This window comes from Mustela erminea, chromosome 2, assembly GCF_009829155.1.
Source record: "Mustela erminea isolate mMusErm1 chromosome 2, mMusErm1.Pri, whole genome shotgun sequence".
In the NCBI taxonomy this organism is placed as follows: Eukaryota; Metazoa; Chordata; class Mammalia; order Carnivora; family Mustelidae; genus Mustela; species Mustela erminea.
This window is the reverse complement of record NC_045615.1, coordinates 111,858,916-111,931,004: the sequence shown is the minus strand read 5'-3', so window position 1 is coordinate 111,931,004 and position 72,089 is coordinate 111,858,916.

Sequence of the window (72,089 nt, the reverse complement as noted above, 5' to 3'; positions counted from 1 at the left end):
TTATTTGACAGAGAAAGACAGAAAGAAAGAGAGAGAGAGAGAGCGCACGCACGCACAAGCCGGAGGAGCAACAGAGGGAGAAGGAGGAGCAGGCTCTCCACTGAGCAGGGATCCCAATGTGGGGCTCAATTCCAGGATCCTGGGGTCATGACCTGAGCCGAAGACAGACACTTAATGAATAAGCCACCTAGTCTCCCCTGGAAATATATTTTGGGGGGGGAATAAAATTTTTAAAAGAAAGTTTCAAATGTAACCACCAGTTTAAAGAGTTATAGTTCTTTTTTTTTTTTTTTAAAGATTATTTATTTATTTATTTGACAGGCAGAGATTACAAGTAGGCAGAGAGGCAGGCAGAGAGAGAGAGGAAGAAGCAGGCTCTCTGCCGAGCAGAGAGCCTGATGCGGGGCTCGATCCCAGGAACCTGGGATCATGACCTGAGCCGAAGGCAGAGGCTTTAACCCACTGAGCCACCCAGGCGCCCCAAGAGTTATAGTTCTTGCAAGATAAAAACAAGTTAAAAAATACTGAAGTCAAGTAAAGAATTTCTGGATCAAGCAATAAATATCTTCCCTCTGAATAAGAGAATGGTATGTTCAAGTAAGTTTATTTAGAATGAATTCTAGTGTTCTTTCCCTTATAAAAGAAAATGATGCAATGATGACAGATCTAAGACTAGGTTTGTGGGTCAGTCCAGGTTCAATCAGAGAAACAGAACCTCTAGGATATATATTTAATGAGAAGATTTTTTTACAGATATTTGACCATACGCAATTGTTGGAGCAGGTAAACAATTTCTATTGGTTATTGAGTTTATTTCTGAGGCTACAGCTTGAAGTCTGTAAGGTATGTCATTGGGAAAGGGAGATATTATAAAGTGGGGGAGAACAAGGATGAGCTGGAAACAGAGCAAGAGTGGGAGCCCAGGAAAGCCAGAAATCTGTGTCAGCTCTTGCTGACTTTGACCCTTAAGACGTGTCTTTCAGGGCCCTTCACCACACAGCTAAACAAATGCATCTGGTCCGGGAGGAAGAACAGATGAAGACGTATCTAAGGGAAGGTAGTTGCAGACTTGAGTACTGTCTTACACCAACAAGGGCAGCAGCAGATAAGACAATATATGTGAGTCACACCAGGGCTTTTATTCCACTTCCACCCTACATATCTCACACTGGAAGTCCCTCTTTGGTTCACTCTGATGGGAAACATGGGAGCAGGAATTCTGGAAAATGAAGCTCAGTTTAGGCAAGTTGACACATTTCCAAAGTGAACATTGTTTAGCATAATGGACTCACAAATCTAGTATGTATTGAGTAAATGAATGGAAATCTGGGGTGGATTGATGGATAGACAGGTGGATGCATGAATAAATGCATAGGTCTCTGCATTTTTCCCAAAGGCTATTTGTCTGCCAATTTTCCTTGTAAAGCCTTATCACCAATTCAAATCATACGTGCTTTATGAAAACAATGCATGATTATTATTAGAATTAACATAAATTAAGATTAAATATTAACAGAAGATTGATTCAAAGTTTGCAATTAAAGGTCTAGCTTTAATATTAATAGCTAACCCTTACCGAGTACTTACTTGATCACATTAATGATATGATTTAATTCTCACAACAACATAAGTTGCCTTATGTCTTATGGCTTTCTTCTAAAAGATACGAATTTAATTTTGCTTTAGGGTTATTAAGATAAAATTTATTTTTTTTCCTAATTTTGATTTTTCTAGACTGACATGCCCAAAATATTGCCCTCTCTTAAGCAATCTTACTAAAAAATATGATAGATTCCCTAAAATTGTGTTATCTTGCACACTAACACCAAAGAAGAGAGTTGGCTATGTTATTCTGAATCCCAACACAAAGAATTTAAGGATAAAACCATCTTGGGTAAACTGTGAGATATCTGATCAATATTAGTAAGGGAGACAAAACCAGTTTATTTCATCTTTAGTTACTTAAGAGTAATGGACAAATAGGCTCCAAAGAACTATTTAATTGTTAACATTTTATTTAGTAAGATTCAAACTGTATTCTTCAAACAGTGAAAACAGAAAATATCCAAATAAGGAATTATTTTCACCTACTTAGACATATTTTGAGTTTATTCTATAATTGTTTTCCCACACTTATTAATTTGTTGGAATAGCTCAAATTGAGAACAAAACATGTGCCCTTTGACTGAAGTCCAGTGGGATATGAGTTGCCTAGGATTCTCTGGAAATATTTTAACTCAAAATTCAAACAATTTTGGAGAACACTGAGATCACCAGAGTAAAACTCACTGCACAAGCTTCTTGTCTAAATATTACTTTAAATGGTCTTACAAACAATTTTTAAACAATTTTTGGACAGTTTTCCCAAAGAAAAAGCACTGCTGTCATCGTTTCAGATTTGAATTCATTTCCTCCTGTGGGTAAAATGACTAAAGTTTGGTAGAACTAAAGTAAGTTCCTTTACTTCCTGGAACCGTGTTGAGTACTTCATGATGATCATCTCATTTAATTAAATAAAAGTTCACTAAGTGTTTTATCTTTCAAGTCTTTACTCAGTGAACTTGAAATACTGCATAAGCAGAGCTCTGTTGTCCCATGCATCCCCCTGTACACATCGTATAGTGGATATTCAGTAATAATTTAAGGATGAATTGATCAATTCAACTCAATCTAACAGTTATTGCCTATCCACTCTGTGCCTGACAACAGGAATACAAATATGAATCAAATGGGATGGTTGCTCCAAGAACCTCAAAGTCTAGTGAAAGAGTCAGGGTTGTGGGCAAGAAAGTGTAAGTAAGTTCAGAAAGTAGTGCAATAGACACAAGAGACAATGTACCTTGGAAACATGGCAAAGCAATAAACTCTTGGTATGCTTCATCTTGCAGGAGTGTAAGGCTTTTACAGCAGGAGGAGAGGGTATTCCAAAAAATGACAGCTGGGTAAAGAAAATACAAACATTTGGTGACGTGGAAGGACAGTATAGGTGGAAAGGGAGGGCTGCCTTTTCCGTGTGGCTGGAATGAAAGTTGGGTAACAAGGGAAAGGGATGAAATAGGAATGGTACAAGGGAAGGAGACTAAAGAATTTTGAGTATTCAGCTAAAAAATTTGGACTTCATAATGGAGGCAAGAGACATGTGAGACCCTGAATTTGGTTAGCTTTGATTTTAAGAAGTTAAGCCTCTGGGACCAAGATTTTACACTGTGCAAAAGGATTTTCACATTTTATTGAATATTTCTAACAAACCATGCTGGAAATACCATAATTACTTTCATTTTTTTTTTTTTAAACATTGAAGAACATAAGCGTTACAGAGGTTCAGTATCTTAGCTCGTGCCAAAGACAAGCTCCAAAGCCAGCTAGGTCTGAAAAATTATTAAACTCTACATTATCAGTCTCTTTCTAAGTTTCTAAGCTAGAGTATATCTCTGAAACAGTAAGAGAGGTTCACATATGCTCTCAGTGCATTTCCTCCCAAGTAGAGTACTGGGTGTAAGAGCTGAACTTAAACAGCTCTAGGTCATGACTAATTAAAGCCATATCCAATAATATAAGTTAGTTTGAAAATGGACAGGAGTTAAGTGACTAGTGATTTTCAAAATATCTGCTTAGTAATTGGAAATAAGAGTTAAATTTTACTTAATCAGAGTTTATGTTTCTATCCTCACAGCCCCAGAAGAAACTCAGCAAAACCTTCTGTAAAAAAAAAAAAAAAAAAAAAAAGTAATATCTTCATGGATGTAGAGATGCAATGTGCAAGAAAGAGCATAGGACAAAAAAGAAGTAAATAGAGACAAAAAATAATGGATTTCAGTCCTCAATAGTGGTTTGTCCTGGGTCAGACATTTACGATTTCTCATTATCCATTTCATCATCAGCAAAAAGGACATAGCATTATTCATCCTGTAAACATCTCACATGCTTAAAGTAAAGAGCTTGTGGAATCACGTATGTGAAATGGCTTTGTAAACTTTTGGGTCCCCTATAAATATTTGCTTTCAACATCATGATAGCCCTTTAATTAAAATCCACTTTTAACCACTGGAAGGGGTATTCTGCACCACTTCAATGTGATGTTGAGATTAAAATACCTTATTTGAAAAAAGATCAGAGATGGTCTTCAAAATGCCTAGGAAGTACCATGAATGTCTCTATATAGTATCACATGTGAAAATTGAGTACTTACTTGAGACTGTGCCAAAACTGTATTAGGCAAAACCATCCTTAGACTTCACAAGGCATCAACACGTCTTGTGAGGGCATATCAAAAGCTTTGTGGTAGCTCAGGAAGGCAAAATTTAAGATGGAAACAGCCAGAGACCTTTCGGCATGTGAAAGAGGGAGAAAAAGTGTCTAGTAGTACAGGAGTGAAGAAAATTCAAGGACAGTGACCATAATCTAATTATGGACTATAATTAGAAATTCAGTACATTAAATAAAAAATTGCACGTTCATTTCAGGAAAAGAAACCTTTTAATGGAGCTGAAAAGTATTGGTGAAAACCACAGTCATTTACTAACTGAGAAAAGCATACAAGAAAATGGAAAATCTTGTAGCATATTCCCTGAAAACCATGCGGTTTATAAGGTAGTAAAAACAGGTAGGGAAAATATATTCTGAAGTAAACACTTAAAAGAACAAACAAAATATTTTTGAAAGGTAAGCACATTGACATTGAAGGCTACAAAACAAAAACAGACAACTGAATCAATGGTAAAAATATAGTAACAAGTTGAAACATTTTATATGACAGCAGGAATAGAAGAACTGGAAATCTAAGTGTTTAAACTCTAGTACAGACCTTGTAACTAACTAATATGGGCCCTTTACCCATGCCTGTTTTCTCCTAAATAAAATTAAAAGATTGGAAGAGACAATATCTAAAGTTGGTATGATTTTATTATTCTAAGAAAAACTGGAATGACATTCTATTTGCCCATCAAAACTTTAAGTGCTGATGTGATAGCAAAGGTACTAAGAAGACTTTTTTTTTTTTAGTCAAAAATTACACCCATTGCTCACCCCAATGTTCCAACTGCCTAAAGGAGTATGTATTAGTTTGCTAGGATTGCTGTACAAAATATCGCAAAATAGGAGTTTAACCAACAGAAATTTATTTTCTCATAGTCCTGGAGGCCAGAAGTCCAAGATCAGGGTGCCAATACACTCAAGTACTGGTAAGCACTCTCTTCCTGCCTTGTATACAAAAGGTTGCAATCACTTCATGTGCTCAGATAGCCTTTCCCAGTGTGTGCAGGGGAGAGAAAGAGGATAAGGGGAGAGGAGGATGAAGGAGGGGGTGGGTAGGGAAATTATCTCCCGCTCTTCTCCCAATGCCCCCAGTGCTGCTGGATTAGGGCCCCAGCCTCAAAACCTCATTTAACCTTTATTACCCCCTAAAAATCCTATCTCCAAAAACGATCACATTGGTGGTTAGACTTCAACAGGAAGGCAGGTCAGGGGGTTGCAAAATTTGTTATTAAGGCTGTAGTGTATAATTCTTCTTATAGGCAGTAATAGCCAGTGAAAGACTTATACATTGGGAGGGACCTAATCAGATTTGTGCTTCAGACAGGTCACTCTGGTGGCAGTAGGTAGAGGATGGATTGGATGGTGAAGACATTAACAAAGAGAAGGAGAATATATCACAGAAGGATACCAGCTAAGTCAAGAGTTTTAGCAAGACATAGCAGGGGGAAACGGCCATGTGAAGTAGGGGATATGGAGAAAGAATATTCCAGGCAGAAGGAACAGCAGTACAAATGCTTTGGGGTGCCATACTGGAAGAATGCTGAAGAATGGACCAATATTTGGTCCATAGCACCAACATCTCTGATTTAAAAGAGGTCTTAAAAAATGACTAAACTTTCCCAGTATGTAAGGTCCTTCCTCATGTCCCAGTTACAGAGACAGATGGGAAAGGTTTTTTTTTTAGGCAGTTCTGAGTAAAGATATGGTGGCGTACAAAGCTGGATCAATAATGCCCTAAAAGTATGAAGAATCACTGGTGAAACTGATCCTTGACAAATGAAAGGAGTTAGAAGTATTCACGCTTTTACTCAAGAATGTGATTAGTTTGAGGAGTTGCTTGTGGTTTCAGCTTTTTAATTTACCAATCTACCTTGGGATGGAAACCAGCTTTAACCCAAAAATCTAAATGAGAACACATTAGATCTTTTCCCAAAGAGTATAAATAAACCCAGGGCAATCTGATTTACTTTGTTTACAAAGGAGACCAAAGAAATAGGTGCTGGAAAGCTTTACATTTTCTCAACTTCTGAAACTGTCTAATGGTAGGAGGCTAGTGATAAGGCAAATAGTTCAGTAGACTCATACTCTATTTCTACTTTATCTACTCCTTAGTTAATCCCTGGTTTTCTAAACCAGACAAATCTTAATATGTGGAATACTCTATAGTTACCAAACAGATTGAAGAAAAAATATACTTTCAATTATTAGAAATGTCTGAGTGTCCAAATTCTGGAAGGTCTGTATTGGTCAAATGACATTAACTATGGAACCAACTTTAAGCAATTTCTGGTTCTGCCACTTCTTTATTATTGACCTCAGCCAAGTAACTTGAGCATTTTTGTTCTGTTTCCTCAGCTGTAAATTGGATATGGTAAAAATACCTAATTCAGAGGGTTGTCGTGAGGATCAAAATGGACAGTAACCTTTGAAAAATGGTATGCAGTTGACACGCATTACTGGCTCTACCACCATTACTACTACTATTGTCATTATTATTTGATATATTAGAGGAAATCTGTCATCATTCAGTCTATTCTGGTGGCCCAGCATAAAACAGTAAGAACTTTTCCAATTCTGCCTTTATATCTCACATGCGAAATAGTAGATATGTAAGCTGTATTACCTATCATTGATGGGCTCAGAATTTAGGTGGTGAAACTACAATGTTTCCAAAAGCCCTTTAGAAAAGGAAATTGAGGCCAAGATAGAACCTAAGCATATCACTCAAGGTCTCAGACCAAAGAACAGCTGAGTTTATACCAGAGTTCAGTCACCTGATTGGAACATCAAGCTCACTCCACCAGGCTCCCTGTCAGTTCTGAGAACCCCATAACTTGATGGAAAGGACATAAATGGGGTGGAGCTATAACAGCCCCAAGAACTAAGCCCGACCAGTGACCTTCTGCCCCATTGTACTGGACTCTCACCAATTTAGCACACAAGAGCTCCACACCTTCAGTGGACAGAAAGTGGAACCATCTAGCAATGGTTAATGTGGATTATGGCCTGGGACCCAACCCAATATTGTTTTTGGTGTCTTTTTTGCAGACAACATCTCTTCCTCATTGTCAAGCAAGAGCAGACCTAAGGAAGATCTTTCTAGGACAGAGAGTTTTAATCTCATCCATAACATGCATGCCCCAAATTTCCAAATTCACTCAAAATATTTGTCTTAATATGCATACAATGCAAACTCTGGGTCAGACCTAATTTGTGAGGTTAAATAAAGGTAAAAGCTTAAGTTTCCATACATACCAGAGATGCCATTGCAGTGTTTCATGACTTTCCGGAAAGTGGACTGGCAAAGGAAGCAATCACTGTACTGTAATTTTTGTGTAATATTTGTGCATTCCACACCCTGACTCCCACCTATAAACACGCAGAGGAAATCATAAGCATGGTTAATGACATATTAGATGTAAGACCTTTGTTTCCTAAGGACATTCTCCAAGGCAGTTGTTCAAAGGGAGCATGGAATTTTCCATCAGAAAATCATTCTCTTTCTTAATAATGATCTCACGTGACATGCTTTCCTTTTTCTTTTCTTTTATCTTTTTTTTTCCTTTTTTTTTTTAACTCTTTTGATAGATCTTACACTGTGCATTCTATGGGAAATATTATTTCTACAGAGTATGAACTTTAGTCTCAGCAATGCAAGGTAATCCTAGGAGGTTAGTAAGAGATCTGATGGAATGTATTTGATCTACAATATAGCCTGGCCCAAAAGAAATCTGTAAGGCAGATTTCAAGAGCAAGGCCAGGGCCTGCTCAGCATCAGAGAGGACCAGAACCCAGAGCACTCTGGCCCCTCCCATTTGCTCCACACAGGATAAATCACATATCCTAACCACAGTTGGGGCCATGGTTTGTCAAATGGATCTTTTTCCTCCTAGGCGAAACTCAGAGTTGAAGGTGATAAAAAACAGCCAATGTGACGTATTTTAAACATCCAGGAGATTCCACAGCTTCTCAAAGGAAGTAGATTTTCAAGTAGATTTCTAATGGTAAACTTTAAGTTGAAATATTACTCTCTGTTCTTTACTCATCCCAGACTAGCTGACAACAAAAACTCTGATATGTGACCAGCCTGGAAGAAGCTTTGGGCAATTAGGTCTTGACTTTAAAGATTTTATTTATTTGTCAGAGAGAGAGAGAGTGAGCACACACTAGCAGGCAGAATCACAGGCAGAGGCAGAGAGAGGACCAAGCCCCCCACTGAGCAGGAGCCCAATGCAGACCTTGATCTCAGGACTCTGGGATCATGACCTGAGCCAAAGGAAGCGGCTTAACCACCTGAGCCACCCAGGCATCCCTAGGTCTTGACTTTAAATAGTACTTTTATTTGTTTCAAAAAGGACTTTCATACTAATGTTCTAACTGTTGAAAAGCCAAAACCTACTCTGTTAAAAAATGTATCCCTTTAGATATATCTCACAGGAAGTATAGAATTCTTTTTTCTCCCTTTCTGAAATAATCCAATTGTAACTGCTGAAAAGGACTTTCTAGAATGAAAAAAGAAGTCTAGCAGTAAAACTATTTTTGTTATTCTAATAACAAAGTAAAATGTATTACATGGTGGAGAGGAGGAAAAATTATTTTCATTCTTAAAATCTTCTGTTAAGTCAACATTACATATAAAATCATCAGCTCATATGTGGAGCTAGATTGCATAGATTCCTGTCTTGGGAGAATTAGTTCTTATATTCTTCAGTTTCTTAGAAAAACAAAACAAAACAAAAACAAGGATAGCAACAGTACCTACTTTATGGGTTTTTATGAGAATTAAATATGTTTTACATACAAAGCACTCAATAAATGTTAGGTATTACTTGTTAGTAAGGATAGCACTATTAGATTATTTCAAAAATCTAAACTTAATACAAGGCATATCTTTCTCCTAAATTTATATTTTTAATATACCTAAATTATATTGTAGTAAACTATACGCATTCCCTTGGAAGTCAGCACACTCCACCAAGGACAGGTCTGGCACTTGGTTTCCAAATAAACTCACCATCTTATTCTATTAAGCATACTATCACGGTAAGTTGTAATTTTCTTTACCTGATAATATCCTTGTTTGTGTGATCTCCTGAAAGGCAACTGTCTCAGTAAATACTGGTTTCCTTTTCTAGGAATGCACCAGGTAAGAAAAACTATGAGCATAATATTTTCTGCTGAAAGTTGACTATTGCATATATTGTTAAGAAAAAAACAAAAAAACAAAACTCTGCTTTAATGAGAACAACATCAAAAACGTTCTTTGAATGTAAGAACAAATCAGCTTGGAATATAGCCAGATTTGGGTCCATATGTTATCCACCTCTGTATCTCCTGCAGTTGAGTCAGAAAGGTGAGTTCAGCTGAGACTCAATCAGGGTCCTGATAGGAAACTGATGTAAACCAAAAGGACAATTAAAGAAACCTTAATGATGGATCTATTTGCAACCTAGAGGCAAGGTTTAGGAAACCAACAAGAGATGACACAGAGCAAGATTGCTCTTACTCTCCGTCTACCTAAACAAGCAAAAGGAGGGACCAGCACCAGGAAGTATGTGAGCGGTGCTGGTAGCAAAGGTCTACAGGACAGAGGTTGTGGCCATTCAGCCACTACCAACTCACCATCTCATCAGGAGGTAGCTGAGGTCATCAACACTCCACACTCTCTTTTCTTCCACTCTCTGTACTTTGATAAGGCTTCTCATTGTCCAAGTGCAAATCACTGACTTGGATGATGCCATCACTGTAGCCAGCTTCCCCAGCGTTCACAATAAGGTGGGAAGGGAGGAAGGTGGATCTGGGGTTGCAAATATCCTGCAGAGTCAAGAAGTGCTCTGAACAATGAATGCATCAATGTGTTTCATTTTTGTAGCCTTTCCCATGCTGTAAAAGAATCCTGAAAGCTGGTGCTAAAAACAGACTTTCAGCTTTCAGAGAACCTCACCAAGTCAGAGTTTCAGAGTGTAAACACATTAAAATGGAAAAATAACAACAGAAACTGGTTCTGTTTCTATATCTGGGGAATTTCCTAGTTTCTTATTAAAAAGATATGGAATTAGACTTATTTTTGTCACTTTATCAACTTTTGACTGAAGAGAAATATATTTCCAATAACTAGTTGTTCTACCTCTAAAACAGGAATTGCCTAACTTTGTTGACCATAAACTCTGTCAATAAGATGAGCACACACTCCGAATATATGTGTCCTTATTAATAAAGCATATATATTGACTATTCTAATATTTTATGTGTATTAAGAAACACATAATTGTGGGAAGTAATGACAGATGAGACAAAACTGACACAGAGTTTAAGATTTTATCCCTTACCCCATGCACATACCAAAGTTACTATGGTTTTGGAGACTCGTTCACTCTGCAGAGTCTCTTAAAAGAAAGTTAGGATTCTGCACTTAACCCAACAGCCATTCTCAGCACAGTATTATTCTATCCCATGAACATTTTAACAGTCAGGCTCTCAAGAGAGAGCATACACACCAAAATTGGGATTTTTTTTCATGATCAGAAGATGCTAAACAAATAACTTGCCTTTCAGAAACATGTTAAGCCATTGCTAAGTGTGGTCAGCACTCTGTTCCAATAAACTCACAGAACAAGTCTCATCTCCATTTTTCAAAATAGGAAACTGAGGCATGGAAATGTTTTAGGAACTGTTTCAAAATAATCTTTCTCTGTCAGAAAACTCAGGTTTGCAGAGCTCTGGTTGAACATTTGTTCTCAAGATATCAGGCTTCCTAACTAGCAGAATTTTAATGGAAGAAATTTATGGAATAAACCAGCACTGCACAGAACAGTCTCTCTGGAAAAGATATGTCATGGTCCCTAAGAGAAATGATTTGCTCAGAGAACTTAAGCTGAATGTCTGATGTATGCCTGGCCTCTTGATTTCTGCTTTTCCCACTGGGGCTGAAAGATTCAAACCCTTTTCACTGGAATGTGAGTCACTCTAGGCCAGGGACTGTGATTATCAGATTATCATCGCACCTGACAGAGTGGCTAGCAATACAGATGCCTAACAAAATGGCTCGACAAACAAGTGTTTATTCTTCAAGGCAACAGGAAATTTGGCAATCAGAATTAGAGAATTATCTCAAAGTTTTTTAAAAAAAATATAAAGTTTTAAAAATGTTCCGTGATCTTTAAAGATTATGAAAACTACCCCAAAATATCCCCTGTAGTTAATTTCAACAAAGGAAAAGAGTTCTTGGCCAGTAAGTCCACCTCGTTCACAGCTTCTACCAGTTAACAAGGTACAGTTCAATTCCATTTTGCCTCCAACTCCGTCTCATTAAGCTTGGCTCAGATTCAAGCCCCCGAACCCCTCCCACTGTCCCTGAATGGTCCCGATGTTTCACTTCACTAAAGAAGAGATTAATTTGTAGAAAGGCTTCAGCACATTCCTGGGTTGCTCAAGTGCACTTCTTTTCATAGAACAGGCTTTTGATTTTGTGCTTTAAATCAAAGGCAGAGAGCAAAAATTCCAAGTATGTATGGGCTTCCAACCTTTAAAAAAACAGGATTGTTCAGATGGAATTTGACACAGAAATGTTCTACTCCACTACTCTAGTTAGTTTGATTCTTCCCCAAGATACCCGCTTTCTTCTTTCTACTAAATATCAGCATTTTAATCAAGCTGGTGTTTGGCAGGGCATTAAAGATAAGTGAAGAGTTCGTTATTAGTAATTTATTCATATTGACATTTTAGTCGTTTTATTTCCTTGGAAAACACAGTGTCTCCAGTTAGGAAACCTGTTTGGTAGGAAATATATTAATACAATATTTTCTGTGTCATGACAGATAATGTGTTTCCTTGGACACTCACTCAGGCATTGTTAAAAAATACTATGGCATACTGGAAAGTGTTTTTGAATATTTGTACGAACTTCTGAGTTACAAATTTTTGAATTCAGTAGAGAAAGCAAGCATGGGAAACATTAAATACTTATCATAGTCCCTTTGAAAGACTGTTTTCAATCATCCTTGAATCTTCTTTATTCCACCATTAGTATTTTTTAAATTAACCAATATACTTTTATTTAAAACCTATGACAAGTAAAACATAGTGCAGTCAGAAGAATGACCTTATCCATGTGGGATGGAGATGTTGCTTTGATTTTGTTCAGGATGTCTGTTAAATAAAACAGCAGGTTACCTTGCTTCTTTGGTCTGATTTCACATACGTACACACACACACACACACACACACACACACACACTTTGATGAACAATTTAAGAAATAAAAACAGTTTCAAAAGGTTGTATACTCAGTGCAATGATTCATCTAGTAAAAACATTATTCTATCTTTCCATATTCAACAGGTGATTTTAAGGGAGAATAAGGATTCCAAAATTGTGCCGGACTTCTGAATGATAAGAATATATCTAAATAATACTACATTTAGTAACAATTTTTACCTTTTTGAAATGCTTTCAACCTTACTTTGCAGATCATTTGACCACATGAAAAGAGGTGCTCTGATTGATTATAAAAGGGGGTGCTTTTCATAGTTGCAATAGAAATTTGATAACTGGAATGGAATCTGGTAAACAATTACAATGAATTGCATTAATATAACAGGTATAGTATGCTCATTTTTTTACAGTAACAAATAATCCACCTGCCACAGGTACTACACCTTTTACCACAGTCCTGAAACCATGGTACCCTGTCCTTAACTTAGTGGTATTTAAGAATTACTCTGGAGGGCCTGTAAACACACCTTACAGATACAGCAGCTGTCAACTGCTTTTCTAACGCCATGTTTCTCTCCACAGTTTCTTCTTGTTATACACATTAGAGAATAGGACAAGCATTTTCTATAACTTCTTCAGTCTCCTAGAGTTCTGATTTAGTTAGGTTTCTCCCAAGATAAAAGAAAAACAGATTCCTGGAACGTAAATGTGGCTGGGAAAGGGTTTTGACCCTGCCTAATTCAATGTAGGGTAGCCAACCAAAAAAAAAAAAGCCTAGGACCAGATGGTTTCAGTGGTGAATTCTGCCAAACAGTTAAAGAAGAATTCACTACAATCTTTCTCCTATTCTTCCAAAAAATAGACGAGGAGGGAAGACTCCCATACTCATTCCATAAGACCAGAATTACCTGGATTCCAAAGCAATCAGAACAATCAGTTAAGGTAAAGAAAGACAAGGCATCCAAATCAGAAAGGAAGAAGTAAAACTGTCTTTGTTTGCAAATGATATGTTATATATAGAAAGTCCTAAAGACCCCACCAAAAAAAAAACAAAAACAAAAACAAAAAAACGTTAGAACAAATCAACAAATTCAATGAAGTTGCTTAGTACAAAATCAGCATACAGATATCAGTCATGTTTCTGTACACTAATAATGAAATATTTGAAAAAGAAATAAAGGTAACGATCTTACTCACAATAACATTAAAAACTAAAACTCTTAAAATGGAATACATTTAATCAAGGAGATAAAAGATCTATACATTGAAAACTATAGGACTTTGATGAAAGAAATTGAAAAAGATATAAATCAAAAATAAACAGAAATATATCTTGTGTTTGTGAATCAAAAGAATTAGTATTGTTAAAATGTTCATACTACCCAAAGCTTTCTATAGATTCAGTGCAATCTCTATCAAAATGCCAATGGCATTTTTCATAGAATTAGAAAAAAATTCCTAAAATTTGTATGGATATACAAGAGACTGAATAGCCAAAGTAATCCTGAGAAAGAAGAAAAAAACAAGCGGCATCACACTTCCTGTTTTCAAACTATACTATAAAGATACAGTAATAAAAACATAAAAATAAACACATATACCAATGAAAGAGCAGCATGAGTTGAGAAATAAATCCTCATTTATATGTTCAACTAATATTTGACAAGGGGGCTAAGAATACTCATATAGGAGCTGGAAAGACTCTTTAATAAATATGTTACTGAAAACTGGATAACCAGATACAAAAGAACAAAATGGGACCCCTACTTATACAACTTACAAATTTAACTTGAAATGGATTAAATACATAAACGTATGAACTAAAACCATAAATCTCCTAGAAAAATAATATAGGGAAAATTTCTTGGCATTGGTCTTGGCAATGATTTTTTTTTCTTTTTTGATTTGACAGCAAAAGTATAAGCAACAAAAGCAAGAATTAATAAACGGACTACAGAAAACTAAGAAGTTTCTGCAGAGAAAGAAAACAATAACAAAATGAAAAGGCAAACTATGAAATGGGCAAAAATGTTTGCAAATCATATATCTGATAAGGAGTTAACATCCAAAATATATGAAGAACTCATGCAACTCAATAGCAATAAAACAAACAATCTGATTTAAAAAATGGACAGAGGGTGCACCTGGGTGGCTCAGTGGGTTAAAGTCTCTGTCTTCAGCTCAGGTCGTGATCTCAGGGTCCTGGGATTGAGCCCCACATCAGGCTCTCTGGCTTTTTACTCCTCTCTCTCTGACTGTCTCTCTGCCTACTTGTGATCTCTGTGTCAAATAAATAAAATCTTGAAAAGAAAATGGTTAGAGGAACTAAATCGATATTTTTCCCAAAGAAGACATATAAATGGCCAACTGTACATGAAGAGGTACTGGACAGCACTAGTCATCAGGGAAATGCAAATCAAAAGTCCAATGAAATGTCACAGGGACTAGTATCAGAAAGACAAAAGATAACAAGTGTCAGTAAAGATGTGAAGAAAAGGGAAGCCTTAACTATTGGTGGGAATGTAAATTGATAGAGCCATTATGGAGAACAGTATGGAGTTCCTCAAATTTATAAAAGAGCAACCATATGGCCCTTCCGGATATATAGCCAAAGGAAATGAAATCAGGATCTCAACAAGATATCTGCACTCTTTCCTTCATTGCAGCATTATTCACAATAGCCAACATATGGAAACCACCTAAGTATCCATCACCAGGTGACTGGATAAAGAAGAAGTGGTATATATACACAATGGAATATTATTCAGCCATGAGAAAGAAGGAGGTTCTGCTGTCTGCAAGAACATAGATGAAACTTTGAGGGCACTGTGCTAAATGAACTAAGTTAGAGAAAGAGAAAAACTGTATAAATCACTTACAGGTGAAATTTAAATTTTAAAAAAGTCAAATTCATAAAACAGAGTAGTAGGTTACTAGGGACTGGAGGATGAGAGAAATGAGGAGATATTGGTCATAGGGTACAAACTTCTAGTTTAAGATAAATAAGTTCAGGGGAACTAATGTACAGCATAGTAATTATAGTTAACAATATTAAATTATACACTTGAAATCTGCTAAGAGAGCAGATCTTAAATGTTCTCATCAAAAAAAGCAAATGGTATTTATGTGACATGATAGAGCTCATGTTATAGTAATGTTATGATAGTAATCCTTTTGCATATGTAAGTGTATCAAACCAACATAGTGTAAACCTTACACTTACACAATGTTATATGTTAATTATATCTCAATAAAGGTGGGGAAAAGGGGAAGGATAACAACAATACGATAACTCTGTGATACCAAGGTTATACCACATGAATTTCTTTTGGACTGACAAAATATAATACAGCAAAGGAAAAAGTTTTTCAGATATATGGTGCAATGGAATTACAAGAATCTGAATTTTTATCATTAAAATGTGGAACATAAGAAATAACATTGAGGACATTAGGAGAAGGAAAGGAAAAGTGAATTCAGGGAAATCGGAGGGGGTGATGAACCATGAGAGACTGTGGACTCTGAGAAACAGAAGATTTTGGAGGGGAAGGGGGTGAGGGTTTGGTAAGCCTAGTGGTAGGTATAAAGGAGGGCACATATTGCATGGAGCACTGGGTGTTGTTCATAAATAATGAATCTTGCATCAAAAACTAATGATGTATTTTATGGTGACTAACATAACACAATTTAATTAATTAATTAGTTTAATAAAATAACAATAACAAACAAAATTCAAATAAGGGTAACCAAGATGGGAAAGTGAAGCCACCATAGCAACACAGCCATTTAGTGCAGTATATACTACGACTTGGCCATACCCTTCAAGGTCTGTAACCTCAAACGGGGCCTCTTCTGAGTCTCCACCACTGTCCAAGAAGAAATGGAGACACGGTATCTATTAGAGATTGTTGCAGCCAGCCAATCCACCAGGGAAACCGTGAGGGCTAAGAGGATGGTGAAAAGAAATTAAGAGACAAAGAGATGGGGACAGGAGGGACACTGAGGGTGATGTCCAACAGTGCAAAGTTTATTCCACATCTTACAAGCATTTATAAGGCAGACCAGAATAGGAGGAGTAATACATCAGTACATAGTCAGATGACCACAAGCTTCTATAACAAGTTTACATTTACTACAAACAAACTTCGTGAAGCCAGGTAGTTTTGGCTAAAGCCATTAGCAAGACAATCAACCAGGGAGTGGGTCATGGGAGGTACAGAACAATACGGACTAACTAAGAACTCAGGACTCTGGCCACATTGTTCCCTACTGCAGGGAGAGTGTGTGGGAAGTCATGTAGGCGAGCGCAGGACACATAGCATAGACCCTTTCCCAGTGCACTCAACTTTCCTGTCCTTAACCTTGTCAAGGTGTCTAGACTTTGAAGGAGACTCAAGCCTGGGCCTGGTTTGGTCCTCAACTCCAACCGTGCCATGGCCTCCAACAAGAGATAAACTTAGTCCCAGAAGAAATAGTGGGCCAAGAGGCTAGGGACCAAACTCTTGAGAAAGAAGACTATAAAATTTTTAAAACCCCTTTTCCACTGAATAAATGCTTTCCTCTTTGCACTGTTTCTTTTTTACAGTAGCTGCAGTGAGACGGGCCTGGAACAAATTTTCCTTCAGGTGAACCCCTTTCTTTCTTTCTTTCTTTCTTTTTTTTTTTTTTTTTAAGATTTTTCATTTATTTATTTGGCAGAGATACAGTGAAAGGGCGAACACAAACAGGGGGAGTGGGAGAGGGAGAAGCGGACTTTGCACTGAGAAGGCAGCCCGATGCGGACCTCGATCCCCGACCCTGAGATCATGACCTGGGCCAAAGGCAGATGCTTAAAGACTGAGCCACCTCTGTGGTGTCCCACAGAGGAACTCCTTTCTAAGCAGAAACTAGTGTGGAGCTCAGAGACAATAGATCCAAAATAGACTGCTTGGTGGAGCTGCTGTCTTTCCGTAGGATTCTTTCATATATGATTTTTCTCACCTCACAGTGAGGATGACAAGAGCGATCAGGGTAAAGAAGGAGGAAAAGAGGCCATAGTGGCTCTAGTGGCTCAGCAACCTGAACTTTCTTTGACTTTGTAGCACCAAATACAATAGTTAACACTTTCTCTTTGATATAGTATTTACTAAGTAATAACTCATCTGATCCTCTCGTTGGCCCAGTGGACCTCATTTCATAGATTAGAAAACTGTGGCCAGACAGGATAACTCAACCGCCCATATTTGTAACAGCTAGTAAAAGACAGAGATGCTTAAGGTGTTTAAAACCAGGCATTCTAACTTCAGGCATCTCAACTGTCACACTATGTTAGTGAATGTAAAGAGGGGCTTTGCACTCGTATCCATTTCAACTCATGGGCTAGGGGCTTCCCAAAGGCCAAATACTAATAAAGACAAAGAGACTTGCCTTGTGCATGTCCCATGAGGGCTCAAAAAAAGATGGCTACAATCAGGATAAAGTACATCAGCTCGATATAAAGCTCTCAATCCATAGGACAAATGTCTTTTTTTCCCATGGTGCCCCTGAATCTCAAGGACTGAGCACTTGGAATGCTTAAAATGGACAAGACCTACTGTCCTAAGTGGCTATTCCAAAGTCCTGAAAGTTCACTAAATTTTCTTGTAATCCAATTCTACAACATCTTATTAATGATTCACATTAATATTAATGCTAGATTCCACTTTGCTTTGCTTTCATCTCTTTCTAATGTTTAAATAGATAATCAACACTGACTTTGCACAATTGCTACTATACACTATTAGGTTACCTTCTTGTTAATAAAGCTACCTTTCAAGATCTGATTTGCTTAGTCTTTCTGGGCTAGTGAAATGCAGTATTTGAGAAGCAAACGCAGGCACAAGATAAGGTGGTCTCAGAAGCTAGGCTAAGGTAAGAGTCAGAGAATAGCCCATACCCTACTTCCTGTGGGCTATGAGCCTAGATTTCAGAGGAAAAAAATAAAGTCACATGGCCTCAATAAACACATGATCACTATAGTTACATCACACTGTCCCTTGTCATACATAAAGAGGAATAAAATCAATCCATCAAAGTAAACCATTTGCAATGAAAACAAGGTGTCCATGTGGAAACAAATCAATTACTGGAAAGTATACACCCAGACAATTTCTAAACAATGCCCAGTCATGATTAATTTTAGTTTTGGGAATTCAACAAAGAAATACTGTCCATTCAGAATCTCTAGTCCTGCTGAGATTCTGGGATTTTGCCAGCAGCTCAGCTACTATTCACAAACCCTGGCAACCTGAGTCTGAAACTCTACATGTTTAGATAAACAGAAGATGTTACCAGGATCTCATTTCTCTATTCTTTACAGCCACTCTACTTCTTCAGGGGAAATAGAATCTAGCAAAGGGGAACAGAAGTTACCACCCCAAAATATGGCTCTTTAGCACAAGGATTATTTTAGGCTGATTATTTTTAAGAAACAGCAGACATAGGAAAAGCTCTGAAAACCAAGTAGAAATTACCCTTTCTGTAAGAGACAGTGACATTTATAAGGATAATCTCCTTTGGTAAGGGTGTTTCCTCCTCTGTACCAGGAAGAGCATGACTAAATCTCTAGAAACTCTTAGCAGTGAAGCAGGCCAGGACATAAATTTGCATAACTACTGTACCCTTGTTTATTGTGCTTTGTCTAATAACCTCCCCAGACTGGCTTCCCCAAACCACTGCCCCCACCCCAACATCATCTTTTGTCTTTGGCTGGAGATTGCTTTTAAGATGGTGCTTGGACCATTTTAGGAAGTTGCTCAGTTTTCTTGGATATCTTCCGTACATATGGGAGGTATGCATGTTATTAAACTTGTTTTTCTCCAGCTAATCTGTTTTTTTTTTTTTTTTAAGATTTTACTTATTTTTTTGAGAGAGAGAGAGCACAAGTGAGGTGAAAGGCAGAAGGAGAAGCAGAGTCCCGCTTGAGCAGGGAGCCCAATGAGGTCTTGATCCTGGGACTCCAGGATCATAACCTGGGCCAAAGGCAGATGCTTAACCAACTGAGCTAGACAGGCGCTCCAATCTGTGTTTTAATATAGGTCATGTCTCAGCCAAGAACCTACACAATTAGAGGGGAAAATTATTTTTCCTCCTCTACCTCAATAAGAATATTTTCCCCCAGTTCTATTAATCATTAGGAATCTGGTTTATAGTTAAAACTCACTCAGGCACATCAAGGACCTAACTCACAAATCAAATTGAAGAGGAAGTAGAACTGAGAGTCAAACCATGAGAGACTGTAGACTCTGAGAGACAAACTGAGAGTTTTGGAGGGAAGGATGTGGGGGGTTGGGTGAGCCTGGTGGTGGGGATTATGGAGGGCACGTATTACATGGAGCCCTGGGAGTGATGCATAAACGATGAATTTTGGAACACTGAAAAAATAAAATAAAATAAAATTCAAAAAGAAAAAAAAAAAAAAGAACTGAGAGTCATGGTATAATAGACACAGAAGTTAAGTACTGGATTTTGTTGTCAAATTCAAGCCCTGGCTCCATCATTTCCTCTATCTTAATCTTGGGGAAATGACTTATCCTCTTTTCTCGTGTGGCTAGGTTTTCTCATGGATAAATGAGGAAAACTATAGCAGTGTCTGACTCAGACAATCATCTGCAGAGTCATTCCACATGTGGTGATTAGACCAACAGCGTCTTGTCAAGTCACACTGAGCTTGCTAGAAATGCAAACACTTAGGTCCTACCCCAGAAATCTGAACCAGAATTGCAGGAAGCGAAAGTATTAGCTAAGAATCTGTATTTTAACAGCTCTTCTGGAGATTCTTACTCACATTAATGTTTGATATACACTGACTGAAAGCATTTATTAAAATGTGAAGCTTTTGGTATTACTCTTGGTATATAATATGGCTTCAATATATGTTAACTCTTGTTTTTATTAGCGTGGAGGAGGAGTGGAGTTAAGGGTCAACTGTGATTCAGGAGCTCAAATGGCTCCAGTGAACTACTAGTAAACACTCCAGCAAGTTGCAAACGAATTGGAAAGGGGTCACAGAACCGCCATTCCATCCTTTTCACTTTGTAAGATCTTCACTGCATTTCTCGGACTTTTTTATTCCTTGTGCCTATAATCCATTCTATTATAAGCCATAACCATCTTGCACCTTCTTACATACTGCTGTTCTGTTTACACAAAGTAAAACATGACTGATTGCAAGGTAAAAGTCCACCCTTACACAGCACTATGAATTGTATTTGAAAACTGCGAGTGGTCAAAGAAATAGAACCTGAATGATGGTCCTTTTGAAAGAGCAGAGCTGCTAATCAGCCATCATGGTACCAGGAGAGCAAATGCTAAGAATATGTGAAAATTTCTGTGGGTATCATATTTAACTTGATAAGAATAACTGGTGGCCACTGTCAGTATTACCTCAGTTGTAGCGTGACTCGGGAAGTCGGTGCGCAGTTCACCTCCTGTAACTAGACAGAGAATAAAGATCCTTCCTTCCTTCTGGACCTGGGTGGCCTAGCCAGTGGAGCATCTGACTCTTGATTTTGGCTCAGGTCATGCACTCAGGCTAACGAGATCAAAGTCTGTGTCTGGCTCTGTGTTCAACAGGGAGTCTGCTTGAGATTCTTCCTCTCTCTCTGCCCCTCCCTCCTCACCCCCACTCACATACTCTCTCTAAATAAATACATAAAATAAAATAAATAAAATAAAATCCTTCAATTTAGGCTTTCAGATAAACAAGTTGTTATTGAATGTATAAACACATTAGAATATAGCAAGTCTAATCCCCATATAAAAGTAGGAATAACTTCTCTAGAAACCTGGTTGGAGAGTCCTTCAGTTCAAAACACCCCTAGTAACGAGGTTTTACACCATTCTAAGTGCACATTACTTTAGAACTAGCTAAGAAAAACCGTCTCTCTATATTTTCTGCACATGCAATACTGCCTAATGTTGGCTCTTTTGTTTCTAATAGTCTGAATTAAATATTGAAACTTTATTACTACCATAGAATTCATTGATCAAACCTGACCAGGTTAAAAAGGTTGACTACAGCAGGAAAACATAACAATTTTAACTTAAAACATATGAAAATGACATGCCTATGTCCACCTTTTCACTTCCTTTATTTTTCTTACATAAATTTCATCCATAATTTATCTTTCAGAATTTCTAATTCCAGTATCTTTATATATATATTTTTAAGATTTATTTATTTATTAGAGAGAGTGGCATGGGAGAGAGTGCATACAGGCCCATCTGTGCATGTGCAAGTTGGGGGAAGGGTAGAGACAGAAAATCTTCAAGCAAACCCCCAGCCAAGCTTGGAGCCCCATTGGGCTTGATCTCATGATTCATGAGATCATGACCTGATTTGAAACCAAAAGGTGGTCACTTAACCGACTGAGCCATCCTAGTGCCCCTCCAACTACCGTATCTTTAAATTGAAGCAAGAATTTAGAGGCAGACATGAAATATATGTCTACTGCATTCATCCTAGATTTTACTTGTTTTATTTATTTTAAGATTTTATTTATTTGACAGAGTGAGAGATCACAAGTAGGCAGAAAGGCAGGTAAAGACAAAGGGGGAAGCAGGCTCCCTGCTGAACAGAGAGCCAGTTGTGGGGCTCAATTCCAGGACCCTGAGATCATGACCTGAGCCGAAGGCAGAGGCTTAACCCACGAGCCATTCGGATGCCCCCATCCTAGAATTTTATGATTGTTTCCCCTATGTTGTCTCATCTAGGTCTCACCTACACCTAATTCCAAAGTATTTTTAAGGAATTCTCTTTATTGAGTTTTTTAACATAGTTTTTATTACAAATAATACTCCTTTAGCCTCCTCTCACACTTTTGTTTAACTCAATTTATAGAATATTTAATAAAATTATGTAAGTAAACGGCAAGAAGTAGTGACATAATCCCACAGGGAATCAAGGGAAACTGGCTCTGGGTAAGTGTATAACTCAGCAAGTAGAGGGCCAGCATATGACCAAACCAGAAAGGAGACTTCTGACCTGAAGTACTCACAGTGTTGTGGATGCCAGTAGGTTTTATACCATAAAGGGGGTTTGTCCGATGCATCTATTACATGGAGCTTGGTCAAGACAGACCATTTTGAAGGATTTTATTTTGAAAACATATGGTAACATAGCATTAATAATTTCATGTGTACTCATCTATCACCAAGTAGAATGGTGACTTGCAAAGAAAGGCAGAAAAAAGTCTGGGATCTGAAGTGTAAGTCCCAAAATATATGTAGTTAGAAACTAGTGATTTATGAATAAAGTTTATTTGAAGACCAATTATAAACTTTGTTGGAAAGCCAAACACTGGCTAAGCTGCAGCAGAGGCTGGAACGTGTGTTGCATTTAGACCTGAGATGGGCTGTAAAGCAGATATGTTCAGTGATTCCCTGCCTTGTCCTTTTGACAATGGTGTTTGATCAGTCCCCTGGTTGAATAAACTGACACATTGTACATATGTCTGTACACCGGCCAGTACTTAATTAAATCATGAAATTACAAATGGTACTCTAGAGTGTGATCTGCAAGGAGTGTGCCACATGAATATTTTATCTGGAGTTAAGAGCCACAGTTACAGAATCTCTGAGAGAATAAAAGACATTGTAAAGCCCTTGGCATACAGATGGTGATACAAAATGTCAATCATCTTCATACCCTCCATTTTTCCAATATATTTCCCTTATGAAAAGACTGGGTAACAACATTTTTAGATCCTAGTGTTTGCAGACCTTTAGCTTTACTAATTAATGACAAATTGTTTTCCAAAATAGTTATGTTGGTTTATTCTTTCATCTTTTGTGAAATGTCTGCTCGTGTATTTTGTTCATTCGTTCTATTTGAATTTTTCTTCTATTCGAATTTTTGCCTTTCATTGCATTGACTCTTATGCATTCTCTATCTTCCTGCACTTTCATATTAACCCCAGGACATGAGTGTGATTTTCCTACTTTACAGATGAGAATCAGAGGAGTAGGAGATTAAGAGACGTGTGCAAGGTCATAGACAGTGAATGCTGGAAGGCACATCGAACGCAGCTCTGTTTTACTCCAAAGCTCAGGGGGGCTTCCACTAAACAAGCCATCTTGTCTTTATTTTTGCTGATGCTTTCTTATTCCTGCACCACAAACTCCCCTATATGCTCTGCAAAGAACCACACTGCAACAGCAAGTGGGGAATGGAATCTCTCTGGAAATGGCTAGAGAATGGCTAGAATAGCTACTGAACCGAAAGAATGGAGCATATGTGGGAGATCTCCCTTCTTCTTATGGCTCTGAGCCCATCATCAACACGGTCATCGATTACAATCATAATAATAATGTTAAAAAGAACCAAAACACCAACCATTCATGGAGCACTTAAGGTGTACAAACCCCTGCACTAAGCACTTCAGATGCCTCATGTAAGGCCATCATAATGGCGACCCTGCAAGTTACAAAATTGACTCAATCCTGTTCCTAGAGAAGGAAGCCCAGTTTGAGAAGAGTTCAATTATCCCAAGGTCAAATCATTGGGAAATGATAGTCTCTGTGTGAAAACCAACGTGTTTGACTTTGGAAACTGCAGTTCTAATCATTATGCCACTAATCAAAATACTATTATATATTTCCTGTCTTTTTGTCCCAAGCATGTATACATTTATTTTTCTCTACTGTTACATTATCTAGCACATGAATAATCATACATTGAGAATTCAAAAGGCCTGCTTGTCCTTAGGAATCAAGCCCATTTTAGGCTAATTTTCCAAAGAGAATCACTGTTGACATGTATACTCGTTAATAAGAAGTGCACAATTAGGTCTTTTTCGGAACAAAGGCATGGCCTCAGAGTTTTAAGAGTCCATGAGGAGAGTTAGAGTGATAGACAGCAGAGGTAGGACATGCATCAACCTATGGTTAGGATCCCTCTGTAGAATTAGAACCTGCTTTTTTCAAACTCAAGGAAAAATATCTATAAAGTTTATAGAAAATCCAGGTACTTTTCAGATGTTTTTCATAGACATTTTCAAAGCTTTTATGGCTTATGCGAGGCATATCATCTGTCATTTAGGAAGGATCACTCTTCTTCAGATAGAAAGCAGCTCTCAATTTTTGGTAGACGTACTTGAAAATACCATGTTTACTGTCCTGAAATGTCTTTTTTATGTATCATTTTTTATATCAAGCATACCTCACAGTGTAGTAGTCTGATAACCAAATATGAATAATTACATACTTGCCTAGCTTGATGACTTTTTTTCATTGGCATCACCTAAAATTTTATGAGAAACAATGTTTCCATAGAACTTAAAGAACAACCAGAATAGACACAAGTACATAGTAGGTGTTCAGTCAATACAGTTGAATAACAAATAAGATACCAGATCCGTAAAGGAACTAATGATATTATCAGCCAGAACATTTCTCATGATTATTCACAGCTATACCTCAAGGATGACATTACTCCGGTTATAATTTCAGAAATACATATTGAAAACAGCATTTCTATAATGAAGAAAAATTTTGATTTGTTCTACTTCTGTACTAACAGTATTTATATTTTTTTAGTGGCCCTACCTCAAAAAAGAAACCTCACCATTTTCAAATGCATGACTTGGTTTAATTGTCTCAACGTTACTTGCACTATTTTACAAATGGGGAAACAAAAAGCCTGAAAGTCCATTTCAAGCATCAATGAGTCATTGAGCCAGTGTTCACTTTTGAATCTCCTTGACTCTGAAGCTCATGCTTTCTCTATTGGAGCAGATTTCTGTCCCCTCTTTTGGGCAAACATAAGCAAAATCATACTGGGATGGAAAGAGAGGAAAGCAGTAGCATATATTGATGACATATTTGAATCAGATGTATCCCATACATAATCCCATTCATCAAGAAAGTCATAATAAAAGAATCATCATATCAGTTCCATTTCTACAAGTGAGGAAACTGAATACACAGAGAAGTTAAGTAATTTGCCTAAGGATGGGATCAGAATATAAGACCATGTTTACTAAATTCAAAGTTTTCTTCAGACTACGAGAAGTCTAAACACAAGATGGGAAATGGCACTTACTGAAGGCATATTTTAATTATACATTTTATATATTCCAAAACCATGAGAGAAGTTGTTATAGTCAATCAATTTCTACTGATTAGAAACTGAATCTCAGAGATGTTAGGTAATTTGCCTATAATGATGGGATTAGAATTCAAGTCCAAGTCTATTGATTCCAAGTGATTGTTCTTCATGGGGTGCCTGAGTGGCTCAGTTAGTTAAGCATCTGCCTTCACCTCAAGTAATGATCCCAGGGTCCTGGGATCAAGCCCTGCATGGGGCTAGCTGCTCAATGGGGAGTCTGCTTTTCCCTCTCCCCTGCCCCTCTTCCCTGCTTGTGTTCTTTCTTTCTCTCTGTCTCAAATAAATAAATAAAATCTTTTTAAAAAGCGATTGTTCTTCCCATTAGAAAATAGAACTTTTTAGCTAGTGGGACTTTAGAAATCGTTGAGGCTAGACTCCTAATTTCATTGATGAAATTACACAAGGTGTGAAAACAATATTGTTCCTTGGAAGTTGATGGAACAGAAGAATGGGTATGGACACTATTGCTTGCTGTCTGCCGGTAAAGAAGTTTCAAACTCTGTTATTAGAAAGTCACTCAACAACCTTTAAAGGAATTTAACTTTGTATAATTAGTGATTGTGATGACCTTAATCTGAAAACAACTATTTCAGTCAACTCCTACAAATTTCTTGGCAGGGAGGCTGGTGGGAGGCTGAGTCCCCTTTTGCACATTAATAGTTCATAGCACTTGGTGTTATTCAACACATGTTTGTTGGATAAATGATGAACGAAGGAATGAATCATAGGATGTATTTTTGAGAGGTATATTCATTTTATTTTCAACTCTGACAAGCCACTTTTTTCTCCTGGGATATAAATCGCCCTTTCCCTACAATCCAAATTATATATTTCTAAAAAATACTGTCCTCACTTTGTTAATCGTCCCCCCTACAAGTGGTGAGTGCATTAAGGTAAGGACAGTGGGATGGGATAAGCTTGGAAAAAACTAGACTAGGGACTCTGAGGTTGGCAAGAGTGAATGATGAGGAGAAGAGAAACGGTAGGTGGCAGAAAGTGAAAATGGACCCTGTCTCGGTAGGGTGATATCTACCTGCACACGCATTTACGTATATGCACATATATTTGTATGACAGAATTTAGCTTAAACAAAAGACAACTGAAGATAGTACAGTTTTAAGAAAAAGCAGGTTTGATCAAGCAATTTAAGGGGATATAGTGTTCCTAAGCAATCAATTCACAAAGAGTCATAGAGTGTTTACTGTTAGATACTATTCTAAGTACTGAGGCCTGGGAGTGAACCAAAGTTGCTATCCTCATGGGACAGCAGTTTTGTTTTTGTTTTTGTTTTTGTTTTTTTAATACTTTTTTATGTTATTCTACAGTTGGTTAACCAAATACTGACTATGTTAATTCTCAAAATAGACAGTAGTTTAATTTACTTCTTTTAGCGCATAAAATAAAAAGCAGTGGCAGAACCTAAAACAGTGTCCAATGGCCAGACTGGAACAATCTGAGCAACATAATAAATACTGTAGCATTGTCTTGTAACCCAGAGTAGGCAATAAATGTATGACTCTGTGTGATACAAAGTATCGAATAAATAAATGTGGTGAAGCAACAGAATTTTCTTACAGAATAATTCTGATTCCAGTTGTCAGAAAAAAAACTTACATTCCCTCCATCTCCCTTGAGAAAATGCTAGACTTAGTAGGTCTTCCCAAAGAAGAACACAGAGAAAAGGAAAACTGGTAGCTGCACAAGGAAGAAATCTGAGAAACACTACATTAAACAACTAATGAAGGTTAAAATCACTGGCAATGTCATGTAGACGTCGTGTCCTCCTAATGGGATGTGGTGAAGATGGCACTATGTTTCTGTGGTCTTGTTCCACAAGCCCATATCCCCAGCATAACCGTGTGAAAATTATCAGACAAGCCCAGCTGAGGGAAGTTCTGCAGGATATCTGGCCCCAGATCCTCCAAACAGTTGAAGTCACGACAAACAGAAAAAGGCCAGTATAGACCAGAAGGACTGTGGAGACAGCTAAAAACCATGGTGCCCTGAACTGGATACTGGGAAAGAGGAGGTTAATGGAAAAACTGCTGAAATCAAAATGAAGGCTGGACTTTAGGTAATAGTAATGTAATAATGCTAATTTCTTAGATTTGTTAAGTGTATCGTGGAAATATCAGGTGTTAACAATCAGGAAAACTAAGTGAAGTATATATGGGAATTCACTGTATTATCTTTGCAAGACTTCTGTAAATCTAAACATATTATAAAAGCAAAAACTATTTAAAAAACAGTGACAGAAATATTTAAAAATAAAACAAAAAGGTAGATGTGGGTTGCTGTTCACAGGTGTGACGATCGCAGAAAATAAAAACGTCAAAAAATGTATTACATTCAAGCACAAGAATTTTGTGCGGACCTGGGTAAATTTCACCCAGTGAACTCTTCCCCATCCTTGTGAAAACTCTGAAAACCCACCTCACATACTGGGCTGATTATCTGCATCAGCAACCACGATTATAATGAATACAGACAAGTTTATAGCTGTAAAAGCCAAAGTGAGATGAGGGAGAAACGTGGGTTTTGTCTTTGAAATAGGTGACAAAATTTTCCACTATGTGAGAACTTACTTCCCAGACCCTGGGTATCGCTTGCTGGAAATATATACATGGTAGAGTGAAAAAAAAAAAAAAAAAAAAAAGAAAAGAAAAAAAGAAAGAAAAAAACCCTAAAATAAAAAACATGTGTGAGTGAAGCACCATGAAAGGATAATTTGTATCTCCAGGGATTTGGGGAAGTAACTAAAATAGTCAAGGAGGCCTGTATTTCATTCATTTAACAAAAGTTGGAATGAGAATCACTGGGTCATGCCCATTGCATTTATTTCTGTATTCCTAGGGTTCAAACATGGGAAGTATGGATGAAGGAATGAAGGAATGAATGAAAAGACACCATGGAAAGATGAAAAACTTGGAATTGTAGGAAATACCACAACATTCATTTCAGTAGGGGAGATGCTTATGAATGGTTCTGATACTTAAAATAAGAGCTAAAAGCAGTAAGTGGTTTAAATAAAGAACCATAGAGGTTTTAATTTGAGGTTAGATAAAGACCAGCCATTTATGCTGAATTTCCAAGTTCTGTTAGGACTTGACCATGGGCTATATCAAGGTTCATTTATTCCCTTGTTGTGTGTGGTACAAAATGCCTACTTAGAGCAAGAACATCAACATTTGAATCTCAGCTCCACATCTGACCCCCACACACTTAACTTCTATAGATTCAGTAACTTTATCAGCAACACAGAAAGGAGGAGAATACTTATTTCTCTCACTGCTTTGCTGGAAAAATTAAGTTAAATAAAATTTGTGATAAGCCTGGCAGAGCACAGGCTAGGAGTGGCACATGACTAAGAATCCAGAGGAAAGTGATTGGCTGTTCACTGTTCCTAGTCTAGATGGGCGACCATTTGTTTGGTCTAATCACTCCACTAGGTGATGATATTTTAACAATGACTGGTTAGACTATGTTGTCTCTAATAGTGGGAATTCATATAAGGGAGAGCAGGTAGGAACTTCCCAGTTCCTCAACAAGCAGAGTTTTCAGGTGACCAGCCCTGAACACAATAGCCATCTTTCTCTACTGTTCAGATTTAGACTGGTGGTTACCAAGACACTCAGTTATTGGTACCCAAAAGCATACTTTCCATCCCTCTGCTTAGACTGGTTGATTTACACATTGGTTTATCCTAGTAATAGACAGTTTTCAATAGCAATTCCCTAAAATGATATAGTGATATAACTTCCAGTTTAGATTTATAAAGTCTGGTCAGATGTTGAATAATGACTCCTTGTTTTCTCAAATGCAAGAGGGACAGCCAGAAGTCTGGAAGGGTCTTGAATAACTAGTAGGGAATATAGTATCTGAAAAGCAGCTGTTCATTTGAGAAATCTTATCACAGTTCCAGTATTAGTCAGTTGGCCTTCAATTTTCTCTCAGACACTCCAGAAATCCTGCAAGCTCATTCTTTAAACACACCCACACACACACACACAAACTTTAAATCCAGGGCATCTATTTTAAATGTCTCCATTTAAATGTCTCTAGGCATTCAGTGGTCTTACGTCCTGGTTTTTTAGTCAGAAGAATGTCACAAAAGCTTTAAAAAATGTTTTCACTTGATTTCGTTATTTAATGCTCACAATAGGAATCTGTGAGTCAACACATCATCTCTGATTTCCAGATGAAGAAACTCAAGCTGAGAGAGGTTAAGTGACTTGTTCAAAGTAACAAGGCAAGTTAGTAAGTCTTTTAACTCTGTGTCTAGAAATTTTCCCCACTATGCCCTGCTGTTAATACCTCAGTGGGAATTAATTTTAATTAGTGCTTCCTTCCCAGGGCTATTGGCCTTTAAAATAACATGGCACGTAAAAGGATGCATTCATTAACACTGGAATTTAAGACATTATAGACTTTGAGTAAGTGGATATTTAAAGAAAGCAAAAGGACCTTCTGGGTGTTCCACAAATTTGATAAAATTTAAGTGAAGAGTACCTACTTACATGTAAGATTTAGTTTGATGATTTCATCCAGCTATGACGCTGCTTTATTAGTAATATCATATATATTTAAGTTCCTAAATAATGTAAAATTCTTTTCTGGCTCCAGTAATCATGAGTCAGAACAGCAGCTGTATCATTACTTTCTGTCATCACTATCATTGGCAGACCAAAGGACAATTGCTTAAGGGACCATGGGGTTATAATAAAAAAGCAAGAAAAGCTCTAATGATTCTGTAATAGTTCTACCACTATATCTGACATCTTAAAATTAGTAATTTTAATCAATAATTCCTCATGTTGATAAATCAAACATCATCAACCAAGAAGCTCTTCAAGAAGCTTGGGTATAAAGGGAAAAAAAAAAAAAACAAAAAAAAACACCTACTAATCAGAATCAAAGATCGTAGAATGATTTTGTTTCCAGCTTTACTGAGATATAATTGGCATAGAATGATTTGAACAATAGTGCTATTGGGAAGGGAATCATTAGGAGAGATGTCAAGCATTTTGATCTTTGAATTTCTGTCATGGATGGAAAAAAAGTATAAGTAAGTATAAGTTAAGTAAGCCACACACTGTGAGTTTTTAATAAATACCCAAATCAGTTTAAGAAAGCATAAATAATGAAACCTAGGGGTAGCTGGGTGGTACAGTTAAGCATATGACTCTTGGTTTTGGCTCAGGTCATGATCTTAGGGTTGTGAGATCAAGCCCCATCTCAGGCTCCATGCTCAGTTCAAAATCTGCTTGAGATTCTCTCTCTCCCTTTCCTTCTGCTCCTCCATCTGGCGCTCTTCCTCTCTGTCCCTCCCTCTCTTTAAAATGAATAAATAAACCTTTAAAAATAAGTAGATAAACTAACAATGAAACCTGGATGTTGCTAACGATAATGAAGAAGATGAAGATGATTGTGACACATGTGCACATAGATTAGAGTAGCCCCAGAAAGGAACTCATATGGAAATGGTAAAAGAACACTGCACTGTGGGTTAGGAGACCTTTAATCCAGGCCTGCCTCTGCCACTCACCAGCCTTGTGATCTCGGGCAGTCATTTAATCTTCCAGTCTTAGTTTCCTCCTCTAGAAACTATTCAGTACATTAGACTTCAAACGTTGGCCCACCTTCTGTGATATAAAACATTCCTTGGTAAGAAGACAGAATTAGTGACAAGAACTCATTTATCTAGCTTAACATTTATATTGTGCTTCATGCTCTGGAATCAAAGATAATAACAAAGATAATTATCATCCCCAAGTCCTCTCCCCATTCTTGTACACCCCCTGGGTTTGCGAGGCTTATGCAGTCCAGAGTAAAGGTAACTTCATTCATGAGAGAAAAAAACACAGCACGATAGTTGGTACCATGGGCTCTGGGCACAGACTGCCCATCAGTGAATCCCCACTCTTGGACAAGTCATGTTAACTTCTCTTTTCCTCCACTGTAAACTGGTATGACACTAGCACCTAACTCACAAGTGTTAATAATAATTTATTCACATTGCTCTTAGAAAAATATCTGATATTTAAATGTACTATATAAATCCTTATTAAATAAAATAAGTACCACAAAATGTTATACATGGTATAACAGAAGTATTCACCAGTGCTTCTCAAACAGGGTAGTTTTGCCCAACAGAGGATATTTGGTAATAGCTGGAGACATTTTCAATTGCCATAATGAGAGGATGTTGCAGGCATCTAGTGGGTAGCGGTTAGGCATGCTGATCAATATCTTATCAGGAAAAGGACAGACACTCACAACAAAGCACTATCCAGGCCCAAACAGGAATAGTGCCAAAGCTGAGAGATGCTGGTATATACAGAATAGCAGAGTAATGAGGACCAAAGAATTATTTTGGCTGGCAGGAGGTGGGAAGACATTGAGAAGGTGAAGTTAAAGAGGTGTTTGAGGAAGATAGAAGGCCATTCCAGGCCTAGAAGATCCCATGGCCAAAGGCAATGAGATGAATTCCAGGTATAGCCTGAGGTCCTGGGAATCTAAAACTGATCGAATTATTTCCTAAGGTATCAAGGAACCCAGAGTGAATGAGTGCATATTTTGCATCATTAATTCACTTGGTCCTCATCACAACATTGGAAGATACATATTATTACCCACATTTTACAGATAAGAAAATGAAAGCATGAAAGAATTTTGAAACTTGCCAAAGGGGGCATAGCTAGTAGTGATTTTAGTATAGTTTGTGATTAAATTTATAATTCACAATGTGTTATTTATAGATCACATCATGCCAAAATAAGTGTCTGGTGGTTTGCAAAACACACACACACACACATACACACACACACACCTGTTAAACAGAGGAAAATAGCATTTAAATTTTATACACATCTACATAAAGCCTTCAAGAAGCAAAGGGAATAAATAGTATGAAAAATATTTGGTCTTTATGAAGTATGTAGCAGAGTGAGATTTGACTCTGTGCTCCTTCTAAGCCAAACTGAGGATGAAAACATCATTAGGCACAAAGATACTGAGGTCTGATAAAAGGAAATCAACTGATATTACTCAAGAGGTGGCAGATCCTCCCCAGAACTCCTCTCTAAAAGCAGCTCACTGTGAGGGACACTGTCATACAAGGTAAGACAAGGACTCTTAAGCAGACATATCAGGCTGTGCATCTAGCAGCCAACTTGGGCTCTTCTTTCTCCCAGGATTAGACATACAATCATTTGAAGATGCCAGAAGATTATCCTAACTTCTATTAATTTTCACCTTAAAAATGGAGTGATGACATATAGAATCTAATCAGTATGTGAACAACAAGAGATTTCCTTAACAGTCCTCATATCATGATGTTGCTTTAACTCAGCTGGAAAGCCTGGAACAATGATGAGGTCTGTTGCTAAGGATTAAGGCACTGATTTATGGATGGAAAGAATGTCACCTACTTGTCCATGAAGGGCTGTTCTTCTCAGCCAGGCAGCCAAGGGCTCAATTCTTCTTCCCTTCCAAACCAAGGAAAATGTTTTAATTATGACTTAAACAACTGTTCCGGACAAATCCAGAAAATAGAATGCCATGGGGATTCTTTCTCTAAAAAGAATGACAAGAGTTTACCCTAAATATATGTTTAATATATGTTCTGCTTATATCCAGGATCCTGTAGCCTTGAGGGAAAAGGCAGCATAAAATTACTTCACTGGTGATATTTTTTTAGCAGGGAACTTTAAATTTATCTAGCCAGCATGTATTGAACACCTAAGTTGAGTTGGTGTCTTTTCCCACTGGCATCTTTTTGTTGTTGTTGTTTAACATTACATGGACCTATTACTTGGATCAAGAACAGAATAGTAAGCTATTATGCAACACATATTATGTAAACATAGCATAGTGCATGCATTCCTTCATCCAGCATTTATCAAGAACCTCTTGTGTCCTAGAATTTTCACTGAAATCACACAATAGGCAGAAATACCAAATTTTTCCAAAACATATCTATTGACATTGATTGAATTTTTCTCCTCATACCTGTGAGCTCACTTTTCAGCAAACAAAATGGATTCTTCATCTGGCTTATTATAGGGTAATGGGTTTCAAATATCTTCACTCAATACAAAGCTGTTCTCAGCCAGCAGGAGGACTCACAATACCATGAGGTAAGCCCTTAGCCCTAAAGCCACTGGACACCAAAGCAATTCATATCTACTCCGATATTTTATTTACCAACTCCACAAGCATACACAGAAGTGAAAAGTCTGACAAATGTGCCCTCTTTCCTCTTAGCATTCAAATCCCTCAGCACTGTGGTATGGTTGAAAAATAAAACTATAATGTGTGCTTCCAAATATCTGCTGTTTTTTATCAGCAGACTGGCTGTAAGTGTGCCCCCACTTCCCACAACACCACACACACACACACACACACACACACACACACACACACACACGCACACCCATAGCCTAGGTTTCCATTTTCTTTCTCCTCCCTCTCCCTAAACAAACTCAATCTCAGGAGAAAATCCATATAGGACTGAATTGAAGGTGAGGGCTATGCTGCTGTCTTCTGCAAACCAAGCATTGCCCCATTGTGCTGTTCTAACCAAGGGGTTCAGAGATTGCGAGAGGAACAGCAAGCCCTGTCTGGGCTACAGTTTGGGGTCGTAACATGAAAAGGAATATGGGAGGTGCCTGGAAGAGGTCAGTGTTCCTACCCTTGAAAGTAGTGCCTGAGCCTGTTTAAGTTGACAACACTGCAAACTCCTGGAAAACCAGGTGCTTCAAAGCCAAATTTTGGAATCCAAAGTTCCTCTGAGGGGAGCAATTGTCTTTCCCAACTCAAAATTCAGGGTCGCTGCTTGTGGAAACAAAAGTCCAAGGACATTTATTTGTTTGCCGTGTAAGAGAAGAGGGGTTCAAAATCGCATCTCTCTTCCTTTTTACCTTGGAATTCTGGAGATGAGCTGCTCTCTCCTGCCTGTACAGAAATTATCCGAAGATATTTCTCCTGGAGAGGCAGATGGTCTTAGACTCAGCGGGCCAAGGAACACTGACTTGTATTTGAAACGTTTTGACAGATAAATAATTCTTGGCTGATATCCTGGGTTAAATATCATCAATTCCTCCCTCCACCTGCCAAGGCAGCTGCAAATTATCTGACCTTGGTGACTAAGGTCTGGACCATGAGAAAGTGGCAGCATCACCACCAACTGATCACCGGGGGGATTTGTTCTCAGGGACACTCTTTACAATGACTTCAGTCCCTCAAAAAATGTAGCTGGAATGTGCAACTCAGTGTATCTCCAGAGGGGACAAGCTGATCTTTGCATTTATTTTTAAAAGCGCACCAATATGGAACCAGGCCTTGGTATGTTTTAAGACCACATATGGAGTATTCCATCAAGAAATGAACAAATCACAGTACCTGCTTTTTCTCAGTGAGCATGGTCAGGAGTTAAAATTGTTGTTTTTGTTCTAGTACAAAATACGTATGCTGTGAAAACTGGAATCTCTTGTCCTAAGTGCCTTAGAAAGAAAAATCATGAAGCATAAACTGAAGAGATAACTTGATTTGAAAGAGAGATCGGAGAGATTCTGTAAGAAAGAGAAAGAGATAAGTAGAGTATAAGGTGGAGTATATGTGCAATTATCACGCTTATGGAAAAAGTATATAATGAGGCATCAAGAATAAAATTCATGTGGATATGAATTTATCAAAACTACAGATCTTTTTGCCATTGAATACTACCTTAGCCTTGTTATTAAAATAGAAGACCATGAAAATAATAATAATAATAGGTTCCAGTTTTGGAATTCCTACCACATGCTAGAAACTGTATCTGCAAGAAAATTATCAGAAATCCAGTTTTAAAGATGATGAGGTTGAGGCTCGGGAAATAACCAGCTGCACAATGTCAACAGTCCTTGAGCACACATCTATCTGAACCTCAGGCATATGTTAGTGAAACCCAGACAAACCTGACAAACCTTCAGGTAGGTCAATGCCATTCAGCTTCTCTTCTTAACCCATATCACACTACACACACCAGCAGAGACTCTGGTGAGCTTTACTCCCTGTCGTTTGTCTATAGAGAAAACAATGGTCGTATGAGTGTGTTTTTCAATATACATATCCCTTTTCCAAAAATACTAGCATAGTTCGAAAGAGACTTATTTCATTTCCCAGGCTCTACCCCCCATCCGTACCCATATCCTTCCCATATCCATACCCTTGTCCTTCCAGACTGAGGATCATCTAAACAGTCAGGGAACTCAGTACTGTATTATATACTCTGGTTCATTTATTTGGGCATAACCAATACGCGTTATACTGAAATCTAAGAAAATTTCGCTTTCTAAAACCGAAGGGATAGGTGTTGCCTAGCCATGTAGCGAATCTAACCACTGTGAGTATAGCAGAAGATGGATTCAAGAGGCATCCATGCTCACCATGGATTTGAATATGGAGAAAAGAGTGTGAACATGTGAGAAAGGGAGGGTCGGTTTGGAGTCTCAAGTTATCATTTACCACCTGTGTAAGACAGCACAGCTCAGAAGTCTGGCTGCCTCAAATCCTGCCTCAACCATATAATAACTGTGATTTTCAGTTAGGTACTTTACCTCTCTGAGTCTCAGTTTTATGAGATATAAATCAGAGATAATAACAGCACCTGGCTAATGAGGATGAAATGAGACAATTGTAAGTTCTTAGAACAGGGACACCTGGGTGGCTCAGTCGGTTAAGCACCTGCCTGCGGCAAGGATCCTGATCTCAGAGTCCTGGGATCGAGTCCCGCATTGAGCTGCCCTACCCTTGGAGGGTAGTCTGCTTCTCCCTCTGACTGCTGCTCCACCCGCTTGTGCTCTCTCTCTGTGACAGGTAAATAAGTAAAATGAATAAACACTAATAAATAAAATAAAAATAAATAAATAAATACTAGTAAAAATTTAAAAATAGAACAATGCTTGGAACATAGTAAGTTCTCAATAAATGGTAAGTAACCATTATTATCATTATATTATCATTCCTGCTGATATTGTGATTGTTGTTCCTCTCATGGTAAACATTATTGTCAATGTCTCAAAGTCCATGAAAACAACAACAAACAAATATCAAAGCAGTTATTTTTCAAAATAAATTATTGTATTTAGCCAATTACATTAGCTTTCTGAAAATAGAGCTTTACAAAAAAATGCAATGATTCCCTCAAGTAAACTGATAACTGATAAACTTGATAGCATATAATCAGCCCCAAAGACCCTTTACTGGCTGCACGGAGGAAAGAGATCAACAATCCTGATATCTCAACATAAGTCACTGAGGATATTGGAGAGTCATTCTGGAAGTTAAGTATGTCTGTTTTAGACACTACTTTGAAATTCCAGCTCCAATAAAGTTCACTTTTCTTGTCTCTATAATGGAACTAATAATAACTACCTTGAAAGCTGTTGTAAAAATTAAACACATAATGTCACAAAATAATGAAAACTAACACTTACGTTTCTCTTATTTTATGCCACACACTGAGCTAGGCACTTTTAATGTATTAACTAAACTATTCTTCACAACTACTCTATGTGGTACATGTTATTTTAATACCTATTTTTGTCACTGCTAAATAAATTGCAACTTCAGTTATTTAAGCCAGTGTCTTCACTGTGCTTGGCATTTGTTTTCAGAGACAAAGCCTTTCAAAGACTCTCCTCTTCCAGGCATCATTTCAGATCACCACATTATCTGCCCAGGTTCCCCACTGCCTGTCTTGCCTGAAGGGCTCCAAGCTGAGTGTGGGAGAATTTACCAGGGAGAAAAACCATTTAGTTTTACCTGGGTGACAGCAATTATGCAGAATGACAAAAGGAGCAGTTAAGTTACAAGTTAAGGATGATAATTCACTCTCTGCAGGGACTGTCACTCAGAAAGCCTTGAGAAAAAATAACAGCAAAACAATGGCAGGCTCCATTGTTAATAGTCTTGTCCCCATGATGTCTTGGCATTCTGAAACAATAAGGCCCAAAATGCAGTCTGCTGTCCCTCCAAAGCTCCCCAAGCACATATGCTCTATCTCAAGCTGTCATTCCCTGGAGACTCACCACGGAATGGTCGTCAGGCTGTCCCAGTTAGCCATGGTAGCTCCATACTAATGGCTCCGTAGGACCCTCCAAATAACATACTTGCAATCAGAATTCACCAAGAGCTTTTAAAATACATGAACCAAGTAGTAGGATAGTGAACTATACATTTCCTCAATCAACACAGATATGAGGGTAGGAGTAGTAGCCAAGTCAGATCGTGACTGTTACTGACTTTACACACTCTGTGAAAAAGTGTTACTCTTGAAACCTCTGCCAAATAGAGATACATTGTGAATGCATGTATCTCCAGGAGTTAAAATATTTTACTGATTTCTAATCCATCAGCGTTGATTTGAGTATCTTCATTTTTCTTACTCTTTGCTATATTCTTAAAGACAACATCAAACTAGTTCACAGTAAGTCGATGTCAGGTAGCATATCTATCACTTGAGTCGACAGCAATAAATAGAGTACAGGAGACTAACAGTCTTTGAGAGCTTATTATGGCCTAATATACCCACCTGGACACTGGCACGTGGTATATAGCATAAAGATAAGTAAGATTAGGGAGCCAGCTTGCCTGGGTTCAAATTCCTGCTCTTCTATTTCTTGCTGTAAGATCTTTGGCAGGGAAATCTCAAACTCTGTGTGCCTCAGTTTCTGGAACTATAAAATAGGCATGATATTTGCCCCTAAGCCATATGGTTATTATTAAATGAGTTAATATATATCATACACTTTAAGCAGTGCCCAGCATACGATAACTGCTGGATAAACAATAGGTCTTACTATTACTTATAAACCTATTTAATAGCTAATTTAATCATTTAGTCATTTTTACTCCCATTTTTCTTGATAATGAGACTAGTGCTCAGGAAAATTCCGTAATCTGCGGATCACATGGAAGAGCCGGGACTGGAACTATATCCAAACAGAATCCAATTCCAAATATGTTTCTCAACCACTTGATTCTATTTCTCTAAGAGTAGAAGCTTTGGGAGAGAGTCAAAACTGAGCTCAAATCGTTCACTCTGCTTACCTGAAGCTTACCTGTTCCATGACCTAAGGCAAATGACTGAAACTCTGTTAAACTTAGTTTCCTTGTCTGTAAAATGAAGATAAGCATAACAGCTAATTTATAGGAGAGAAGTAAGGATTTGGAGAGATTTTTATGGCAAGAAACTAGCAGAAGGTTCATCTCATGTGTGTTACTGTTTGTCATTCACCATGACAGGTGCTCTGTAGGTCACCTGGAAATACTGACATAACTCTTGCTTTGCTTTGAGAGGAAAGCAGTAGAGAGACTATGCGGGGAAATTCTGCACAAAATTTTATTTTATAAAATATTTCCCAAGGAAATATTAGTACTAGTCAAAAGACTCATAAAACTTATACAAAGTTTTAAACCATGTGAAAATCTGTATCACCCCAAACTGTTAGCCTCTAACCCTTTTGATAGAGTGAGTTTAAAATTCCAAAGTTTCAAAGGATGAAAGAGTTTAGCTTTCAGGAATGTGTTCCAGCAAAAAGGAATCTAGGCAGCTGACACTCAAACATTAGTATTCTGAACAATACATTTTTATTAAACACTTACTGGGTGAGGCTCTGTGAACTGGAGTAGCCGCCAAGTGGACAGAGTTTAGGTAGAGGCACAAAAGAAGCCTGGAGGAGACCAGCCTCCACTATGGGACACAAAGAACAGAAATCTTATCAAAAGAGATACTTAGTATGGTTTGTACTCAGCACTTGGGATGGGGAGGAAGGTGGAGAAAGAGCATGGCTGGGCCAGGAAATACCGCAGTGAAGTGTAACTCATCCCTAGCACTACTGTAAGGGTAGGGTGAGGGTTGGGAGGAAGGGTGCAAGAAGTCTCAAAAGAGATTCACCTTTACGACTGGACTCTGTGCTCCCAGCATTTCTGTGTCCTTCTCTTCTGGCAATAGTGTTAACTACAGGCTGTTAATCTGTCTCATCCATGAGACACACGAGAGGTCCTTGTAAAGAAAAGTCCCAGATCTAGGCATCTTGCTTGTTCAGTCAGAAGAGCATGTGACTCTTGATCTCTGGGTTGTAAATTCAAGGTCCATGTTTGGTATAGAGATAGTTAAAAAAATTAAAATCTTAAAAAAAAAAATCACCCATTTTGTGTTATCAGCTCCAGGTATGATCCTAAAACATAGTGCCAGTAAATCTTTACTGAAAAAGAAACAAAGATGAGAATGATGGAATTTGTTATATAGACTTTGGCACTGACAGTTTAGGCAATGATCTAGCCCTGATATTACAAGCAGAGGCTTGGAGAAACCAGGGCATGGAGACCAGGGTAAAGTGAAAATCCCCCAGGCCAAAAATTCGTAGCAGAAGTACTTGAAGAACTTACGAAAATATATATGATTCAGTCCATTCAAACTCAGTGTAAGAAGATACCTTTTGGAGGGCACAGTGTAAGGATATGCATTCATTCATTCATTCATTCATTCATGCTTTCATTCAATAAATATCTACTACATATCTCTTATGTGTGAAAGGCTTTACTAGCTGATATATTCAGACAGAAAACAATATAGAAATAAATTCTTCTCTAAAGTTTCCTGTAGCTATAATTAGCTCTGATATCAAGCTAAGTTGTTAAAAAATTAAAAGTTAAAAATTATTTCATCAAAATGTGATGCTTGCTACATAGAAAAATAGTAAGGTACATTCTGCTATAGAGTAGGCACAGGAGGCATAAAATAGTTTGGGGACAGTGCCTTAAGGTCATTCAGAAAACTGAAAACTACTGCTTTGGGTCTTCCTTAATTTTTTCTGACTCTTATTTCTATGATCCTTTTTTTTTTTCATACAATAAATCCACTTTTTGAAAACACCTTTACATTTCTTCTCCCAGTGGGCTGAAGCTCTCTAAGTCCTGTGGGTGAGTGGAACAAGGTAAACACTAAGCTATGGCTGGATCACAATATAACGGGGAAGGACTTAAGTCAATATAAACATGTAAACTTTCACGGTATTTTCAACCCAAGCCTCCCAAAGAGTAATCTCTACAACTCTCATGACATGACACCCTATTGCACTTCCAGCCGAGGAACTGTAATTCACTTTTAATCACCCATATGACAAATAGCACAGAAAATCCAAAAGAAGACATGCCTGCTGAGGGTTCTGCTCCTAACATTGTGGTCCATAATAAGTTATAGCCTATCGAAATGACCTTATTTTCCATATTTTTTCCATTCCATTCTTTCACATGATCATGAATGTGGTTAATATCCAGGGTTTCTGGTGATGTCAGTGGATACTCTGGATTCATTTGCAACCCATGACAAAACTGAATTTTTTCATATCTAAGAGAAATAAGAATTAACCCTCACTAAAAGAAAATTGTAATTTTCATGAATTCAGTGCAACCATAATTTTCTGAGACATCAGTTGCCTGAATTACGCATATACACTTTAATCACTTCTGAGGAATCTGGAGATGGGTTCTGAGTTTGTTGTTATGGATGGGTTCAGAGTAAACATTTAGAGTATATGTCCTAGCTGGTTGGACTCACCCTGTCCAGGTTTAAGTTGTCTGTTTTCTGCAGGTGTTCTTTTTGATTCAGAGGTCATAATATAGAAGGAAAAAGGAAAAAAGCAGCCAATTTGTCATTTGGGGGCCATTTTGAGCTGAAGGATCAGGGATATGAAAATCCCTTCTCCAGTTGAGAAATCTCTAGAATGCTCCATGCAGTAATCTGTCATCTGCCACATCTTCCCACTTTTCCTGACACGAGTTCCAGAGGTGTCTGACCTCATTGACATTGGCAAAGCTTGCCTTTGACATCCAACAGCTTCCATTTCATCTCTGTACTTCTTTACACTGATACACTACACTCATGATAATGCTAAGCACCCTTGTTTCATTATTCTTGGGCACTTTGTAGGGCATTTTATTTTTTAAAGCCAAAGCTATTTGTTACTTCTATCATGTCTTTTTCTTTCAAGTAAACCACAAATTCTTTTCACCAATGGCAAAATGAGCCCTTTCAAAGATTTCTCTGGGTCTTTTATCTTAGTCGTCTTATAAACATAGAGATGAACAAAATGTCAAATTCTGAATCAGTATGCTATGGTCTGAAGAGCACCAAATTGGATTTGAATCCTAGCTTTGCTTTCCAATGACCTTGAGCATGTGAAAGTCAGGCAAGGAATTACATATGAAGAACTATCTGCTCATTTATACATCTATCTCTCAATTTCCAAAATCTATTAATCTTATGATTTTTTTAGAACATATACAGTATAATTTCTAAGACATTCTCCAAAGAAATCAACAATGTATTAGATATCTGTGTGTTAATATTTATTTCAAAATAAACACAGTAATATCCTCCTTCACTGAGGCAATGGAATGAGTCGGATGAGAATTTGAAAGCTTCATCCTTCACCCAGCTGTTAAATAACATTTCTGAGTAACAAACAGATCCCTCAATTTTAAAACAAAGGAATAATGTCCTTCCTTTAAGGTTTTCGTGAGAATTAAGCAAGGTAATGTATGTGTAAATGCCTAGCATGAGATCTGACACAGAGGGTCAGAAAATAAAGTATAGCAATTTTTAGTATTATTGACACAAAGCCTTGTTCTTTTCAAAGCTCATTTATATACATTATTTCATGCTAACAGACTAAGCTAATGCTGCCAAGAAATTTCATGTAAAAACATATCCCAGGGTCAGTGACATTGTAAAATTCCCATCTTGAAATGAAGAGACTGTCAACTGATTTTAATTTGTAGCAATAAACTCCTTCAATCTGTGTTTCACTCATTCAAATATCTCCTTGACCCAAGAGCTTTGTAGCAGATCCATCATATTTTATTTATGCAGTCATTAATATGGCAAATATTTATCAAGTATCAACTATGTGCCTGGATCTTATTTAATCAGAAGCTAGTTTCTTATACTGAAAAAGGACTGGGGAAAAAAGATTGTTAAGTACAGCAGTGTGCTTAGTGGTGAGCTGATGGAAGGAAAGAAGGAGGGAAGAGAGAGAAAGAAAGAAAGAGAGAGAGAGAGGGAGGGAAGGAAGAAAAGAAAAGGGAGAGAAGGAAAGAAGAGGGATGGAAGGAAGGAGAGAGAGAGAGAGAGAAAGACGCTTGACTAATTGTTGAATTGGATATTAAAAATATTTAGTAACTATAATAATATTACCTTACATTTCCACAGTACAATAAGATTTACAAAGCTCTTTTCCCAAAGCATACCCTGGCCTACTCAACTTGCACTAAACCTATTGAAATCACGGACATTCAAGACACGTTTATTTCTGAGCAAGACTCTTAATAATGCGCCCCCTTAGTCTCCAGGTTTTCACTTTCTGCATCCTTACATACATTTACTACAGAGCAGCTAACTTTGTCTTTCAGAGTGAAAATCAGATCATTTTACTTCCTGATTTAAATCCATCCAATGACATCCCTAAGTGCATCTCCAACGTTGTATCCAATAGCTGCTTCCTGCCCTTTAGAACCTTGCTCAAGCCACAGCAAACTTGGGCCATTTCTAGAGCAGGCACATCTGGTTCTTGCCTCAAGAGACCTTACACTCACTACTCACTGTGCCTGAAACAAGCTGTCCTTTCATCCTCTTGAAGTGGCCCCTTTTTATGATTGGATCTCAGCATTCTTGAGCCTTCACTCTGAGGTTGACCTGTCTACTATCCCTATGACACTACATGGCTACTGTTCCTATTTCCCTGGCTCTTTACCATTACTTATAAAAATGTCTATTTTTATACATGTGTGGTCTAACTTCTCCACTAGAATAGAAGGAAGGCATGCCCTTTCTCATTGACATATCCATCTCACAAGGAAGCCAGCTGCAGACAAGTTATAAGACATAAGTAAAGGGGATGGTGAATAGTACCTAGGATGATTTCTATTCCTGTTTTATTTTTATTTCTAGGCTGGAGAATTTTCTCATATAAAAAACTTGGCCCCTTGTGTCAAGAAGTCTGAATCTGCTTTTTAAATATTATCTCATCAATAGTTAACAATCCAGGAGTTAGACTGTAAGACAACAAAAATACAATAATGTAACAAGACTGAATATGATTGTGTGCCAAGATAATTAAAAAGAGACAGTAAGTGCTCTGAATTGGCCCAGAGTTTAAGAAAGTATGTTACAAGAAGTGGTTTTTTCCTCCAGTAAATACTATCTATTGTTCTTTGAGTTCAAGTTGCCGGACTCTGCGGTTATTTGATTTTTCTGTTTGTTTAACTGAATGTCATATCATAGGGTCTCCTAAAATTGCTATATTTCACATATTTATTTTGCAAATTAAACTTATTTAAAATCAGCTGTTTCTTGACCTTGTTTTCAAATATTCACAAACCCCTTAAGATGAATGGAGATACAACATTGGTGATATTCCAAAATCAGCATTGTGGTGGGGGACACAGGGGTCACTCATTTGGGAAAATTTTCACTTTTGGCAAAACTCAAAGAAAGTAGTTTATATGGTCTGTTTATCATTTATTTTCAAAAATAAAGACAAATAATTTGAATAAAATTACTTATAAGTATGTTTTAATAAAGGCTTCCAAAATGTTGAACCCAAATAAATATATATCCAAAATATGTCAATTATATAAAAATATTAGTAATAATCACATCTCTATTTCATCAAAATTTGAAAATAATGTGTTATTATATACCTGAGATTCTGTTCAGTCTTTTCCATTGTAGTTCATTTAATTATGACAACTACTTTCTGTGGAAGATACTATTATTGTCTCATTTCACATGCCCAGTGGCACAAGCTAGTAAGTTTTGCAGTCATATGGCTCCACAGCTTATCCCTTGTTATAGCAAAGGCATAAAATACCTATAAAATTGTATTCAGTGTCAAATCAAGCAGCATAAATACCTTTATAATGAAAGAAAACAGGAAAGGAACACTGATTGTAATCATTAAAGTCAAAATTTAAGTAAAATTACCATAGATATATTTTAAGATAAAAAACAACAGTAATTCATGAATAAGAAAACTGAATATGAATTTTTTAAATGCCTAGAACCAAATTTTTAGATTAAAATTTTAGATGAGGAACTCTGAAAAAAGTTATTTGAAAAATACAAATTTAATGTAAAAGGGTAAGACTACTGGAATGAATAAGTGACTATAGCAAGGTTGCAGGATTCAAGGTTAATATCCAAAACACAATCATTTTTCTATACATCAGCAATAATCAAGTAGAATTTGAAATTCAAAATAAACTCCATTCATATTAGCAAAGATGAGATGCTTAAGTATATAAATCTAGCAAAATACATATAAGATCTGTATGAGAAAAAAACTATAAAACTGATGAATAAAATAAAAAAACTAAATAAGTGAAGAGATATGCCATATGAATGAATGGAAAAACTCAATATTGCTAAAATGTCAGTTCTTCTCAACTTGATGACAAGATTCCACATACTTTCAATCAAAATCTCAGCAAGTTATTTTTTGGATATCAATAAACTGATTCTGAAATTTATATGGGGAGCCAAAGATCCAGAATAGCAAACAGCATTAAAGGGGAAGAAAAAGGTTGGAGGACTGATGCTACCTTACTATAAAATCACAGTAATCAAGACACTATGGTATTGGCGAAAGAATAGACAAAGAGATTACTGTAATGGAACAGAGTCTAGAGATAAACTTACACAAATAGAGTCAACTGAACTTTGACAAAGGAACTAAGGCAATAGAATGGAGAAAAGATAACTTTCTCAGGACACCTAGGTGGCTCAGTCAGTTAATTCTGACTCTTGATTTCTACTCAGGTCATGATCTCAAGATCCCAGGGATTGAGCCCTGCATTGGGCTCCACACTCAGCAGGGAGTCTGCTTGCGATTCTCTGTCTTCCTCTGCTCCTCCCCCCACTCGCTTGCTCACTTTCTCTTAAATAAATAAAATTTCTTTAAGAAAAGATAATTTTTTTAACAAATGGTACTGAAACAACTGGACATCCACAAGCAAACAAATGAATCTAGATACAACCTTCACACCCTTCACAAAAATTAACTCAAAATGGATCACAAACCTAAATATAAAATGCAAATATATAAAATCCTAGAAGATAACACAGGAGTGTTCTTGGGTACCACTGTGGCTTTAGTTACAACACCAAAGGCACAAAACAGGAAAGAAATAATTGGTAAGTTGAATTTCACTAAAATTAAAAACTTCTTCTCTCTGAAAGGCAGTCAGGAGAAAAATGCAAGCCAAAGACTGGGAGAAAATACTTGCAAAAGACATATCTGATAAAGGATTATTAACCAAAATACACAAAAAACTCTTAAACAGGAAAAACATGAATAACCCACTTTAAAAATCACTGGGCAAAAGACCTGAATAGATACCTGATCAAAGAAGATATACAGATGGCGAATAAGCATAAGAAAAGATATCTAATATTATATGTCCTTAGGGAATCAGAAATTAAAAAACAGTGAAATACCACCCCATACCTGTTAGAATGGCCAAAATCCAGCACACGGTCATCCCAAGTGCTGGTGATGATGTGGAGCAACAGGAACACTCACACAGCGCTGGTGGGAATGCAAAGTGGTAAAGCCACTTTGGAAGACAGTTTGGCAATTTCTTAGAAAACTAAACATACGTCTACCATATGCTTCAGCAACCATGCTCCTTAGCATTTACCCAAAGGAACTGAAAACTTGTGTCCATACAAAATCTCTGCACAAATGTTTATAACCGCTTTATTTATAATTGCCAAAACTTGGAAGCAACTAAGTCATTCTTCAGTAAGTGAAAGGATAAATAAACAGTGATACATGCCGACAATGGAATATTATTCAGTACTAAAAAGAAAGGAGCCATCAAACCATGAAAAGACATGGAGGAAACTTAACTGTATATTACTAAGTGAAAGAAGCCAATCTGAAAAAGCTGAACCAAAAATGAACCCTAATATAACTACAGACTTGGAATGATAATAAACACCACCACTCTAGTGAGGAATGTTCATAGTGGGGAAGGTCATCGTATATGGGAACACTATACTTCTCCTCACTTTGTTATGAATCTAAACCTACTCTAAAAGGAGTCTATTTAAAAGAGGGGGGGATATGACTGATATGGAAGATACCACAAACTTTATATATTCTTAAAATTGATTATTTCCACAGTAATATTTTACTTATCCAAAAAGAAATAGAACTTAACAGAAAAAATACATAGAAACAATTTGAATACATTATCAAATTATTACCTGATATTAAGATTAAAAACTGGAGGCTCCTGAGTGGCTCAGTCATTTGAGCCTCCTGCTCTTCACTTCAGCTCAGATCATGATCTCAGGGTTGTGAAGTTGAGCCCTGCGTCAGGCTAGCTCACTCTGCTTGTCCCTCTCCCTCTGGTCCTCCCCCAAACTCGCACTCACTCTCACTCTCTCTCCCAAATAATTTTTAAAAATCTGTTTTAAAAAAGTTTAAAAACCGGGGCGCCTGGGTGGCTCAGTCGTTAAGCTCCTGCCTTCAGCTCAGGTCATGATCCCAGGGTTCTGGGATCGAACCCCACATTGGGCTCCCTGCTTAGCAGGAAGCCTGCTTCTCCCTCTCTCACTGTGTCTTTCTCTGTCAAATAAATAAATAATAACTTTAAAGAAAAAAAAAGTTTAAAAACCAAAGAGAGTTCACAAGTTTTTTTACTCAGGTTTTTCAAGCTTTAAAGGAATAGCTAGATCCTATAGGGTATTTACAGTAAAGAAGAAAGGAATATAGACATATCAAAATATTAGAAGTGGACATGTGCAAGTGACAGACTACAAGAAATTATTTTATTCTATTTCATTTTGTTTTATTAAGGGTTTATGCAATCCATGCACATAATTGTGCATTTTATGTTAAATAATGAACATAAATTTTTTGAAACTTAAGTGTATAAATAGACATATTTGCTTTATAGTCTATGACCTAAAAGTAAAAAATAAGTAAATAAATAAACAAATAAACAAATTAAAACCCAGGGCACAAATTCCTGTGTTAAAAAAATTAGCTTAATGAGAAGTGGACCTTAAAGCCAAAGGAAAAATGGAGAATTAAAACAAGTATCCAAACTACTTGGAAGAATAATGCACATGTAATTAAAACATTCATGCAAAACATTGTATGATCTCAGAAGCGTCCACTTTTCTCATGGGTAGATTATGATCTGTGAGGGCATGGTTCATGTATCCCTCGGGTCTATATCTCAGTAAGCAAAGTAAAGTCAGGGATTTTGTTTGTTTGTTTTCTCCAGTATATTCCTGGACCTAGAGTAGCTCCTAGCATATTGTAGGCACAAGGTAAAAAGGTAACTCTTTCTTGGCTGAATGATTCATCATTTAGTAAAGAATACATGCATACACACACACACAACACACAAACATATAATTTCAATATCATATTTCAAACTTTATTAAAAACTTCATTCTTATATAGTCTATCTTTGGATACTTCCATCTGCTTTATTTATCTGCTCATTTCTAATTGTGCTAGTCATTACTGCTGATCACCCAGTATTTCTGTCTCCCTGTTTTCCAGGACTATGGCAGGACTCCCTTGTAGCTAGATGGAGTCATTTCTGTCCAATGAGCTACAAACAGAAAAGCTAGGTGCTTAAGTATTCCATTATTAATGCACGCCACTTTAGCACTCTTTTATCTATTTGTTACAATAACCTGTAATGTTCAAGATGATACTGTTTTGTTAGTTAGCCTGAATCCTTGAGTGAGGAAGTGTGTACAGAACTCTGCGGTCACCTGCAATGGCTTGCAGAATGAGCACAAAGCTAAACCTTTGTTGTCACAGGTCATGAAGATGTTGAGTTTTATTTTGTTTTTTAGCTACAGAACATCCTAGTCCATCCTGCATGAAACACTCATCTACTTTTTAGTAGAAAAGTGTTTTGATCACCATAACTTTATAATAAGTCTAAATCTCTAGTTTCATATATTTTCCTTAGTATTCTTCTTTTTCATTATTTCCCAAGCTATTATCTCATATTGATTTTCAGTGAAATCTATGTGTGTTTTAATTTGGGTTGTACTGAATTTATAGATGAATTTTGCGTGAATTTAAACTTTTATTATATTGAGTGTTCCAATACAAAAGTGTTCAATTACTTAAAATTTCACTTATGCTCAGTAGAATTTTTAAAAATTTATCTTTATATAAATCATGCATATTTCTTAATCCCATTTCAAGGCAGTTCCTTGTTTTTTATCATTCTTATATATGGGACTTTCCTTCTATTATGATGACTCTTATCTGTTTTTTTTTTATGCAGGAAAGATGTTAATGTTTTCTATATCAATTTTTGAACTACCTAAATAAATTCCCTTAGTTTTTCTTATTTTTTTATTTACTTTCACTGTCATGTTTTTAAAATGTGTAGAAACACAAAAGATATTAATTTTACCTCCTCCTTTGACATATTAATACTAGCATCATTTTTAAAAAGTCATATTAAGTAGAAAATATTTATACAACAAAAGAGTGGAGAACAAGGGACCATAAAATAAAGTTCTAAATCATATGGCACTAACTGTAAGTGGTATAAATAGTTTTGAAATTAAAATGAAGTATTACCACAACTTAAAAGGTCATTATGTTTAGAAAAAGTAATTTTCCATAAGAAATACTCGAAGCTACATAATTGCAAAAGTATTTTACTGCTGCAAAACAACAGCGAAATGAGGTATTAAAATCTGTACATTTCACTAGTTTTGACATTGGCTATAGTCAGCAATATGTTTCCCTACTTATGCATGCAGACCATAACACACCCAACTGAGTGTTTCCACATGGTTTCTACAAATTGTTGTATTTATGATTTGTTGCAATTAATATTTAGGTCTGCTTCTTAAGTCCAAACATTACAGGCATTTAGGCAAATTTCTCCCTGCAAAATCTGCAGATGTCATGGCAACACCAACTACTGGCTTTGTTTCCTTTGGCCTCTATCTCTTTCTTCTTCTTGCTGGTTTCCCTGACATTGTGTCTTTTACAGAATCATTTATGCCTTAGTGCCTGACCCGTGGTGGACACATTTCAGTATCTTCATTCCATTCCCATCTCTTGAGCTCAGAAAATGAGTGAGGTTGTGAGCGAGTGACTTTGGTGTTGCCTTTATTGACAAACAGACTTAAGGTCTGGGATTGAGGAATGAGTCTTGGGTGTTAGGGAACATTCCTAAATTACAATGCTTTCTATTCCCAGTAGTTGGTCCTTCCAGCCCACAGTTTCTTCCCTTGGGGTGTTTTGAAAATTTAAGGGGTTTTTTTTTGGTTCTCATAATGAAGTAGAGAAGAGTTACTGGCTTTTATTGGGTATGTCCAGAAATGCCAAATATCTTCCAATACAAAGTAAAGAATTAAATTATTCCTCTAAACCAAAACCCAAACAAAATCAAACAAACAAAAAATATCTGAAAGAGCCTCCTCCTTAAAGCTGCCTCCTCATCAAGGAAATAAAACACATTCGCTCAAGATCTGATTCTCACTTCCCAGACAGCAACCTGCACTCCTTCCAGGCCTATAGGAGTTGGATTGTACTTCCTACTTTTGTTCAATTTAAGCATTGTTTATGCTTTGTTTCGGTCACTGGGATGTGAAAGAAAGTGATATGTGCCACCTGCAGGTGCCAGCTTTAAAAACCAGTGCACAGGGGCACCTGGTTGGCTCAGTTGGTTAAGCTGCTGCCTTCAACTCAGGTCATGATTCCAGGGTCCTAGGATTGAGCCCTACAATGGACTCCCTACTTAGCAGAGAGCCTGCTTCTCTCTCTCCCTCTGCCTGCTGCTCTGCTTACTTGTGCTCTTTCTCTCTGTCAAATAAATAAATAAAATCTTAAAAAAAAAAAAAAAACCCAATTCACAATTTTCCCAAGTTCTTCCCCCACCCCCCATGCTCCAAATGGTAAAACCATGTATCCGGATAAGGCTCTGACATCCTGGGAGCCTGAAAGAACACAGGAAGCCTCTGTCTAGCTACACTGTGCCTATAACCTGACAAAGAAATTCTTGATAAGTTGGTCGGCTCTAGGGTGAACCTGGCAAAGAACTTGTGTGACTCCAGAGAGTGTTTCTCCTTAAAGGTGACACCTTAGTGGTCACACTTGCCTTCACTTCAGTCCTGGTCCTGATAAACCTGGTAAACTTTATGTTTCATCTGCCAAGTTCCTTTCCCATTATCATCCTCTATAGCACGTGGAATTCCTGAGCTGAGGGCCCTACTCGGGCGATGGATATTTTCAGGCCACTAGTCCCAACACTGTCTCTGCTGGCAAATGTGGTAGCAAGATTCTCATACACCCTACACTCAATTCCATTCAATTTATAAAGTAGTCTAAAACACTTTTAGTCTCATACACAATGATGACAAATTAAAGTTCAATGGGCAATTCACTCTAAAAATCAAAGAACATGTAAGAACATTTAGAAATGCATGAAAGAGACAGATCATGCCCATTTTGATAGAAAAAAGCTACCAGATACTTTATTTGAATTTTATAACAAGAAAATAAAGGCCAGAGATGTGTTCCTTTCAGGACTAAAGGAAATAGCTTCTATCAGCTAGAAGATCAGCTCCAATAACTTCGGGGATCTCTTTGGCTTTATTAGGTCTGTTGCAATTGTGATGGGCTGAGAAGCTTTTTTTTTTGAGGAAAAGTAATTACTGTACCAGAGCCCCTAGTCCAAGTAATGCAACTGTGTTAAAAAATCTACTTGCTCAGCACAATTTAGGCTCTCGTAACTTTCCATAAGTTGGATCAATAGCTAACAGATATATAGATCTCCACAACTGGTTAGAATTTAAATCTTCTCACATTTTATAGTGATACTACAATGAAAGAAAAACTGCTCTTTGAAACTAATTACCAAAATCCTAAATAGCACTTTATCACATTCACAAAGTAGTCACTAATGTATCATGGGGGTGTTGAAGCAGAAAAGTGTAGGAAAGAATATTTGTTGAACGTGTACCTTTGGCCAGGCACTGCAAAATGTGATAATCTGACTTACATTATTTGAATGCTATGATTCTCAGTAATATCACAGAGGTGTGGGTGGATAATGTCTGAGTCATCCTTAGTAGGATGCATGAAACTAAAAAGAAAGAAATGAAATCTGAACCACTGCTGAACAATTAACCAGCTATTTTTAGTGAAAGTTTTAAAAATTGATGTTTGTGGGCACCTGGGTGCCTCAGTGGGTTATGTGTCCACCTTCAGCTCAGGTCATGAGCCTGGGGTCCTGGGATGGGCCCTGCATCGGACTCCCTGGTCAGCGGACAGCCTGCTTCTCCCTCTCCCTCTTCGCTCTGCCGCTCCCCCTGCTTGTGCTCTCTTGCTCTCTCTGTGTCAAAGAAATAAAATGTTTTCATAAATAAATTAATTAAGTAAAATAAAAATTGATGTTTGCCTGAAATCCCTATGATACATCCCTTACTGTTGGCATTATCTCTATCTACGTGTGCAGTAAATTGAACAAGTGTTCAGTTTTAAGTAACACCTTTATCTTCCTAAAGCCCCTTTGAACAACACCCACCTGCCTGTTATGGAAAGATTTTGAAACCAGATAGATGCACTCAAAACCACAACAGTTAAAATTTCAGGCCCAGAGTGGGCCTCATCTTTTCCTGAATGGTACTTGACAAGTTTTTTTTCTGATACGTTCTTTCTAGCACTGTTGCTTTCTAAAGTGAGGACTACCTGACACAATTTTTTAATTTTTTTTTCAAGAAGAACAACCATTTCTTCAGTGTTGTAAGGTTTATGTTGGCTGCATCCTGAATTTCCTTCCAACCAACTCAGCGAACTCTTCCAAGCAAGAATCTTTATTTAAAAAATTAATGCAGAACAAATTCAGTTTAGCATAATCTGAAGATTTAAGTCTCATAATTCTGAAATGAGGAATACAAATTAAAAGTAAAGTGATATCTTCTCTAATGTTGTGCCGTAGCAGGCTTTCATTTGAGGTGGGTAGAAAATCCATCTGGTCTTAATCAAGATTGGTGTGTTCCAGGTTGTTGAGGTATATTGTTTCTTTTACATTTTTATAGTAAGGGCTAATTTTTAGTGCTGTGACGCTAAAAAAAAAATAAATAAATATTTTTAAAAGAGGCCAGTCTTATTGATTCCATAAGTCTTCATTAAAAAATAAATAAATAAATAAATAAATGAATAAGTGCTGAGCATCTCCTTTGAGACAGTGTGATAAGTCCTATGCCAGAGAGAAGTGAGATGTGCATGCGGGAGAGAACCTGCAGGTTAGGCAGGGCTCCCTGGAGGACAGGGACCTGGGTCAAATATTGCAAACAGGCAGCAATTACTAAAATGAAGAATGGGAGGAATGACTCTGAAGGCAAAATGAGAAGTGAATGCAAATCACATTAATGAAGTCTGATTATGATGCATTTCAATCCAAATCCTGTGCATTCTCAGATGTCTCATGAGCATCCCTCATCGGCAGCCCTGCATGTGTGCTCCTCCATCTGGATTCCCCATCTCAGGCAAAGGCACCATGAGTAACTTATTCCTCCATCTCAAAAAGCATGAGCTAAAATTGGACTCCTCCCCCTTATTGTATTTAATAATGACGTTAAAGAGATCGCCAAATGTTCTCTATTTCATCTGCTAGGTTTTTACTTCCCCCTTATCTCCAGATACACTTATTTATTTAAATGCCTTTTTTCTCTTTCATCTGCACAACTTCTATTACTAGTTTTTATTAAATAATCATCTACCTTTTACACTCAGTAATTATTGACAGTTATGGTAAGGTATGCACTAAGTGTTGGGAATAGGTACAGCATGGCCACAGACACCAACGAGATCATACCTAGTGAAAGAGCTAGAAACACAGAGAATATTCCAACAAGGTATGTTAAAGATGCACACAAAAAGCATATGAGGAAGGGAAGGAGGCTGGAAAGCCCCCAAAGTGAATTAAAATCCTGTGGGGAGATTTCAAGGATGAAAAGAAAATGCCACAAAGAAAATATTCCAGAGAAAATAGGCAGAATTAGCAAGGATACACGATACTGTGAGCTATATTCAGGGTTGCTGAAGTAGGAAATGATGAGAGGTAAAGGTACGGGAGGGGGGAAAAAAAATCACAGGAGGATCAGGAGCCAAGTCATGCAGTATCTTCAGTACTCTGTGAAGTAACAGCAACAGTAATATGTTACTGGATGCCTATGGTACCCCCACATATGATTATACACTTGTATTTCATCAAACAAACTCTATTTTGAAAAAGATACTATTTCCAAGTTACAGACATATACACCAAGGTTCTTATAAACCAAGTTGTTGATGGATTCTGATGCACTCAAATTCAAATATAAGTATGATCTAAAACTGTATTATTCCTCTTTTTCTTTTCTGCCTTTCCCCAAAGCCTCTTTAATTTATTAACAGATGCTTCTGCTTCTAATTTCATATTTCTCAATTCAATTACACCCATTCACCAAGGATTATGTCATTCTGTTGCCTTTTGATAATTCTCCTTTGCCTTTTGTAGAAGATTGATCCTTCCTCAAGTGGCTTTCAGTGTCCTTCATGATTTCCTCCTCCTCTGTCTCAATTTGTCTATACCCATCTTCTGCTCCAGAGGTACAACTCCATGAATTTCCCTGAACACGTCTCTGTATCCCTGCACATGCTGGTTCAGCTTGCTCAAAGGCTCTCTCCCACTTAATATCTTTTTATCTTCCTAGATCCCTGGAAAATACATATTTACTCTTAAGGAACCAAAAAGAATGATACCAAAGACACTGAAATATGATATTTAGCCAAAGAAATGTAACCTTCAATAAAGTCAGCAAGATAACTATATGAGGGAGTATCATAGACAAATATATTTTCTTTAATTGGTCTAGGAGGAAACTATAGTCATTCCCACTGACGTGTGCCTGCCTCTAAATTTTCTAGCCTGTGTTTTATAATCTAGGTACTGAGAAAGGTAACATGTATGGCCTAGCCAAAGCACTATACAAATCAAAGCATGACCATTTCTGTTCTGTCATATGGAGATCACAAAGAGTGTACTTTTCATGTTCCACATCATTAGCAGAGCCTAATAGCTCGTTCAGCTGATAATGTCTATGGCTGAAGGTGATCAAAGAGATTGAGATAGTCAAAGACATGTGTCTGTGGACAGCTGAGTCACTGGTATAATATCATTTCCCTCAACACCTATGCAGTGAGAACTTACTAGGTTCCATGTTACCTTTAATAGAGACACAAGGCCAAGTCCTCATAATAATAAAACTCATGACCTTTTGCTGGAGAGACAGAACATAATATATGGGAAAAATCAATAATGTTAAAGAGCAGTACAGCACATTTCATTCCACATAAGAATATGTTAAAATACGCACTTTAAGATGGCTTGTAGGGGCACCTCAGTGGCTCGGTCATTAGGCGTCTGCCTTTGGCTCCAGGCAAGATCCCAGGGTGCTGGGATCAAACCTTGTGTCAGGTCCCCACTCAGTGGGAAGCCTGCTTCTCCCTCTTCCACTCCCCCTGCTTCTGTTCTCTCTCGCTCTCTGTCTCTCTCTCTCTCTCTCTCTCAAATAAATAAATAAACAAATAAATCTTAAAAAAAAAAAAAAAGATGGCTTGCAAATAATGGAAAGAGGACTGGAGTCAGAAGTTTGGATTCTTCCCCAAGTCTGACACATAGTAACTCTATTACAAACAAGCTATTTGAACTCTATGATTTTTGCGTTCAGAGAAAGACACTTGTTATACCAACTTCACCAGGCTTTGGAAAGAATCAAATGAAAGTGCTTCTCAGACTACAAAAGAATACACAGAAGTATAGTGCAAGATAATTTTCATGCCAGAAATAATATTTTAGTAGATCCGGAGGTTTCTATATGTGTTCTCTTCACTCACCTTCAAGTTGGCTCTTCTCTGACTATACTTACTAATCACTCAATTAAATATTATTTTTAATCCAAAAATAATTATTGAGCAACTATTATATGCAAGTCACTGTGTACAATGCTGGGGACTCAATTATGGACAGGTCACATTTCTGTATCATGCAAAAACTGTCTGCCTAATAGTGAATATCCAATAAATGATAGTTTTATATTTTTTAAAAAGTTGGACTCTGTATTTTTGGGGTTAATAGAGAGAAACTATTGAAAGTGAAGAAAAGATTTGCATGATTTAAAAATTGCCTGGGTAGATGAAATTTTTTCCATTGCCATGACAAAGAGTTACTCTCCAAAATATATCAGAACAGATTAAAAAAAAAATACTCTACTAAATTAATTCCCACACTTCAATAACTGAAGGGCAAGGGAGGAGTAGCAGTTCACACCAGAGACAAGTTAAATAACAGTGAAATCTCAACAATTGTTCAGCTTCATTAAGAAAAATTATGTGCGTACATACACATGTACATATAAATAACATAGGCATATTTGTAAAAGTGTATATATACTTATGTGTGCACATATATACACACAGATTAAATCAAGAAACAATAGCAAATTATTAGCAAATAAATGTTCTCAACATCTAAAAAGCTGTAGCAAAATGGGTATTTTTTTAAAGATTTTATTTATTTATTTGACAGAGAGAGATCACAAGTAGGCAGGCGGTGGGGGGCGGGGGAAGCAGGCTCCCTGCTGAGCAGAGAGCCTGATATGGGGCTCGATCCCAGGACCCTGAAATAATGACCTGAGCCTAAGGCAAAGGCTTAATACACTGACCTACCCAGGTGCCCACAAAATGGGTATATTTTGATTGCACTTAGAGCACACAATCTTTCTATAAAATAATTTAAAAATGTATTACTATATTGGAGTGACACTACCTGATGACCGAATAATGGGGTATTTCTACTGCTGTGCAACAATTTTTCCACAAAGTAATAGCTTAAAACAACACATATTGTATCACAGTTTCTGTGGGTTAGGAGTTGGCATGGCTGAGTGAGGCAGCTTGACCCCCTCTTAGGGTCTCACAGGTTGCCATCAAAGTGTCAGCCAGGACTGGGGGTTCACGGGGACTTGACTGGAAAATAATTCACTCCCAAGCTCTTGAGCTGTAGGCAGGTTGGTTCTTTGTGGTTGTGCCCTTACCTGCTAGAGGCCATACAATGTTTCTTGCCACATGGGTCTCCCCAACATAGCTGCCTGCTTCCTTAAAGCCAGCAAGGGACAGACTCTAGAAAGATGGACATTATGATCTCACACAACATAATCATGTACACATAATAATTATATCCCATCACCTTTGTCATATTCTATCATCTCAAAGTAAATGAAGGGCCACCACACCACACTTAAAGGGAAGGAATTACATAAGACCACGAATAACAGAAGGTATAGATCATGGGGATCACCTTAAGATTCTGTCTGCTAAAAGCGCATCAGGAAATATACCCCAAGGAAGTCATTCAACATAAAAAAATATTTAGACAATAATGTTTATTGGTGTACTGTATATTATTTACATACTGTACATCATTTTTAGAAATTGATAAACCCTAAACATTTTAATATCAAGATAAAAAGATTTTAAAAACTTTACACCGATCACATTTTGACTAATAATGCCCAATTTCCAAATTAGAAATTAGAAATTGAGAGATCTGCTTAACTTTGCTGTGAACCTAAAACTGCTCTAAAAAATAAGATCTAAAAAAATGTTGAGCTCTATATTACAAAATAATAATACAGCATAATAAAATCAAGTTAAATTATTCAAAGAATGTGAGAATGCATATATACATTTATATACATATATACATATATATACACACATATATACACACATGATATACTGTATAGTACATCAAATCAATGTATTGGAGGGAAAAAATAAATTCTTAGAGTAATATATTTAAAAATGCATTTGATACAATTGATATATTGATGCAATTCATCATTTATTAGGTAAAGACGGGACAAAATACTACTCAAACAAACAAAAGGCTATTCTAAATCATTAGATGCAATGTCATTTCCATCAAAATTAGGAAAACAACATTATAATTGTATATTACCATAGAGACACTAGTTAATAATACAGTAAATCAAAAATAAAGTTACATACCTATGTTCACTGACTGTTGAACAAGAAATTCATCTCTACAGACATGTTTGCACACCTAGAATCATCAAAAGAATCTAGGATTTTTTTTTTAAAGATTTTATTTATTTATTTAGCAGAATGAGAGAAAGCACAAGTAGGCAGAGGAGCAGGCAGAAGGAGAGGGAAAAGTAGGCTCCCTGCTAAGCAGGAAGCCCAACGCAGGACTCAATCCCAGGACTCTGGGATCATGACCTGAGCTGAAGGCAGATAGTTAGCCAACTGAGATACCAGGTGCCCCAAAAGAATCTAGTTTAAATAAAATAACACACATGCAAATAAACACTGACACACAAAGATGACCATCAAAATTAGAAAATAATAAATACTCCAAGTATATTTCTTGGAATATATTTCAAGTATATATTAGAACCAGTTAGAATAAAAAATAAAAATTATGTTTATAAAAGCAATGTTAAATGACATAGTATTTACCAAAAATTTGCAGAAGAATTGTATAAGACTCTAAGATGAAGAAAATAGCAAATATTTATTGAAATGTAGCAACCTTGTATTTCAGTAGAAAAACTATATGAAAGTAAATCTTTCCATTAGTATAAGATGAATGCATTATAAATAAGATCAGAACATCAGTTATTATTTTAGAAGTGGATATGGTGATGTTGAAGTCCATATGAAAGGGTATATATGTGATTGGAGCAAACAGAACAAAGCGAAACAAACCAAACAAACAAACAAACAAACAAAACCAAGAGGAGTAGATACAAAAACTTACAATAAACCAATTATAATAAAAGTAATGGGGCAATTGAATAAATACTAACACTGCCTGGTCAGCATAACTAGTTCAAAATAGATCCACCTGAAAGCATGGTTTAATGAACGACAAGTTATAGTTCAATAAAGTAGTAAAACAGAGGTTTATTTCATAGCCAACACAAGTGGTGAGCCATCTTTAAGAAAATCAAGCACAAGCCACATAAAAAAATAAATTTCAGGGGTACCTGGGTGGCTCAGTCAGTTAAGCCTCTGCCTTTGGATCAGGTCATGATATCGGGGTCCTGGGATCGAGCCCAGTGTTGCCTGCTTCTCCCTTTCCCTCTCCCTCTGCTGTTCCTTCTACTTATGCTCACATATGCATGCTCTCTCTCTGTCAAATAAATACAATTTTTAAAAAATAATAAATAAATATGCTTCTTATAGACTAATGTATAATCAATAATTAACTGACAGTTCAGTGCACAAAATACTACGCACTACTTAAAAATAAGTTAATTCTGTATTCATTGACCTAAAGAGATGTCCGTGCTCTATTATTAAAAGAGCAAAGAAAGACAAAAAGTAACATGTATATAATAAATTACAAAACTTTGGGCATGCCTGGGTGGCTCAGATGACTCCTGATTTCAGCTCACATCATAATTTCAGGGTCATGAGATCCAGCCCTGCGTCCAGCTCTGTGCTGGGTGTGGAGCCTGTTTAAGATTATCTTTTTTGCCTTTCCATCTGCCCCTCCCCACCTCTCTCTCTCTCTCTCTCTCTCTCTCTTCCTAGGCCCTGTCAGGAAAAACAACAGAACCACAAAGCCCTTATATATGTATCAGAGCTTCCACAAGCAAGGAGTTAGACCTGGCCCAGTATCAACCAGGGTGTTAACACTGGTTACTATGGGTTAGGCCATTTGGGGTGAGTAGGGGGTAAAATTGTCTCAGTAGTTGTAATGCACTTTTTTAAAATTTGAGAAAAGAATTAAATTTAAAAGAAAAATGTACATTTTGTTGAGAAGAGGCTATAGGGTTTATAGATTTGCAAAGTTTGAGATTCATGAGCCATGATGTCCTATTGTCATTATTGGTAATCTATTTCTGCTCAGTTCTTAGTATTATATTTAATAAAAACCATAAAAACTATACAAGGACCTGGCTGAACACGAGGTGGAATGTGAAGAGAGAAATTTAAGCTAACTGCCCATCCCTTAAATGTTGGGCTTCCTCAGTCTTCTGTCCCAGATCCTCTTCTCTTGGCTGGTGACAGATAGAACTGTACTGTATTAGAATCACATTGCTACTTTCGGTTGTCCCTTAAGACTTAAGGTCCTCACATGGCTCAGGGACGATGACTTTATTATACTCAGTAGCTGTAAACTAATAGATATTCAACAGATATGTGCTGAATCGTGGGAAGAAAGAAGGATAAAGGGAGGAAGGTGAAAAGATCCAAGATCCCTAGCAGCACGCCTGTCAAACCGGTGATCTTTACAGAACATTATCACCCCGACATCCTTTTGTCACTGCAGTTCTCCTGCCCCTATTCCCTTAGTCCTGCATACTGCTCATTTTCCTGAGTCAGATACCATAGCCAAGCAACAAAAAGGTTATCCAGTGATTCATCAATTCCTCACCTCCCATGCTTAGCTTTCCTGGCTACATTTCAACCCCTGGTGGGAGATCCACAGCCTCTGGCTATGCTTACAGAATGGCCAAAGAGCACATCTGGATTGAGCATTTCATTTTCAATCCAAACCTGGTTGTATTAACGCTCTGTCATACTTAATATATACTGGGCAACATGTAGTCTGCTAGACTTGTACTCACTGGAAAAAGACAAAGCATGACATTGTTGAGGCCATACCAGCAGGGGGTATAATTCTTTGTAAAGCTATATAATATGTTCCAAATATACTGCAGCTGTTGATAAGTTTTATTGCATTTGCAGTTAGGGACCTTATTATATTTGCAGGAAAGATTTATTATATTTACTTTTATTACTTTAACAGTTTGGGATATTTTCATATTTGTCATGAACGTATTCCATTTACGCTCATTGAGTTTATATCTTAAGTTTGCTACATGAGCAGGCTATGAATATTTTCACCTGTTGTCATTATACTTGCAGTCAATTTTCATTACCACTCTGCTAATATTTCACAGTATTTGCAGGTGCTGCATATTACATTAGTGGTTTGAGTATTTTAAAGTCATCAGTAATGGGGCAGTGCAATCAGCTGGAGAAAGGGCATAGACCTATCAAATGCTCAAACTCTTGGCAGATGGAGGGAAATATGCTGGGCTGCAGACGTTGGCTATGACAACTAGACTCATTTTAAGGAGTACGTGTCCAAAGGACATAAACCTTTGTCTGACATGCTCAGGCTCAAACTCCAAATTGTCTGTATATCTTACTGCTTTGAATTTCCCTTATTCTTCTACCGATTAACTAAATGAAGATAAGAAATAAAGCTTGAACATATGACAGATCATGTTTTCAAAATAAGTCCTTGCCTGAATTATCTCTACCTTGAAAAGCTAGGCGACAGTCAAACCCACACTGTCAGTGATAAAAGTGAGTACTTGGCCTAATTCTTAGAAGGGAAATGCCTATCTCCTGATATCATGACTCAGTGGAGTGTCTGATCATTGTAGGAGCACCCCAGGTGATTCTGATGACTTAACTGTCCCCAGAGAATTAACTAGCTTTAACTGCATACATTAATTAGTTTATTGTAAGTAAAATAAAGAAATAAAGAATTAGGGGAAGGTTTTGCAGCAGGGCAACACTCTAGGCTTTCTACTGTAGTCTACTAATAAACAGAGTGTTTGATGCAAACCTTTGTTTGAATTTAAATGATTTATTGTTGCTCTTTTTTTTTTTTTGACAGTTCACAAGTAGGCAGAGAGGCAGGCAGAGAGAGGAAGGGAAGCAGGCCCCCTGCTGAGCAGAGAGCTGGACGCAGGGCTCAATCGCAGGACCCTGGGACCATGACCTGAGCTGAAAGCAGAGGCCTTAACCCACTGAGCCACCCAGGCGCCCCTATTTATTGTTGCTCTTAATGGAACCAGTACAGAAGGCGATCTGGGGACAAGAAGTAACTTGGAATAATCATGGCACAAGCTGGTAGCAGCAGCTGCAGAAGAAAAATCATTATAATCCTTGTAGCTTAAGTTTATGGAGTGTTTACTACTTGCCAGTCACTGTTGTAATGCACTTGACTTGAGTCAAATTAATTAATCCTAATGACAGCTCTATGAGATGTTTACATTACTTTAGTTCCATTTTACAGGTGAGAAACTGAGTCACAGATATTTTAAGCAACCTATTTAAGGGCACAGAGTAGGATAGATAAAACTAGGTTTGAACACAGGCAATTTGACTTCCAAAATCTAAAGTCTTTACCTCTGGACCGTGATATTAATTCCTACTTCCCCAACTCGACCAAGGGAGACAGCCTCCTATTCCTTAATCAAATAAAGATTTATACTTAGTTCTTATTCATGTTATGAATTATGCTCTGTTTACTGGACTTTCTCCAGACCTAAAGAGGCTCCTATTTGGCCAATATTTAAGTAAATATATTTTCTTCCAATTATATGGGAATCCACTAATTTACACAAATATATAGTTCCTCTCTCCCAAACTATTTTTAACAATCTAACATCAGTTTAAAGGCAGAGTACACCCTTGTAACCACTCTGCCCCTGATATATGCTAAAATAACATGTGCTGAAATTAACTATAGCAGTTAGGAGTGTAGTGTAATTCTTGAATCATCCCCTGAGCTAAAACAGTGAAAGATAGAGTCATGGACCAGCAGTGAGTAAACTTAGATGTGGTTTCTGCACTATAGCTCATTAACTCTGTGACACTGAAAAAAGCCACAGATTTGCAGAATATCAATTTCCTCATCTATAAAACCAAATTTAAAAAACTTTTGCTTTGCCTCTCTCGTAGGTTGCTATGAGGTCATAGGGTTACCAGATTTACCAAATACAGAAGCCCAGTTAAATTTGGAATTCAGATAAAAAAACAAATACATTTTTAGCATAAGTATGAACCATGCAATATTTGGGACATACTTGCATGAAAAAGATACTCATTGTTTGTATCAAATCTAACCAAGCATTATATATTTTATTGGGCAATTCTACAAGTGGATTGAGTGAAATAATGCATTAAAATGTAGTTAAACATTTTGACATTTTGAGATAACACATTAACATGATAAATAAAAGGCACCTGCATGGCTCAGTCGGTAAGCATCTGACTCTTGTTCTCAGCTTGGGTCCTGATCTCAGGGGTAAGAGTTCAACCCTCATGTTGGGCTCCACACTGGGCATGGAACCTACTTTAAAAAATATACCAATTAAATCAATTAATCAATCAATCAATAAAATAAGATGATAAATATAGTTAATCCTTCCAAAACAGGAAAAAAGAAAAAACCTCAGGGAGGATTTAATATAGAGTTCTACTGTTGATTGCCTCCCAAGAAATTTTTCCTCAATAGATGGAGGGCTCTATCTGTGGCTACTTTGGAAAAGAACCAACTCTTAGCAGAGAATACACAATTCAGGAGGAGGCAAAGATCTTTTGTTGCACAGAACAGGATGGGAGGTTGTTGTAGTCTTGTTCATGGACCAATGTCAGGCTAGCTACACTAGGAATCAACAGACAGGAAGTTGATCTACAAACACAGCCTCCTGAATCCCACTCCCAAGAACTCCAAAATATAACTGTGTATGTCCAAAATTCTATATATGCAGCAATATTTCTAGATGATTCTGAGGAGTGCCAGGTCTGACAACCACTTTTAAAGAGATTTTCAGGGATACTAAATGCTTTTCTTCAGAATACTAAAGACCACTGCCAGTGGCAATGAGTCTTGTCTCCAAAATGGGCCTTAACCCCAACATATACATCAGACATTTTAAGGAGCACTCCTCCCAACCAGAGCACAAATCCTTTGAAAAGGCCCAATATCTGACCCAACCATGTATTAAATGAACTAGAGGCATTAAATAGGCCTTTCACAGTTGATCAATATGAGTACTAAGGAGGGTACTTGTGATGAGACCCAGGTGTTATAAAAAAATGATGAATCACTAAATTCTACCCCTGAAACCAGTATTATACTATATGTTAACTAAATTTAAATAAAAAATTACTCACAAGAAACAAAAAAAAATTTTTTTTAAGTAATGTTTCTCTCAGTTTAATGAATACATCCATCACCTGTGGTTCTTGTTAAAATATTCTGATAGAATAGGGCATGGGGCCTACGATTCATCATTTCTAACACAGTGGCATGGCAAACCACACTTTGAGTAGCAAGGTTGTAAGAATACTTTGGGAAATACAAAAAAGCTGAAGCTCTGACTTCAACTTCAGGTCCTAATGGCCATTTTTGTATCTTCCCCACCATAGCAACCTGAGCTCTTATGTAGGGTCTGGCTCACAGAGATGCCCATAACTATTTTAGGATTAAATGGATGTATGAAAGATTGGATCACTTGAAAGATTTGCTCTGTGATAAGATTTACAATTTGAGCACCTTTTCTCAGAGGCTAAGCAGAATACTCTCATGCAAGATGGGGGAGGAAGAGGGAAAAGTATGGAAGGAAAGATTCACAAGAGTCCTTAGGTAGCTGGAGGGTAATGAGAAGGAGCTAAGTTAAGGGTCCCAGTGTCAGGCCAGTGGGGCTACACACAGGCCAGGGAGTGGGAAATTAACCTGACTCTAAAGTTATGGTCTTCAAAATTTTTCAGGCCCAGTGACCTGAGGAATAGAACATACTGATCTACAAAATCACTGCTCTGTAGCTCACTTGAAAAGAGATTCTCAACTGGAGATGTTGGAGTTAAATATCAGAACTCTATCTGCCTAACTTAGCCTGAAAATGGCCCTCCCCTTCCCCTCATTCTAATTTGTGACCACACTCCCTACTACCACATACTTAGAAGCACTGGTCCAAAAAAAGCACCAAAGATTTTTTAAAAGATAGTGTTTCATAAGGAAGGTTCTGTTTATTACCCTAAGCAACTAGCATATTCTAATCATCATCATCACCATCAATATAAGTAGGTTAAGAAAAAATTCATACCAGCTGCATATTTATATGAGCATCTCTTTCTCTCTTTGATATTAGTATGCAATTAATGAACATTAGTTTCTCAGTTCATTTAAGTTCTCAGTGTTTGTCTCATCATTTGAGAAATGAAGTTCAGAATCATGATGATATTTGTTAGTCACAGAATAGTAATTCTCTACTCCTTATGCTTCCAGGTGAAGAAGCTTCAGCTACATGAACTTTTGCCCCCACCCATCTTATTCCTTCTAGTGCTAGGAGAAATCAGCCTGCTTCATGGTGTGGTTAGGAACAAAAGCTGATCATTCTTGCTGTGGTATATTCTTCTGTTCTCTCTGGGGTCTTTCTACTCACATAGAGCTGTACCCTCCTCTTCCCAGGAGCCAATGCTTTAGTGGGAGAACTCTGCCATGTTAGACAAAGTCTTCAGTCATGCAGTACTGCCTGTGACAAGGTGAATATGTCTGCTCAATTTTGGAATAAAGTATTAACAACCCCTCTTGCCTAGAGATGTGTAGCTGGTGTCTACATTTACCTTAATGTCAATAAAGTAGATACCCTTATTCTTCGTGTCTCTGTCTCCTGGATTTCATTTTGTTCTGCACTAACGTTGGGAATAAAGTTAATATTTATTAAATTCCTTCAAACTCAAATGTTTGCATGCATTAACCTGGTTAGGAACCTTGAGAAAATACCAAAGGAAGAGAGAGAGAATGGCTGACAGTTTTATTCTTTAGGCTTTAGTAATTGTGGCCCAAGTGGAATTTTGTCCTTGGTGGATCATTATGGTTTATGAAGGCTTTGTTCACAGCTAACTGACTTCACTGATATAGGTAGGGCTATTTTTAGCAGACATAGCTCATAGAAAATATAGACCTTTGGCAATAAGCCTTGCAAGGGCCTTAGCAAATGTGGGCAGCTCTACTTTACTAAGCAGTCTGTGCTGGGCCTTGACTATGTAAAGCCATAGCTTCGATCTTGAACTATAAGATTGTGACTTTGACCTTTGCAGAATCCAGTGAGGCAGAGATTAGACATTATGTGCAAGAGATGCTAAGGGGAAAAAGTATAAAACTGAAAAGATCTCAGGCAAGTCTTACTTTAAGTCATCCTCATAATAGACAGGAAAGAATAGCAGCCTCCTTTGGTGGGGCAGGGATGTTGTGCTACAAGATCACATGTGGGAAAAAGCAAAGAAACCTAAAGGAATCCTGGTAGACATCATCTTGGTTTGCCAGTTCATTGCACTGTCAGCCCTCCAATTAATATAAAGTAGAATAATTCTAACTTGATTGTTCATGGATTATGGGAGAATCAGATAATGAGGCAGATTTAGAACACCTAGGCTCATGGATGGAATAAGAGAGATTTCACAAAGTCAAGCCATGAATTTACCTATAGAAAGGTTGCTTCATTAATGAACAAAAGAAAGTGTTGAACTGCATTCAGGGGAGGTGATAAAGGTGATATTTTTATCTCTTTGTCAAATTACCATTTCTCTTTTCTTACTGATTAAGAATCAGGCAGAGAAAGCAAGTATTATTTGTTGAACCCCTAAAACCTCAATTAAAAGAACAAGCATTTGTTTTTAACTTTTTGGTTAATTTTTTTCTATCTGCTTCTTACCCTCACAACAATGCTAGATAATGTAATGATGACCATGATCAAGGGAATGAAAGTGTAATGGTAAAAAATTGATGAATTCAGAATATACCTTAGAAGCAGGGGTAATGGGACGCCTGGGTGGCTCAGTTGGTTGGACGACTGCCTTCGGCTCAGGTCATGATCCCGGAGTCCCGGAATTGAGTCCCGCATCGGGCTCCCAGCTCCGCGGGGAGTCTGCTTCTCCCTCTGACCTTCTCCTCGCTCATGCTCTCTCTCACTATCTTTCTCTCTCAAATAAATAAATAAAATCTTAAAAAAAAAAAAAGAAGAAGAAGAAGCAGGGGTAGTGGAACTGACAGCAGTACTGAGTGTGAGGGAGAAGAAATGCAGGGAAATATACTTGCTAGGTTCTAGTTTTTATTAGTTACATAATTATGATTAACTGAAACGGTAAGAGTTATAAAGGAACAGGTTTGAGGGGGTGAGTCAGAGCTTATTTAAATTCAGTGAGTGTTTACTTATCTTTACTATATTTTCCAATTTGTAAAACAGGACTGATAATTGCTCTATCCTCCAAGTTTTATAGTAATAAACTAACAAAATATTCTATAGAAAAGTGGCTTTGAAAAAGGCAATGCCTTCTGAAAATACAAACTCTTACCTGAGGCAGTTATCCAGGCAATATAAGAAAAAAGTAAATAATTCTTGTTCTGAATTTTCTATAGATGTTAGATGTGAAAAACTGCCCCATTTTTAAATTTTATGGAGTTTATCTTTAGCTCTTGAGAGCTTCTCATGAGATGCTTTTACAGAAATAACAATAAGATCTTCTTTAGTTATCTTTTTTTAAATCGGCTAGGATGGGATATCTGACACAAAAGAAGTAACAAGTATGGGTTCCAGACCCAGGTCATCCACTTTACAAGTATTACTTTATATTTACTTAATTTCTTAATTTTCATATCAAACCTGGGTAGCTATGATTTTGCCCATTTTTCAGATGATATTTAGAGAATAAAAGTAACTGGTACAAGGCTATGATGTTACTAAATAAGTAAATCTAGGATTTTAGCTGAAGTTTTGATAACAAGAAAATACATCTAATTCACAAATAGGTCTTAAAAGCCCACCATACGCCTAGTGTCCTGGCCTGACTGTCTATGCCAGCAAACTTTCCTGGTTACATAACAGTAACAAAAACAAGCAGATGTAAAAAAATGTGAACAAGACCCTGGGCTATGATAAATATTCATTGCAGACTTCTAGCTCTAGGGATATGAAATCTTGCTAATGCAAACGAAATAGTTTTTAGTAGTGATTCTGGACTATAAATCTAAAACTAGAAGCTGTAAGGTTTTTGTCCCTAGTTTAGCTGACATTGTTTCCTTCATCTCAGAAAACAACCTTCCCCAGAAATTACATACTTTGCTAAGTTTATTTATGTAGCAAAATTGACAGCATGTGCTGAGAAACTGTGAGGGGTGGGGAAGGTGAAAAAGATGTATGCACTTCCAGGTTCCTGTCGTTCTGTATCAGGTATAGAACAGAGAACAAGGATTCAGCTAAGACAATGCTCCCTACTTTCTACAAACAGAACAAATTACAAGCAAGTCATCATTTTCCAAATGTGCTCTTTGAAAGTATTCCCTCACACAAAATGAGAGCAATAGAATGTAAGTATATTGAGAAGCTGTCTTGTTAAAAATGCCAGATTCCTCAGTTTAAGAACCAGATTAACACTTCAGACCACTTCTGACTATAAAGTATCTGTCCATGGAGGTATACAAAATCCATTTTGTTTATTTTTTCTTTATTATGCTGTAATTTGTATTGGAGCAGATAATTCTGATGATGTAGATTATGACAAAAGGAATATGGCTCAGATAATACAGCAGATGTTCAATTGGTATATACCTATGGATTTTATTATTAAATAATCCATTTTTATTTTGATAGTGTTTTTCTGCTGGTAAGCCATTTTTATATACAATGACATAATAACTGCTTGTGGGGAACAAAAGAAAAATAAGAGGTGATTATTTACAGAAACACAATTGGGAAAATCCTGGCCGAACCTGGAATAACATTTTCTGGACTGTTCCAAAACAAAGTTCTGCATTAGTCTCCAATGAATATTTTTTCTTTAAGGAATAAGAAAGATACATTTGTATAATACATGTATTAGTATTATTATTGCTATATTTTTAATTACATTATAATGATAATTATTAATTATATGTCTTAATCTGTTATGGCTGCCATAACAAAATTCCACAGATTGGGTAGCTTCAGCAATAGAAATTTACTTTCTTGAAGTTCTGGAGTCTAGAAGTCCAAGAGGATTGTGCCAGCATTGTTAGGTTATATTGACAGCTCTTTTCTGGCTTGTAGATGACCACATTTTTGCTATGCCCTTTCATGGCCCTTCCTTCGTGCACGCATGTGGAAAGACAGAGAAAGGGAGAAAGAGATCTCTTCCTTTTAAGATCATCAATCCTACTGGATTAAGACCACCCTTATCATTTTGTTTAATCTTAATTAGTTCCTAATAACCCTATCTCCAGATACAGTCACTTTGGGGGTTAGGGCTTTAACATATGAATTCGGGGGTTGTTAATCCATAGCGTTAATACAGTAAGAAAAATTTTTTCAAGCATTCCTACAGTAGTTTTACCAAGTCATCTAATAGACAATAAAATATCTCATGGTAATGCTATTTGGTATGCATTTTTACATTATCAAAAATCTTAATTAATTTCTTATATTACTACTAATGTGAATTCTTTTTTGGGGGGTGTTCAAATTATGGATGTTTTTGCTTTCCTAATTCCAGTAGTTTGATGAGAAAAAATGTTCATTTCATTTGAAAATGTAGTTGCAATCTACTTTGGTTAAATGTGCAGTTTCTATTTAGTGTTTGTAGCAACTTGAAATGAGGTTATAGTTTATGCTCGGGGTCCACAGTTATAAAGAGCCATAGTCTTATCCACTAAAATTAAATAGATAAATAAATAAAGCATATTCTATTGATTCAAAAGACCTGTTTATCAAAGAACAGGAAGGAAAGACAGACAGAATGATTAAATTCGTTGGTAATAAAACTCATGTAAATTAAAGAAAAAAATCACATTTAATACCTATCAAGTGACTAAAAATCATAAATTCTCAATATGACAAACTTGAAAAGCCATTGTCTCCATACACTACTGTTTGTATTACATATTAATAAGATTCTCATTTAAAATGTCACAAAAATATTCATAACTTTGACCATAGAACCTCTCTGCTAGGAATATTTCTTAAGAATATTATTCTAGGACACCTGGGTGGCTCAGTGGGTTAAGCCGCTGCCTTCGGCTCAGGTCATGATCTCAGAGTCCTGGGATCGAGTCCCGCATCTCTCTCTGCCTGCCTCTCTGCCTACTTGTGATCTCTCTCTGTCAAATAAATAAATAAAATCTTTAAAAAAAAAAAAAAGAATATTATTCTAATATTTTTCTAAATTAGAGAAATAAAAGGATTTATATGCATAAAATGAAAGGAGATGCTGTGCAATTTTATCCAAATAAAAATTTATGGAGCCATTTAAATAATTATGAAGACTGTAAAAAATGGGAAATACTTTATAATATAATAATATAATAAGTGAAAAAGGCAAAATAAAAATTATGAACACCTCCATATTATAAGAAATGTACATATAGACAAGAGCCAGCAGGAAATACTAGAGGGTATATGCACAAATACAAATACGAACACACACACACACACACACACACAAACACATAACAGAGACATTAATGAACTTAGGGTTTTGGATTTTGAGTCATCTATTTCCTTTCAAAAGTTCTTTTTTAGTTTACTATAATATTTGAATAATAAATGAAATCCTATGGCTATAAATACAACTGAAATAAATAAAAATGAATATAGATTTAACGTAGGGGAATTTCACCCTTCATATTTCTGTACTCAGCAGTGTTTTTTCTCAATTTAGATCTAACAACAGAAGTTAAAATGAAAAGGAGGTATCTCAGTGTGGTTTTGATTTAAATTTCCCTGATGGCTAATGATGTTGAACATTTTTCATGTGTCTGTTAGTCATTTGTGTGTTTTCTTTGGAAAAGGGTCTGTTTATGTTGTCTGCCCATTTTTTTACTTGTTTTTTGGGTGCTGAGTTTGAGAAGTTGTTTATAGATCTTGGATACCAGCCCTTTATGTATAGTGTAATTTGCAAATATCTTCTCCCATTCCTTGGCTTCCTCTTTGTTTTGTTGACTGTTTCCTTCACTGTGCAGAAGATTTTTATCTTGATAAAGCTCCAAAAGTTCATTTTCACTTTTTTTCCCTTGCCTTTGGAGACATGTCTTGAAGGAAGTTACTGTACTATGGAAGGAACCAAAATGCCCTTCAACAGACGAATGGATAAAGAAGATGTGGTCCATATATACAATGGAATATTACTCATTCATCAGAAAAGATGAATAGCCAATATCTGTATCCACATGAATGGAACTGGAGGAGATTATGCTAAATGAAATAGTCAAGCAAAGAAAGACAATGATCATACAGTTTCACTTACTTGTGGAATATAAGGAATAGTATGGAAGACATTAGAAGAAGGAAGAGAAAACTGAAGGGGGAGAAGCAGAGGGGGTGATAAACCATAAGAGACTATCGACTCTGGGAAACAATCTGAGGGTTTTAGAGGGGAGGGGGATGGGGGATAGGTTAGCCTGGTGATGGGTATTAAGGAGGGCATATATTGCATGGAGCACAGGGTGTTATATATACAAACAAAGAATCATGGAACTTTACATCAAAAACTAATAATGTACTGTAGGGTGATTAACATAACATAATAAAAAATAAAAATAAATAAACAAACACACACACACACACACTTGCGGAAAAACAAGTGAAACCCAAATGAAACCTGTCTAGCCCAATACATGATGATAGCATACAAGCTTAAACCAATTATCAATTTTATTATAGTAAGGTCAATAGCAAGACTTACAAATCCATGCATGTTGCATGGGAGAATACAGAGATGCAGAGAAGCATTTTAATGTATCTAATATTTTTTTAAATATCTTATTTTACTTTCTGTCTCTAGTACAAAGTTTTGTAGAATGCAGGCACTCAATAAATAATCATTGAATTGACTTTTATTTTGTAAGAAGCAGCCCAGGCATTAGATGTTAATGTCTCAATACATTTATATAAGTTATCTTAAATATTAATTTATGCAATATAGAAGACACTTCTATATCTTCTTCTGAATCAATAAAATGAATATAAAGAAAAGAAAATAAGCTTTGGAATGAAATACAATAAGCACACAATAAATACTTATTCAATAATGAATAAACAAATTAGTGACTGAATGAATGCATTTTCTTACTCTTAGATTGCTTCTTCCTGCAGAGTACTACCTACATTGGTGTTTCTCAAAGTGTGGTTCACATGAGAACTTAATAAAAATTCAAATTCTCAGGGCATCCCAGAAACTCAAGGAGTGAGCCCCCCCACCCCCACTCTCTGGTTTGACAACTTGTCAGGTGATTCTGCGGCATGTGATGCAAGCTCAAGTTGGAGAACCAGTTATCTACCAAGTATTCCACAGCCCCTATTCCAGCAAAACAAGAGGAAGCAACTGGTCTCACAAAACACATGCTCTTAAGACATTCTATGTTAATGTGAGATTCAATTCTGAATTAAAGAGCCTAATTTTAAGAAGAGTTCCAACAAAACTTCAGAAAAAAAAAACAAAAACAAAAACAAAACCTTAATGATGTGTATCCTCAAAATCTGGAAGATATAGGTAACCTAGTATTTACAGGAAAGCCCTCAAGTAAAGAAA